The sequence below is a fragment of the Crocodylus siamensis genome, chromosome 11 (assembly GCF_052110815.1).
Source record: "Crocodylus siamensis isolate JL-2025a chromosome 11, ASM5211081v1, whole genome shotgun sequence".
NCBI classification, from domain to species: Eukaryota; Metazoa; Chordata; order Crocodylia; family Crocodylidae; genus Crocodylus; species Crocodylus siamensis.
The window spans coordinates 20,580,689-20,652,212 of NC_143405.1; the positions used below are offsets into that span (position 1 = coordinate 20,580,689).

The window sequence follows — 71,524 nt, forward strand, 5'->3', positions numbered from 1 at the left end:
GTTAATTAATTGCACTCGCAGTCATGTTTTGGAGATGTCCATCTAGGCTTTTTATTTGAGCTCCCATTCACTCCACAGCTTGGCATATGTGCACTGCCTTTTTCCAGCATCCAATTAATCTCTTATTAACCACTCCCTTGTTTACCCTCACATCCCAGGACAGTCTGGTCTTTAGCGAGAGTCTCAGTGCTCCCTGTTCACAGGGGCATGTAAGTGGGTCTGGGACAAGACTCCTCTGCTTCTCCTTCCCCTTCCTACCACATTGTCATCCTGAACAGGCTTATAACAACCCTTACAGCAGCATGACATTGGCTACCATTGTCCCCCTGCTTTACCTGTGGCAGGTTGGGGCACACTGCTTTGTGGTTGTGTGCCCCAGTTGCCTGTGTAGTTTTAGTAATAGATTAGACAAGAATTTGTGGGGGATGGTTTGGATAGGGATGATCCTGGGGGTTGGACTAGATGACCTCTGGAGGGTCCTACTTCTCTATGATTCTTAGTGTGATGTTGATGCTTTCAGTTTAAATGATTTTATTGTAACTTAATTTCTCCTTAATGACTTCTCAGTTGCTTTGTAGATTACATGGTAAATTTCTGCACATGGAGCACAAGTGACATCCTGTGGCCCGTTTGGTTTAGCACAAGAGTATTTTTTCCCCATGCAGCAGTGCTGACACCTAGTGGCCAGATAAAATAAAGACGATTGCAGCTGTCTTGATTCTCCACCTAAACCAGGGGCTGTAGATTAGGGTGCTACAACATCCTTTGAAGGGTGCCATGAAACACAAGGAGATACGTGGAGATGAGAACAGGCACAGCTTTGTTTCTGCCTGGCCAGTCCCCTACTGCCACTGCCCAGCTCCTCTGCAAGGAGGTAAGCACTGTAATCTATAAACTAGTTCTTGACATTGGGTGCTGGTTAATTCACAAGAGTTATGAGAGGTTCTTTGAGTCCAATGAAGGGGCCCCTTGAGTCCAGTGAGGGCTGTCTCAAGTCAAAAGAGGTTGAGAACCACTGGACTAAACCTTTGAAAATGAGGAAACTTCCAGACCTGTTAGTCTCCCCAGTGCATTGACAATTAAAATCCCTTGTTTTCCGGTTTCTGACAACCCCTGGGGGGTTTTTGAGTGTTCAGCAGCTTCATTCCTTCTCACTTTGGAGTGAACTCATTCTTTGCCCCCTCATGCTCATCCCATGGGTTAAAAAGAACGATAAGCCGGGGAGTGTCCAAATCAGAACATCCACTCCCATAACAGGGGGTGGTGGTGACATGGGTCTGAAGAAGAACGTATGAGGGTTCTGGGCCTTGTTGTGCCTGGTACCATGTGGATGGATCACAGTTTTCTATTCATCCCATTAATATGGTATTATGGGGGCATCTGTGAGGAGACGGTGACACAGTTGTCCCTGGCTCTATCTTCTTTCCTAAGTACAGCCCATCCCACACACCCCTGTAGCCCTTTAAACACAGCTGTATTTGGTAGCAGCATTTTGTCCCATCACAGCCACAATGCCTTGTTCTCATCCTCCACCAGTGTAGGAATAAATCCTCCCTGGCCTCTACAAACACAGGATTTCCAGGTGCCTCCAAAATAGAGAAAGGTTACCTGTCAACCCGCAACATGAGAACTGTCAACATCTGAATCCATGTACACATTCATAAGGGGAGAGCAACATGAAGCAGGTGACAATCTTTCCACCACGGCACCCCCTGGAATGACAAGGAACAATGGCCATAAATTACTAGAGAGTAGGTTTAAGGTGGACATTAGAAAAAAGTTCTTCACAGTCAGGGTTGCCAGGATCTGGAATGGGCTTCCAAGGAAGTTGGTGCTCGCCCCATTGTTGAGGGTCTTCAAGAAGAGACTGGACAGGCACCTGGTTGGGATCACATGATCCCAGGTTTAGTGACACTTTTTGTGCCTGCCAGGGGCAGGCCGTGGGACTAGATGGCCCACTGAGGTCCCTTCCAACCCTAGAATCTACGAATCCACTTATCACATGTGCTGATTATTGACCCTATCATACTGCTCTTTCCATCTTGATTCCAAGTGACTCAGGTTCTTTAATCCCACTTCTTGGTTTGGAATACTGTTCCAATATTTCACCCCCCCAATAGACTGGAAATTAGGAAGTTTCTAAATTTGTCCATAACCTATTTGTAGCCATCAGCTCTTCTGTTTTTGTGCTTTAACTTGAATAGCTCTTCTCCTTTGGTAATCTTGCTGTGAATGTGATTCACATGAAACTAAAATACTCATAGCACAAATATGCATAAGAACTTTCACACGCCTTTCTCTGTACCTCCATCCACATCATTCTTATCTGAAATCTTTCCTGAGTGAGAAACACAGCTATATCAAAAGTTTTCTTTTGTGGTGGACAGCAAATCCTGAGATCACAACCCTGATTTCTATTTGTGATACAGTATCATGTCTATAGGGAAAACCACTTAATCTTATAATGGTGTCGAGGCCCACACAGTCAAATGGGTCGCCAGCTGGCTAGAAGGCCACACCCAGAGGGTGGTAGTGGATGGGTCCTTCTCAACCTGGAAGGACGTGGGCAGTGGGGTCCCGCAGGGCTCGGTCCTCGGGCCTGCACTGTTCAACATCTTCATCAGCGACTTGGACAAGGGGGTGAAAAGCACCTTGTTCAAATTTGCTGATGACACTAAAATGTGGGGGGACGTGGGCACACTAGAAGGAAGCAACAGGCTACAATCGGACCTGGACAGGTTACAAGGGTGGACGGATGAGAATAGGATGGGATTCAACACAGACAAGTGCAAAGTGATGCACCTGGGGAGGAATAATCGGCACCATACCTACAGGTTGGGGAACTCCCCTTTTGTCATCACAGAGGTGGAAATGGATCTTGGAGTCATCATTGATTCCAAGATGAACACGGGCCAGCAGTGTGGGGAGGCAGTCAGCAAGGCCAACCGTATCTTGTCATGCATCCACAGATGCATCTCAGGCAGGTCCAGAGAGGTGATCCTCCCGCTCTCCGTGGCACTGGTCAGGCCTCAGTTGGAGTACTGTGTCCAGTTCTGGGCGCTGCACTTCAAGGGGGATGTGGACAGCATGGAGAGGGTCCAGAGGAGGGCCACTCGCATGATCGGGGGCAGCAGGGCAGGCCCTACGAGGAGAGGCTACGGGACCTGAACCTGTTCAGCCTCCAAAAGAGAAGGCTGAGGGGGGATCTAGTGGCCTGTTATAAACTAGTCAGGGGGGGTCAGCAGGCACTGGGGGAGTCCCTGTTCCCCTGAGCACTGCCAGGAGTGACCAGGAATAATGGTCACAAGCTGGCAGAGGGTAGATTCAGGCTAGACATCAAGAGGCGCTACTTCACGGTCAGGGCGGCTAGGATCTGGAACCAACTTCCAAGAGAAGTGGTGCAGGCTCCTACCCTGGGGGTTTTTAAGAGGAGGTTAGATGAACACCTTGCTGGGGTCGTTTGACCCCAGTACTCTTTCCTGCCATGGCAGGGAGTCGGACTAGATGATCTACTCAGGTCCCTTCGGACCCTAGAAACTATGAAACTATGAAACATACTTTTTGTCACATTTGGTAAACCTTTGCCCATATCGTAAAATCACTAGATAATGTTGTAAAATCATAAATGCTTGCTGAAGAGCTGTCCCATGGGTGACTCTGGGCTGAAGCGCACTGCGATATATTTTCTATTTTCGGGAATTACAATATTTCTGTCACTTTGGACATGAAACTATAAAAAAGGAGAATAATTTATTCAAAAGCTATACTTTGAAAGGGGAAAGAGCCCAAGTCAAGCTTGTCAGTCTTAGCAATTTGCTGTTCTCTTTTAGAAATTCCTAAACATGCATAACAGGGTGAACAAGGTATATAGCCGATCACTGAAATAGTAACTAAAGGGTGTTCCATGATAAACTATTTTGTATGATACCCACCATTATCTCCTGCTTCCTCCCCCTGTACCCTCACATGGTCACTAAGCCAACTGGCAACCAACCCTCACAGACTCAACCCAGCTAATCTCAGACGCAAAGAAAGGCGGGTTGTTTAGAAGGGGCACACGGCTTGTTTCTGCTGCAGTCTGAATGGGCATGTCAAGCATGGCCGGCGCGGTGTGGTCCCTACTATAACCTTGCTGCTGGAGCTGTCTTGGATTGTCATCACTGGGACACAGACTCGAGTCCCAAGTACCAGGGTAGGTCTAGCCTCAGTAGAAATATCCAAGTTGTCGTATTGGGCCCCATATGGTTGGCTAGGCTCACCCCAGCAGCCAGCACCAGCTGGGGACGTGGGTGAAGAGGATGAAGCGGGCCACATCAATCCTGGTACAGACCAGGGGAGACTGGGAATGGTCCTCCTCCAAGGGACGCTGCACGGCATGAAGGCTGGGCCTGGCGGTGTGCCGGCCTTGTCTCTTAGGTGGCAAAAACACAGGTGGGAGGATGATGGCTTGACTCCCTGGGCCGCCACAGCGAGGTGCCCCAGATGCTCCGAAGTGGCACCAAGGAGGGGAGATGGAGGGACGAGGCAGGCTCAGCCCAGGGTGCCTCAGGACCCGCAGGGCTGGGGAAGGGAGCAGACCCTCCTTCTCCGCCAGCTTGTCCCGGGCCGGCGTCCGCCCAGAGAGGATGCGCACCCCCACCCTCGGCACCAGGGGGCAGCGGCAGTGGCGGACTCCGCAGGGCTCCACAGACTACAGAGTAACTCTTCCGGGAAGCACAGAGGGTCCCGGAAGTGCGGTGGGTGAGGCACTGCGGGCGGAGGTAACGGGGGCGCGGGCCAGCTCGGCTCGGCGCTGGCGCTGGTTTTTCGGGCGCGGGAAGGTGCCGGGCCGGGGCTGGTGCCAGCGTGGCCGAGGCCTCCGGAGCGCCTGAGCCCTGGGCCAGGCACAGCGGTCGTTTTGGGCCTGGAGCTCTTCGCGCCTCAGCCGGTGTGTCCCCCGGGCCTGTAGCCGGCCCCCTTGGGCGAGCAGGGGGAGGGCACGGCAGGCCCCCAGCCCGGAGCGCCCTGCCCCGCCCGGGCTCTGGCTGCCCTGTCCCGCTCACCTTGTTATTTACAGCCCCGGCTGTGACCGCACCAAGGGCCGGGACGCGGTCAGCCTTCTGGCTGGGCGAGCCGGCGGGGCCGCTGTCCTTGCCCTGCTGCGTTCCCGCGTCGGAGCAGAGGGTCGGGGGGCAGCGCCTGCAGCTCCTCGCACTCAGGTGAGGGCCAGCGGGCGCTGTCCAGTGCGCTCTGCTCAGTGCCCCCCTTTGGCACTCCGGTTTTCAACCTTTGATCTTCACTCCTATCTCTGTTTATTATTATTTGGCCCTAGTAGTCAATTGACACCTTTTCTGTAGTGTCCCCATGTGATGGAGGCTAAAAGGTTACATGGTGGGTGTAGGCCCACATCCCTGAAGGAAGACAGATGGGTCTGGAGCTCTTCACTTCTGGATTGCCCTCACATCAGCCAGCCCTCCTTATGCAGCTCAGAGTTGTTCTGCTTCACGGCATGATGGTCTCTGACTGAAGTGCCCGGCTCCTGCTCTGCTGGTGTGGCCGCACCCCACAGGTGTGCCACCCATACTGAAGGTATGGCTGCAGGCTAGCCCTAAACTGATCAACACTTGTGTGGCTTGTGGTGTAATGTGACAAGGCCCTGACTGCGCTGACCTGGTGTGGCAACGTGCGGCACCCTTGGAAAAGGCTCAAGGCACCCCAGGTTGCCATAGTCCCTTGTTGAGAATTGCTGGCATCGTGTCTCCGTGGAGCAGGGAGGGGGAAGCTTTGCAGAAATCACACAGTAAACAGAGGAGAATCACAACCTTGTAAGGCCTGTTCAGGATGAGACTGGTAGGAAGGAGGAGAAGTGGAGGAGTCTTGTCCCAGACCCGTGTACATGCCCCTGTGAAAAGGGAGCACTGAGACTCTCGCTAAAGACCAGACTGTTCTGGGATGTGATGGTAAACAAGGGAATAGTTTGTAAAAGATGAACTGGATGCTGGAAAAAGCAGTGCACATATACCAAGCTGCAGAGTGAACAGGAGCTCAAATAAAAAGCCTATATGGACATCCCCAAAACATGACTGTGAGTGTACTTAATTAACCAGGGAAGGAAAAGTCAGTCCAAGGTAAATGCCAACAGTGTGACAACTGGCATGAATATGGAAAGTGTCCTGGATTGGGGCAGATATAGGCATTAAAATAAGCCCAGCTATTATGCTTAGGGTCCTACATAAGTCATGGTGAAACAACAGGTTTTTCCCAGCCTACTTATGGTGCCCAAAGCTGGTTTCACAGGCATTTCGCAGTGGCCTCATGCCTTGTTGCTGATTGATTATGGGGCCCTGGTGGTCTCATCCCTAGTTATTAATTGGCAGAGGGCATCTTCATTCAATCTATGCCACTGCTTTTTTTGCTGGATTGATTTTGCAGGAAATCACAGTCAATGCCATATTTTCCGGCAATCACAGACAATGCTGTTCTTGTGAAATCTGCAAAACCACAATTTAGGTAGGTTCCTAATTGTGCTAAAAGAGTAGTTTTCAACCTTTCTAGATTCACCTCTTATTAGACCCAAAGCACCCCTCACTGGATTCAAGGCACTCAGAAAATGCCAGTTCCTAGTTTCCCTTCATTTTTTTGATTAAGGCAAAATAATAGAGTAGCTAAAGAACTTGGAAAGCCCACAACAGTGCTAACATTACATGGGGCCCTGCAGCCCCCTTGAAAAGATGGTGCCCCAGGTGCTGCAGCACCTTGGTTGAGTGTCATTGTACTAAGCTGTACAGAGGAAGCAGGAAAGGATATGCAGTCAGTGCAGAAACAGAGTGCTCCAGTGAATAGGAGGAGCCCAAAAGCTCAACAGATTGGTTGATTAGAATGCATACAGCTGGCACTTATGATGGGCACTGGGGCACAAGTAAATATAACAGCAGTTCATAGTATCTGATGTGGCAGAATAGAAACACAGGCTGCATCACCTAGCTGTGCTGTAGAGCAGTGCTCAGACATTCACCTTGTGTCCGTAAACAGTTCTTGATGCAAAGGTCTTGTTATCCTCAGTGCACAGCTCATCTTTAAAGATGTGACAGAGTTATGCAGCAAGGCAACTGAAGCTGTTGTGTACAGGCTAAATTATGTTCCCAGTTACTTGGTAGAAACCTGGAGAAACTCTGTTGGCTTCATTGGAGTTAATCTGAATTCACACCATCATAACTGAGATCAATATCTGACTCAGAGTATATACAATTAATCCAAAATTCATTGAATCATAGAAAGTTAGGCTTGGAAGGCACCTCAGGAGGTCATCTAGTTCAACCCCCTGCTCAGCTTTGTCTAGCTGAATTTTCAAAAACCTCCAAGGATGGAGCTTCCACCGCCTCTCAGGGTAACCTGTTCCAGTGCTTTACTACCCTCCTAGTGAGAACATTTTTTCAGATATCTAACCTAAACTTCCCTTGCTACAACTTCAAACTGTTGCTCATTGTTCTGTCACCTGCCACTGCTGAGAACAGTCCAGCTCCATCCTCTTTTGAACCCCTGTTCAGGTAACTGAAGGCTGCTATTAAGTCCCCTCTTAGTCTCTTCTGTAGACTAAATAAGCCGGGTTCCCTCAGTCTTTACTCATAAGTCATGTCCCGCAACACCCTCACCGTTTTTGTTGCCTTCCGCTGGACCCTCTCCAATTTATCCACATTCGTTCTGCAGTGAGGGACTCAAAACCAGGGCTGTCCCTAGGGGGGAGCAAATCAGGGTGACCGCCCGGGGCCCTCAGACTGGGCAGAGTGACTGCAGTGACTGTGTCTGCCATGGGCTTCATATCTAGCCACTTGCTACCCGCAACGCTGCTGATGGCAGTGGCAGCTTTGGCTCTGGGGTGCGTGGGATTGGAGTGGGGGCAGGGCCCTGTATGGGCTGATTTGTCCCAGGTCTGCACCCTGCTTGGGTCAGCCCTGCCCAAGACTGAACACAGTACTCTAGATGTGGCCTCACCAGTGCTGACTAGAGGGGAATAATCACTTCCCTTGACCTGTTGGTAGCACACCTATGAATGCTGTTAGCCTTTGGCAACAAGGGCAACACTGCTGGTTCATATTCAGTGTCTTGTCCACTGTGACCCCTAAGTCCTTTTCTGCAGAGCTGCTGCCCAGCCAGTCAGCCCCCAGCCTATACCAGTGCATAGTCACTCTGAATCCTAGCTGTACCCTCCAGCATATCTACTACTCCCTCCAGTTTGGTGTCTGCAAACTTGCTGAGGGTGCACTCTATGCAATCTTCCAAGTCATTGATGAAGACATTGAACAAAATTGTCCCTAGGACCGACCCCTGGGGCAGTACACTTGATACCAGCTGCCAACTAGACATCAAGCCATTGATTACTACCCTCTGAACCCTGTGTTCCAGTCAGTTTTCTATCCACCTTACATCCATTCATTCAGCCTATACTTCCTTAGCTTGCCTGGGAGAATGTATCAAAAGCCTTGCTAAAATCAAGGTATATCACAATCACTATTTTCTCCACATCCACAGAACCAGTCATTTCATCACAGAAGGCTATTGAAAGACTCCTTGTGGCTGGAATTGCCTCTAGATCAGGCCTTTATTGTTTACACAGAGTTGCAGTTCAGAGTATAGAAGACATTGCATTGCTGTTATAGTAGTTAATTACCACATGGGGCAAGCGTTAGCAAGTGTTCAGGTACATTAAAATGGAATTTGTCATTTAAATTTGAGCATGTGGGGATAGCTTTTAAAAGCACTGGAGCCTGGTATATTATGCTCAGAGGTGGAAATGAACAGCTCTGGTCAGGGGGAGTACTGCTCAGTGCAGGATTCACAGCAGCAAGGCTGATTGTACTACATTCCCTCATCACCTTGCTCAGCTATGCACAGGGAGTTTGTTGGGCTTGGAAAGATAGATTGACCGCTGGCTTCACCCAGCAGGGATGAGCTGTTTATGTGCTCTTTCTACACTAGGGTTGAAGATTAGGCTCTTCTTCATAAACACTTTTACCATCTTGTTAATGGAAAGGGGCTGTCACTGCAGCTAACACTCCTGCTTCTGAACAAGTCCTAGCATCAAGTGTAGCTGAGCACAGGGTCCAACAAAAGGACAGGAAGAAGAGAATGAGCTCCTTCTTAGTCTGCCTGCTTGATGAATCAGGCAGGGTAGCTCCTGTGAGCCCCTATCCCATGGCAGGTGCCCTGTTTCATTGTGAAATACAGGTATTCCAGGCAGGGGTAAATTCTGTTGCAAGTATGTGACCCAGCCCAAGGCTTGATCTGCCTGTCTTTTGCCAGTGGGCATTTTACCTTTGGTATTATTGGGGGTTTTTGATTTGTTTGAGCTCTGCCATGGAATGGAGAGGTGGGGCAGTGATTTGGGCTTAGCGGAGCAATGGGAAGACCTGGCATTTAATTATTAACATCTTGTGGGAGTGTTTGAGTACAGGGACCTCTGGACTTGTAAGCTCTTCCAGAAGAGCAGCAGCCCTTGACATCACACACACACACAAGTGCATTTACGGGAGGAACAGAAAACTGAAAGGTAATTGGTTATTTGTGGGGGACACAGTGTATGAGTGGCTTGGAGCCCCTGGGGGTGGGGGGCAAGCACATCAGCCTTCCCAAATTATAGACCCCCTCCAAAAGTAAGAAATGTTCTCAGGAGAGGCAGAGACAGGACATTTGGTGACTGGAGTCCAGGGCAGGGTACACTTGAGACTGAAGTGTTTGTTTATGCCCTTGAGGGTTTCCCACTGCAGATATAAGATGTGGTGATAGTTTACTGCTTTATATCATGGGACCTGCTGTGAATTTTCTCTCCAGCCCCCCAGATGTTCCCCTCTGACAAAGCTGGATGAAAATGTCCTCTTTTTTTTCTAACAGAGAAACTATTTCCTGGAATGAGAGGTGTGGGGCAGTTCCTGTATGAGAATCTGCCCTCAAATGTATTTGGGTGATGCACTTTTGGAAGGGCAGTCCTATTCTGTACAGTCTTTTGCAGATATCTGTTATTTCTTAGGAGAGAGAGCAAATGGTGTGGAGAATGCACTGGACTCTCACTCAGCACTTCCCTGCTCTGCTGCAGGCTCCATGAATTACTTATTGCAAGTCATTAGGGTTAGATCCAGCTCTACCTACTAGGTGCCAAAGTTGGTGTAGGCACCGAAGAGCCATCCTGCTTCACCACGCTCAGGTCCCTGAAAAGCAGTCAGTGCACTCATCTTCTTTTGTAGCACACTGTCCTCTTAGCCTTGAAACCAGGTCACAAAAAGCAGCAAGGAGGAGTTGCTTTTTGCGTTAACAGTTTTTCAGGGTCTTGAGAAGGATGGCATAGGGTGACACTTAGGTGCCTAAATCAACTTGGGGACCTGACAGGTGGAATAGAATCTGGCCTATATTGTCTCTGTGTCCATCTTGCAAAACAGGATAATGTCACTGCATGGCCTATTGAGGGTGGTGTGGCATTGATCATAATGACTGTGGGAAAGTGCGAACACTAATATGGTGTTGGGAGTCATGTAACAGCTAACGCATCAAACAGGGTCCTTTAGCTTCCTCACTCTGTGGCATCAGGCAGGGCCCCTCTTGTGCTTTCCATACAGAGAGAGCCGCATCATTTTAAGCTGAATCAAATGGAAGTAACAGGGCAAGATGCAGTAGAGCACGTGTAGCTTACGCTGCAGTAATTCTGCCTTGCAAACATTGCAGCTGCCCCCACAAACAGAAAACGGCTGGCAATTTAAAGGTGTAGATCAGAGAAAAGAACAGCTTAATTAGCTGCATGCACTGTGATCCTGCTATAAATGTCTTAGTTTTAAAACAAAACACCTGATTGGGGAGATAGATTGAGATCGCTAGAGTCCATGGCACAATGAAACCCGACAGCAAGTTAATGGGGAAAATGCAGAATGCAGCAGGTGTCTGGAGGGGAGGGAACAGACATCTGTGGACTGGCACTGGGCTCCCACTCAGGATATGAGCTACTGAAACAGATTCTTCCTTCCACACTTACTGCTGCTTTTGTCTTTGAGAGTAAGCCAAATTCTACACTCCTCACCCTGAGGTGACTAGGAGTTTGCCTGAAAAAGGAGAGCATTTTTGGCTTTTTAAGCCTACAGGCTTGTCAGGGTTTTGAATTTCTATTTAAAGAACAGTAAACAAGGGAATAAAACAGAAATAAGGACTTTTTTTTTGCCCTCGTTTTATTTGCTTCCTATCTTGCAGAGCTCATCTCTGGCAGCATCTGCCGTAACCATCAGCAGGGGTTCAAACAGCCACAGAGGTACACAAGGCTGTTCTGTTAGTGGCTATATCAGAGAGACAGCAGAGGCATGCAGCAATTAACAGCGAATAATATGAACTCAGCTTTTGGATACTACAATGAGGAGCTTTTTTTTCTCTGGTCAAGTGCCACAAATGGTGGGAGCCCTTTTCAGAATAAGTCTGACTCCTTAGGGATGCCAATGAGCCCCCTCATTTTGGAAAGTTATCCTGAAGAAATGGTTAGCGAGAGTCAAAGTGAGGAGCAGCCAATAACACATCTATGGTGGAGACAAAATGGAACAGTGGAGGATTGGTCCTCACAGGGGCTTTGTGAAGTTGTAGGGAACAGAAATAGGGAGATGGAAGCTGTAAGAGGCAACTGCATGTGAACTCTCCAAATATATCATTGGTATGATGCTAAGGAGGCTGAGGCTAAGGAGAAGAGAAGGGGAACTGTTGCAAAGCTAAATCCACAGCTCTATGATTGCCTCAGTCCTTACTCAGGCCTTCATGGGCATTTTGCCTGAATGAGAATGTCAGACTGACCCCTACATTGGGTTCCTAACCCCCTGGGTCCCCAGTTTCAAAGCCAGAACCCCCATGTCTTTTCCTGGCTGTGTCATAACTCTTCCTTCCCTTCATTCCAGGTGGGAAACTGCTGGCCAGCTATCTCGTAAGACATGCCCTCGGCTCTCACAGCCCTGCATAGCATCAGTAGAGCCTGTCTGACCCCAGCCTACTGGGCCTCAGCATCTCGCCCAACCAGTGAGGTACTGCCACGCAGTATGTCCCTCATGGAGCATGGGCAATACCTCTTCCGCAGTGCTGTGGATGTCGTCCTGCCAGCCCAGATGCTCAGGAGGGCCTTGGAGCTCAGAACTGATGGAGGCCCCCAACTCGTCGTGAGGGGCCAGGCTTTCCCAGCGCAGAGGAATCTGTATCTTGTGGGCTTCGGCAAAGCTGTGCTGGGGATGGCTGCTGCAGCAGAAGAGATCTTGGGAGATCACCTACTCCGAGGGATTGTCAGTGTCCCTCTGGGCATCCGGGCGTCTCTGCAGCAGGCAGGAATGCAGTAAGAGGACCAGTACCTGTCTGTTTGGTGGGATGGGGGCAAAGTGATGGAGAACAGACAAGCATGAAAATCCATGCCCTGCAGGAGCATTTGCCTTGTCATGTTTCACCCTGGAGTCATTGCTGAATCCCTCTTGGTTCTTCACCAACCTGTCCCAGTTTTAACCCCCAGCCTTGATCTTGCATCATGGCCACCAGGCTTGTAGTCCAGCCCTGGCAGGTCTGCATCCCCTTCAGGGGCCATCACCAATGATCCTTCCATAGAGCAGTGTGTCTCCTGTATACATAGCCTCAGTCATAAATGCATCCCTTCCTGTTCCCCAGGCCCCTCTTGCCCTCTGCTGGGAGTGGCAGTGCCCAGCTGTTTGGAGAAATTGTAAACGTCAGTGGCCTGACAACCTCTCTGTCTCTTGCAGGGAAATGCTGTTAAAGCCGCACAGCAGGATCCAGGTCATAGAAGGAGCTAAGCACAACCTCCCTGACAGAGAGGCTTTGAGGGCAGCTGGGGCCATTTGTGAGCTGGCAGAAGGTCTGACAGCTGATGACCTCCTCCTTGTGCTGATCTCAGGTAACATCCCAGGAGCAGGGACTAGGTTTTTTGCCTGGGTCCCTGTAGTTGCTGCCTCATTCTACCCCATCTCTCCTTCCTCTGCCTCCTCTTAGACCTCTCTCCTTATATGTGCAGGAAAAAAAATCCAGACTCACAACTGGCAAACTAGGTCAAGCTGCCTGTTGCAGAGGAAACAGAGGAGAGGTGGAAAGTGGGTCAGAGCCATTCCCAGTATGACTCCCACATTGGTGGCAGCTCACAGTTCACACTTCAGTACCTGGCATGCTGGCAGCAGAGAGACAGCAGTAACTTAGGCTCTGAGGCTGACTCATCTATCTGCTTACCAGGCCTCTTAGAGGAGCCTGCTAATGACTCCTGGGTCTCCAGTCTCCCACCTCACCTGTCACTCCCATCCCCAGGGTGGCTGCATCCCCTTGGCACTGAGTGTCTAGAGATTGGGCTGCTTTTTGAGAGGCAAGGTGCTATTGTATTCACCAGTGTCAGGAGTCCCAAAATTTGGGCTGGGCAACTGTGTTACTGTTTATCACGCTGTTCCCACAGGCTTTGCTCTGTCGTTCCTCCAGCAATTTCAAGCAGAAGAACATAGTTTCACCAGGCAGTCAAAAACCACTGTTTTAAAACAAGCTAACCCAATCCCCAGCTCTGAGCAGAGTCTGCTCTGAGCTGCTGCAGTTTGACCCCATGAAATCAGTGTAATCAGTGATGCTTATTTCCTTGTTTCTGTTTGTAATGACAGACCCCTGGGCCTGTCCAGTGTCACAGTCATGGGAGATGTTTTGTTTCCTTGGAATGGTTGGTGCCCCATGCCTAAAACTGGGGACACAGGTGGGAGAAGCAATGCTTCAGTCAGCCCTGACTGCAGGTATTGGTATCAAGGTGCTGATTTGACTTGGCATCCAAGTCTGCAAATTAAGAACGGGGGTCACTGAGGGACTGGCTGATCTGGCAGGGGGGTAAAATGCTCTTGGTTTGTCCCAAACCTTAGAACAACATTGCTCTTTTACAGTAATTTTCCAGTGAAGCTTCTGAACAGGATCACCCTCTCTTATCTCTCCTATATCTCTCCCTCTGTGCTGTTTCTTTCTTTCTTTGCTTTTCAGATGTCTGATCACATCATTTGCGTTTATGCAACTCCCGTTGATCATACCCTAACATGCCAATCCTTGGGGTATCCAGCCTTTTTTTTAAATCTGCATTATTTTGCCCTCCCAGTGGACCCATCTCTCAAGAATCCTTTCAGAGTAGTACAGTTTCATGTTTATTCATAGACATTGCTGTATTTCTCTAAATGCTACTCATTACAAAGGAAATCATTAAAACCTAGAGCTTGTTGCTGAGTGAACCATGGAGTTGGCTGTCTCTGCTCGCCCATCCCAGTAATCCGTGAAGGTCAGATTTGAGGCGTGTTAGTAGTGATGTGTAGAGGAACCAGTAGCCCTTGGGCTGAATCTTCCCCTGCCTTGCGCCTTGCATGGTAATTATGCCTGGCAAGGTTAGTGTAAAATACTACTGCAATGTGAGTGGAGAATTGTGCCTGTGTATAAATTTTTAGGTGTGGAGATCCAGCTCTGGTCTGGGGATAGATAGAAGACCTCAGCCTACAAGGCAGTTTAGCTAAAGCTTCCCCAGCACTAAATTTCCTTAACCATTTGGTAAAGGAAGAGAAAGACGCAAACAGAAGCTATGGGATTCCCCCACTGAGGTCCTAGCCCCTGTGCTGTACGTGCACATTCACTAACTGTAGATTCTGTACTGTAGGAGGTGGATCAGCCTTGTTGCCTGCCCCCAAGCCTCCTGTGCTCCTTGAAGAGAAAGAGAAGGTCACCAAGCTGCTGGCTTCCAGAGGAGCTACCATCCAAGAACTCAACATCATCCGGAAGGCCTTGTCCTTGCTGAAAGGTGGAGGGCTGGCTCAGGCTGCCTATCCTGCACAGGTAAGTATGGGAGGTGTCCTCTTTGTCTAAAGCTTTGGCTCTGAGCTTCTTTTAAATGAGGTTGAGAGACAGGGCCACAAAGACTGCAGCAGAAGTGTCCTGATGTCTGGAAATGCTGGGCAATTTCAGCTCCCAATGGAGACAAAAAGAATTCCACCTCTTTGATCATCTTGCTACTTATGTTTACTTTCCAAAGATGTATCCAAGAGGTAAGGACTGAACCTTGTGGTCTGTAGTTACCAAAATAAAACAAACAACTCTAGCATTTAAAAAGAAATTCAGATCTGCAAGACAGATTTGAAAGGGTTTTCCCTATTATGGGCATTCTGAATCCTCTGCCTTTTGGGTTGGGGAATGAAAACAGCTGGTCAGTTTATTTCTAGCCAGCTTCACTGTCTGGGTCTCTAGCATAATGTGCCATGAATGGGTTAAAAGCACTGCCTGAAATGTTTTTTATTAAATGATTTCATTGTAAGTTTGTAGAAGAATAATTGTTCTTTTTATGTTAATGAGACTTCATTGCAGGCACTGTGTTGATTGGCAGTCTTCTCTGCTTCTAGGTGCTGAGCCTCATCCTCTCTGATGTCATTGGTGACCCAGTAGACATTATAGCAAGTGGTCCCACTGTTGCCAATTCCCACAGCACCAAAGACTGCTTTGAAATCCTGGCAAAATACAATCTGCTGAGCAGCTTGCCCAAATCTGTGGAGACAGTGCTGCACAGCCCAAGTTCAGATTCTGTTCGTTCTCAAGACTATTCCCATGTCTGTAATGTCATCATTGGTTCAAACAGTTTGGCTTTAGAAGAAGCCAAACACCAAGCAGAGGCTCTGGGCTACCTGACTCTGATTCTGAGTGCAGCTGTCTGTGGGGAAGTCAACAGAGTGGCCAAACTCTATGGTCTGCTGATTCAGTTTGTCTGCTTGAGTATGGCTGGACCTGGAGTAGATTCTTTAATTGACAAAGTGAGAAGTGATCTCCTACAACTGGCAGCAGAGCTAGACATCCCCAGTCTGAATCTTACGGAGTTTCTAAGGACTTTGCAGGCATTTGGACCTGAAAGGCCAGTTTGCCTCCTCGCTGGTGGAGAGACAACAGTCCAGGTGCAAGGAAGTGGGCAGGGTGGGAGGAACCAGGAGCTGGCTCTGCGGGTGGGGTTGGAGCTGCACAAAGCTAAGTCCACCAGGGCTGGTGGCATCCTTGATGGATGGGAGGTCATGTTCCTCAGTGGGGGAACTGATGGGCAGGATGGGCCAACAGAGGCTGCTGGTGCCTTCTCCAGCCTGGAGCTGGTAGACAGGGCTGGCCAGGAAGGTCTTGAGGTGGAGGCATTTCTAAGCAATAATGACTCATACACATTCTTCAGTAAATTCCAAAATGGATGTCACCTGCTGATGACAGGTTTAACAGGCACTAATGTCATGGACATACAGGCTGTTTTAATTAGGGCCAGAGACAGATAATGAGAGTAACACCACCAGATATTCAGATGCTTTTAATGAGAGGCAAGGGTAAACAGAGGGCACTAACATTACAGACAAATCCGGCTGCTTAAATTAGGGGTAGCTGTCAAGGCTGCAGATATCCTGGACATAAAGGTTACATTAATTAGGCACAGGAGTGGGTAACCATGGCATGAGCAGCAGGAACATTGGATCTGATTTAATTAGGATCAGAGAAAAGGAAGCACGGCACCAGCGTTATGGATATCTTGGCTGGGTTACCCTTTCTGCCCAAGTACCACTGAAGGGTACATTTTGACTCTGGTTACAAAGAATTCAGGAAAGTAGGGCTGCTGACTGGCAGGGACAGCACTTGACCAGCACTTTTTGCTCTTGTATCCATTCAGACTGGTCCCGAACTAACTTGAGGAGCGTTTACATTTAGTCTGTATGTGCTTCCCATGTATGAAATCACATGATTGTAAAACGACATCAAAATACAAGCAAGACAGATAAGACTGGGGTTTTCCAAAACATCTGTGGGAATTAGGTCTCCCACTTCCATGAACGACATCTGACTCTTAGTTCTGATCTTTAGCTTGCCATTTTAAAGCTCAGGCTCACTATGTGAACAAGATGCTTTAGATCAGTACAAAGGGCCCTGAATCCAAGGAATTGCAAATGCAGCAAAGATGGCCAAAAGCACATCAGTTCAGTTTAACCTTTGATCTTGGATATGTGACGTAAATGCCACAGCCAAATGTGTTTTCACTCCACTGTGCGAAGAATCATGTGAACTGTGATTCAGATGCATTGATGCAAAAACAACCTGAACATGCACCTTTCCCTCCTTCCAGTGACCTTCTCTGCTACCTTGGGTGGTGACATTTTTTTCCCTTGGCTGATATTTCATGGGGCAGCACTCTGTGCTGTCAGTGTGTAGGCTATGAGGATTCCAAGTATTATTTCCAAACTGGTCAAAAAACAATCCAGCCTCCAGCTTGAGGTATTGACCTTTTCACTGCGTAAAGTCAGATGTTGCTGTCACTCTGATTAACTCTGCTAGTTCCATGGAACAAAAGGCAAGAAAATCTGCAAATTCAACGCTTCTGACCCATATTGCTGAACCGATTAAAGGGCAAAACTTCTGGGGCTACAGCTTTCTCAGAGACTGGATTCCCTGTGCCTCTGGGGCCAGTACAGAGGAGTGGTGACTTCAGCTTTGTCACAAAGTTAAACTTGGGTCCTGTTTGGCCACATATGTTAGCACAATATGTGGACAGACTAACTAGAGGCTGGGTTTTCAAGGAGTCAGAGCCCACGTCTGGGGCTGGATTTTGAAAAAAGCTGCAGAGTTCAGCAACCATCCTGACCCAGTATGTTCAATCCTCTCAAAAATCTAGATGTTTATTACAGTGCTAAATTGGGAGCTGAGTTCTTTTGAATATTCAGCCCTGATTTAATAGGCCACTTAAGCATCAAACTGTTTTCAGACAGATGGAGCTCTGCCGTGTGCGTGATCTAACCTTGCAGACAACTATACCTCCTTATCCATACTGTAAGCAGTGATGTCATTGGCCATTTGTCCTTACTGAGATTCATGGAGGGGTTGGACATTCATCAGGATATGCAGGTTTTCCAGTGAAGGTTAATGCCAGCAACATAGTTAGAAGGCACAGAACACCTCCAGCTTCAGGTCTTACATCAGCCTCTGTATGGATAGAGTCCCTCTATCTGGTACAGAGTGGAACAGGACTGTCATGGCAAGCCTACACACCCTGTGCTGCCTGGCAGGAACATGCCAGAAGAGAAGCATAGGCCTGAGCCAGAGTTGGAAGTCCCCATGTCCCTTAATTAAGGCTTGTATAGTTACTGGCTAATCTATCCTGTTCCAACGCTGCTATGTATAAAGTTACTTATTTGCTGAGCCTCAATTTGTTGTGCAACATGGGGATGCTAATCAGTACCTACCTTACAGCGTTGAATTACCAAATATTTGGTAACTGCATTGAGGTCTGCTGATAGATGGTAGTAGAGACCTACAGAGTATTATAAAGCTGAGTGAATGAATAGTGTCAGGGGTAAGACTGAGTAAAGAGGAGCCTGGGTACCTTTTTGTGCATGCTCTCCCAGTTTTCCAATGAATTACAGAGGGTGCCATTTTAATTACTTTCACCATGTTTCGGTGTGGCCGTGCCGTGTCTTCTGGTTAAGCCTCTGTGCATGATTGTTCTACAAATAATAAATGTGAAAAGAACAAGAATGTGTTCAAAGTGCTTGGTTATGGGTCAGGACCATTGGCTGGAGAGCCATGCTAACTGCTTCACACCAGACTGCTCTCTGTTGAATGGGTGCAAATCCAGCTAAGGAGTCAGTCTGAATTTGAATTGGATTAAAAAGATCAGACCAGATTTTAGCTCTTACCTTATTACTGCCAGCCCTCTGCTGTACCATTCTCACTTCTTATCACTGGGAGACTGGCAGTAGAGCAGGTAGTCTCCCCAGCAGACATGCACAACCCAGGGGGACCTAGGCCGCCCTGCAGTAAACCAGATTTATTTAACCTGGAGGTACTTGGAGCACTGCTTGCTCTGTTTAACATGCCCTCAACAGTGCAGCAGGTGCACCAGAGTGAAGATCTCAAATTTACAGCGTTACTCAAATGGTTCATGGCACAGAAAAAAAGGGTTCATAAAAATGGGCTGAGCTAGACTGCTGTGTGAATCCATATAGTTCCCCTGACTCAACAGAATATGTTTATAGCAGTTAAGGATCTCACCCTTGTGCTCTCCTATGCATATATAACCTTTTCCACCTGCCAAACATTGCATTAATCCTTGGGATTGCTGCTGGAGCTGGCATTCATGCATGCACTTCTTCAGAGAAATCCCTGTGCTGCTAATCATACATGTGTCGCTGACATCATCCTGGCTTTTTAAATAGGCACAATTCAGTATTAATTAAAATGAGTTCATGTTGTGAAGGAGGAAACTGATAAAAGGTCTGATGAAAGGACATGGCTGTTTGAAGTACATTTTGCATCTGCATTCATTTGGCTTCTGTGGACTTTTTTTTTCTTGCCCCATCTCCTTTGAGGAGAAGGCAGGGCCAAACAAAGATGGTCAAGGACACTGAGGCTAGAGTAATTCTTCAAATGTTTCCTAACCATGGGGCTCTAGGCCTCACTCCTGAGCTAATGGGTCATGTAGGTTCTCAGTTTAGGAAAACATGGCTGCAGCAGCCTGATGCCCTGACACTGCATGCTGTAACCAGTGGAGAGTGTATGTGCACGTTACAGACTTACTTATGATTTCTTCCTCTTGAAGGCACTCAACATTACAAATAGATCTGATGCCACTCAGAAAAAAGGCTGGGGATTGAAGATGAGAGAGCTCCCCTTGCAGTCTCTAACAGTAGAACGCTCTTTCTTATGGGTCCCTTTCCATGCTCTTACAGTGACACCACTGTCTGAAACACTGCTTGGGCAGTGTGTGCATACATCTGCATGGAGGCTGAGCAGGATAAAGGATCTGAGCAGCTCTGAGCATCTGCCCTGCTGTACTGAAGCTAGGGGATTTATTACATTTACACCCATACAGTCAAAGGTATCAAGTCCACACTCCCCCTACTTACTGCTATAATACTTCTCTTTCTTCTGCGAGCCAAGCCTTTGCCCATAGTGAGTGAAAGAAAGGTCTGGAGAGATTCGTAAAAGGGAGTCAGACTCTTGAGTTCTAACTGTGACTGCAGCAGTCCTGTGCTGTCAGGCTTTGGACACGTCTTTTATCCTGCCTCTGCCTTGATTTCCCCATTTGCACAGTGGTGTGAGCACAGGGGACCTGCAGGGGTTTTGTGAGGATTCATTAGTGAACATTGGAATCGCATCTGGGACCATGTAAAGAGTGAAGTATTATTGCTGCTGCCCCCAGGACAGCCAGGAGATGTCAGAGGGATCTCAGAAGTGTGATGCATTTACCTCCAGAGCCTGGAGGATGTCACCGCTCTCCTGGGAAGACTGTGAATTCATCGCTAGGGAATTCCAGCGCATTTGTGTGTGGGATTTGCCCGTGTCAGCCTGGGAATAATCTGAATCTGCTTGGAAAACTGCAAAGGGAGGAACCAGTGCTCATTAGTTTTATTACAGTAATAATATACCTGGAGACTCCAATCTAATCAGAGCCCTAAGGCAGTACAGACATATAGGAAGATACAATCCCAGCTCCAAGGACCTTAACACCTAAGACAGTAACATGGAAAGGATGGAGAGATACTGTATACAGTATACTGATGATCCTGTCAGATTCATGCAACCTTGAATATATACAGTCTGCACTTCCTATGATTGAAAGAAAATGGAAACCAAGCCCTGAAGTAGTACACCAGACAGCTAATCCACCTGTCCTATGCAGAGATCCAGGCAGAAGGAAGGCGGGGGGAAGGATCTGAAGTCCAAGCAGGTAAGACCAGTGCTTGACTGATCAGTCCAAAGATATGGTTCCAAAAGAAGGCAAGCATTTCCAGCTGGCAGGCACCAGGCAAGCTCCATACACACAGGGAATGCCATAACCAGCACAGAGAAAATGGAATGAGAGTGAGGGGAAAGGGAAACAGAGCAGCAGCTTGAAGGGGACGACCTGCTGGGAAGATTGCAGTGGGATGCTCAGCCCACTCCTGCCCCCAAGGAGGCCAAGAGGGAGAGGATCAGCAAACCCAGCAGCTGCCACTGTGTGATCTCAGGCCCAGTTCGTTGTGTGTGTGGAACGCTTGTGGCCAAACAGTGATAATGTTCAGGATAAGTAACTCCATTATTAACAGTGGAAGCTTTTGGCAGTAAATTAAAAATCCTGGCTCCTGGCCTTGGCAGTGCTTTTGCCTCTTAGGAGACATTAATATCCCAGCTCCCCGGCATTCCCATTATCACTTCATTAAGGATCCAATAATGATACATGTGGATGGTTTTCCTCTGTGCAGAGGCTGATTAATGGCTAATATTTCACAAGGTGTTAATGGGGCCTTCCTTTATGAAGTGAGCGGAAGGGGTCCTCCTTTAATCTCTTTCCCAAGCTGTGTCATTTTGCCTATTTTTGCTAATGTGACAGATTTAATATGAACCTTTTAAGGAGCTGCCGACTCGCGAGAAACTTTGAGAAACATTGTTTAGAGGCAGCCCTGCCAATACATCATATGCTGCATCCCTTTCCCTTTGTTCCTTAGCCCAGGCAGCATTTGCATAAAAGCTAGACTTCTGTTTTTCCAAGGCCTGTCTACAGTCCAGGTACAGCCATTTTCTTGATCATCACTTTCATTAATATTTTATTTGTGGGATAGTGGTGCCTAGGCATCCTCCCTGCAATCTGGCCTCCACTGTGTTAGCTGTGGCACAAATGCTTCATGCAGATATAGCTTCACTACAGCCTTACCTTCAGCCCTTGAATGTTGCTTTTAACCTGCCTCCTCTGCATATGCTAAATCATCTCACCTCAGCTTAACGATGCTTTGAAGCCCTGTTCCCTGATCCAGCTGAGCTAGAATCCAGGTGACCCCTTCACTGGGGCTGGTAATCCACTCACTTTGCAGTGTGGCTGCAGGAAAAGTTGGTTGGGTATTGGTTGTTCTCTAATGCCTTCTCACAGTTTCTCCAGATACCCAGTTGATGCAACCTGGAGTGGTCCTTTGGAGTTCACCCCTCCACAGAGGAAGCTTTGTACTTCCTCTGCCATGTCCTGATTGCTGTTGACAGGAACTGCCCCTTAGCTCAGTAAGGAGGAACATCAGGTGCCCCTAAGGCCGCTGGCACGGCTGATAATCCTTCCTGACACATACCAATCCTGTTTAGGTCCCCAAACCAGCCCAGCCATGTGGGCAGACCCACTGTTGATACTAGCTGGGTGTAGTCCATGAGGAGGTCAGAGCTGACATCCCCTCCCTTGCTGCCCTGATCTCTCTCCCTTTAGCCCTTTCATTTTCTCTTGGGCAGTCTCAAGGCAGCCCAGCCTCTCTGTCTTTGCTTCCATTGAGGGATGGTTGCTTGTCTAGGACAGGAAGTATAGCAAACATCGAGTTACAGGACCAGCATCTCCCAGTTTAGTAGAAAGAGGCCACCACTTGCCTAGGCCTGCTTCCCTGCCCCTCTTAAAGCCCTAGGCTAGAGCTGGTACAGCTGCCAAGATGTCCCAACTTCAACCCAACCTCTCTACCTTCTCGCATGGTTTATGTACCCCTCATTTCTGCTCCCCCAGGGGCTGCTGGGCAGGGATCTCAGCTCCTGGCCCCAGACATTTGAGAGCAGCTTCACTTACCCTAGCACAAGAAACCATCTGTTAAGATCTGTGTCTGTTTAAGAAAAAAGCCGTTGCACAATTCCAGGCTGCTCAGACTTGTGTTTTGCTTCCCATGTCCCCCGTAGACCTGGGGAGCAGAAAACAACCAGAGCAGAGTACACTCTGGCCATGGCCCTGGCACACCTTACACTGGGGGCTGGAGCAGTTTCTGTTTAAAGCCCAAAGGCCAGCTCCTCACTAGCTGGGTAGCCCTAAGGCACAGCAGCATCCACAGAGCCGGTTCTACCCACTGCTAGGCCCTTCACCTCCCAGTTAGCATCAACCTTAACCTTAAAGCAGTACTGCCACTTCACAGCTCAGGAACACAGTGAAAGCAGCATGGGAGGGACAGACCACCATTGCTTGTCTGGTTTCTTTTCCTGTTTCACCTCTTCTCAAAAGCAACCCGTCTCTCCTCACCCATTCTCCAGGAGGGGCTCCTCTCACAAGCGCAGATGAAAAACCACTCCAGAAAGCAGCCTGCAAGCAGCAGCTAGCACACTGCTTCAGACAGACTCTCTGCAGCTAAAGACAAGTCCTTCCAGGTGCCCTGGTGTTGTATCCTTTGCCCAAATAACCATCCTCCCTACCTATCCAGAAAGACATGGGGCCTCACAGCATTTACACTGCTGCCTTCTGATAGCTTATGAACCACAGAACATGTCAAGCATCCTTGGAGGGCTCACAGACTTATTAAGGGATACTACTCTGTTCCTGTTTCATCTGACTTTCACTGATGGTGAGGGAATATTACCTGGCTCACTCAATCAAGGAAAGCAATGGGTTGAATGCCCCTTTTCAATATGAACTATGGCTACAGGCAAAGCACAAAGTCCATGATGGAGCTACTATCTCTGGCCATCATCCTGGGGCAACAAGTCTAGTTAACTCTGCCCAGCGTGGCTGGCCTTGCTGTAGAACTGGTCATGAGAAGAATTTGTGAAGGTGTTTGGAGCCCACAAGCTCCCACCTTCAGAGTGGCCAAGCTTAGGCCAACCCAGGTCTTTCCTGTTGGGGCTGCGTCAGCCCCCCCGATGGCTTGTAGCACTGAACCAATGCTCTTGAGGGATGTCCAGGTGATGCTTCTGAGATATGGTCCCCAGGAGCAGCATGTTCTTGCCTGGGGATGTTCTCTGCTGCCCGTCCCCAGCGTATTGCACGGCTTCAATCCCTATATGAAAGGAGTGATATAATCACATAGGAATAAAAAGCCATATAACACAGTGGGACCCAAAGTGTTTCTTCTCTGCTGGACAGCAGATAGGGGTGGAATCTCTTCCATCGCATGAGATCTTCCTCCCTTCCTTCTCCAGCCTCTCTTCCCATACCCTCCTCCTGGGAGAGGCTGCCATTCAACAACTTTCTTCTGGGGACCTGCAGTGAATCTGGAGTACAACTAGTCCTAGGGCAGGCTCTGAGGGGCACAATGCACAAAGATGCCTTGATGCTTGTCTGAGGGTCTGTGTCCAGGTGCAGGATGCAGATGAATCCTGGGTGAAAGAAAAAAAACATTTCAGACAGGAAAGAGAATGACTTCTTTCAAAGATAACCCCACAGAAGGGACTTGCAAGGAAGATAGGCTTGCAGGATGTCTCAACCTTTTTATAATTGAGGCACACTCAGAAAAAGTCAGTTCTTGGTTTTCACTATTTCTTTTTTTTACTACAGAAAAATAATAAAGCAGTTTGTTTGTTACAAAAATCTCAGAACGACCATAGCTATGGATTTCTATTAGGGTTTTTCTTGTGAATCATGTTTCCAAACCTTACAGTGCTAACATCGTGGGGCTTCCTGCAGCACCCTTGAAAGGACTGCAAAACACACCAGGTTTCTTTGGCCCTGGTTGACAATCAGTGGATTAATGTATCATTGTGGGGACGCCCCCTCCATGCTCCTGACCCAGATATTGGAACAATCAGAGAAAAGCCTATTCCCAGAGTCCAGCCGTTTTTACATGACCTCAGTGAATGCTGAGACTGGGCTGTGGGAGCCTTCATCCTTCTCTGGGGGTTCTTAGGACCAGGACTTTAGGAGCTCCAGGATCCTGGGGCATACTGGCTGGTGAAGCCCCTAGGGCTGGATACTGATGCTGCTGTGGGAAAGGGGCTGGAGTCGTGGCAGAGCTACCTGCTCGGTGAGATTTCTGGCACTGTGTGGTTGAGGGTCACTTGCAGTTGTTGCTCTCACGTTCCTCATGGCGCTGCAGTCTCCACTCCAGCCCTGTCTGATTCTAAGCACAGAGAAATGGAGAGGAAGGGACCTCAGTGGGAATGGCAGGATCCCAGGACTCAGCTCAGGGCAAGAGTCTCTTTCCACCCTGAGCCCTCCCTGCTCGTTTGTCCCACGTCCCCTCTGCATCCCACACTACCATGCTCTGCCTGCTCCTGGACCTTTCCTCTACTCCGCTCATTCACCTCAGTGCCAGCCCAGCCATGCTACAGGCAGCTTACTGCCTCGTCTGCTTACCTGGAGTACAGTAAGGCTGTGCCTGCACAGTATTTCCCCTGAGCTGTCCAGTAGGGGCTGCTCAGCAGTATGAAACCCAGTTGTAGGTCTGGCCTTGTTGGACCAGCCCCTCCGTTTTCACCAACTTGGTGAAATACCAGTCCCAGAGAAACCATTGAGAATTTTACTATAGATGTCAACAGAGCCAGGATGGCACCCCTGGCACATCTATGTTTTGGCTCTTCAGGCAGCTGTGATGGAATATGTATTTGGGACCTGGCTTCAGCAATACCCACGTGATTGCATGCCTAGTCTGTGTGCTTGATTTCTTGCGCAGATGCTGGGTATTTTCATGCACAAAGTGCTCTGAACACACACCTGACTGTAGGAACAACCTCAGTGTGTGCACTAAAAGGATGTAGCTGCGCATGCCAATTGTCCTCAGTCTGAAAGTGTGGTTAATGTTCATAGGTTTTCTCTTGCTTTTCCTCACTGCTTCCTCCACTCCCCCCATTTCTGGCTACTGTCCACGTGCCCCTGTTCTCATGAACTCTAAAGACCCGACATGCTCTTGGTGGTGTGAACAGGGCCATCATCCTTATATAACCGATTCTACTTCAGTGCTCTCACATGCACCTGCAACCTTCCACTCACCTGCCTCTGTGCTCAGCCTCACCTGTACGCACAGCTGTATGCTGCTGCACCTACACTGCATTTCACCTGAGCCCAAGCAGCTTCAGTCCTGTTGTGGGCTCCCATAAGCATGCACAACTACTTTGCTGCACCTGAAGATCTACTCTTCTTGGGATATTTTAGTCCCTTAGATGGAGGTAAGTAGCTGAAAGAGACTAGATCTCATGTCATGTGGGCCCCAAGGTGAAGGGCTCCTTGAAGCCACAAGGGCAGGCCCTGGAAAACAGCAGATTCACACTCTGTAGTCCTTGGACAGGAAATAATGTTCCTGTCTGTACAAGCAGCATTACAGCAATGTAAAAAAAGTGACAGACAGAGGATACAAATTCCTAACCAGGGTCACTTTATGGAATACAGTGCAGAATTACCTGGGAAAGAACCAGAGGTAAAAACTTACCCAATGTAAGTTACAACAGTTCAGGTGTCGTTTTTCCATGTCCATCCAAGTGTTCGCTGAAGGCAAAGAGACTGTTACCTTCTCCCCCTTGCCTAGTGGTGATGCAATTGCAGCTGCCCACCATGTGAGCTACCCAGGAACAGCTGCACATCTGTCTGCTCCTGATCTCAGTGTAATGTATTTCAATGGTGTAAATTACACAGACCAAGCACACCCCCAAGATGGGTAACAGAGGGTTAATGAAATATCATCCTTCAATGGTGCAGTCCCATCCCAACAGCTTGGCCTGGGATACTGCGTACCCTCCACTGGGAAGGCCTGCCCACCCCAGCACTGTCACCCTGCCCTGCCCCACCCAGCAGTGGAAATCTACAGAAAGACAGCATCACTGTTCTTCGCTCCGCCGCTGCGCTGCTGTGACAGGGTGAAAATGAGAGACCAATTTCCAATCCCGCGGGTAGCGCGAGTCGTTCCAGCGAGCTGTCAGCACCCGGTACACACTCCTGTCAGAGAACAAATCCCCTGGCAGCCCATTAGAAGCAGCTCCAGGCTGGCTGCAGGATATCTTGACAGGAGGCCAGACAACAGAGTGAACAAACACAGATATTCTGTTAAGAAGATGTACGTGGGTGGAATGGAATTTGGGATCTATTGCTCTGTTAGAGGCTGTTAGAGGCTATTTGATGAGTACTTACAGAGCTGCTGACTTGGAGGAGAAGAGCAGGGAATGTGCTTTCTCTCCTTGGTGCCTTGTAAACATGTCTGCCCTGAAAACCAAATGCACAATTCTCATTCTCCTTACGTTAAGTGTGGGCTGGCACAAGTGAGGATAGCTGGGTGTACTTTTTTAGGCTCTTCTTCTGGGCAGGTGGAAGAACCACACTGACAATGAGTGGGGTGCACTGCCATTAGAATAGAAGCCATCATAGCTGCCACCCCCATTTCCCCACATCCTAGGCTAACAGCCCATGACTCTCCTGAGCAACATGGTGCTTTCACTGCCGCCAGTTCCCTTTCGGGAGTTATGGGGCACTTTAGTGCCAACTTCCTGCCTCTGCATGGCATAGTCTAATAGAGGGTGCTTACATGAGTATGACTTCCCTGTGCGCACTACATCCCTGAACCTTCTCTGCATATGACTTCCCCATTGATGTGACTGTCAGCAGCCCTACCATGGCCAGGGCTTGGGTACTGCCACTCCCATGCTGTCCTACCCGTGATCTGGCCCCTGTCCATGCTGCTGTCAGAGGAGCTGCAGCAATGGGCACTAGGGGGTATGGAAGGGACCGTTTTGGCACAATAAACTGAGCCCTACAAAGCAACGCAAGCATTTCTGCGAAGGCCCCAGAGCTGTTAGGATCAAAGTGTTTAATTTTAATCTGAAATTTCAACCCCCCCAAGAATTCAGGACTATTTGGATACTGGATTTTGATTCAGACTAGTCTTTTGATATGGTGTCCTGTGATTTAAATGGATTGCATTCTTTGGTTATAATATCCCAGCAGTAAAGTACAGCCTATTGATCACATTGCAGGCAGGCAATACAACCTTCTTTCTGATTGGATTTTTTTCCTCTGATATCTATTTAGGTAATCCATCCATCTATCCATTTGTCCATCCACCCACCTCATATGGCAGTGACTGACATCAATATAATAACCTACAGTACGAAGTGATAACCTGCATTTACCACACTATCCTATCACCCATCTCTTCTGCATTCCAAAACTCTAAGCATATTGAGAGGAACTAACAAAAAAGATCACAAAAAGCTTTCTTCCTCGCTTCCTTCCAAAATGTCGGACTTAAAGGGCAAAACTGGTGACCTACACTGCAGAGCCAATGATATGTTTAATCTTTTATGAACCACCTAGGCTTAAAATATATGATGAAACCTGTATTGGAGAGGTGGGGAATCCTGGCATTTGCTTCAAGTCAATAAGCCTCTGTATGAGTGATCTGACACAACATGAAACTTTGGACAGCACAAATGTTCCAAGGGAAGAAATGTGGCATAACAGGTATTAATGACCCTCTCTGGCATTTTGTACATTTTAAGAAACTGTTCTCTTGTGTATCCAAATGGTGAGGAGCACATCACAAACACTCAGATGCTGAGGTAGAAGCAGTGTGATTTCACTGAGGTTTGGATAAATGGGAGTTTGGTTCAAAGGGTCAGATAAAGAGGGTTGTACAGTGCAAGGAAGGGTATGGATCAATTAGAAAGTCTATGCTAAGAAGGAATGATGCTGCACAGCACTGTTCTCATGTCACAGTGGGTCCTCTCCACCACGGACAGTCAGGAGTTGTTCATTTGAGAGTCCATTATTAAGTTAAGGCTTGTCCACACTTGAATATAAATTTTGCTTATAGTAACTCATGGACTGAAAACACAGTAGCTATCACTGTCCCTCTACGGTCGTGATTATTCCAAAATATCTTGCTTAGTTTAATCCAGGAGTTTGCAACATTTTCTGGTGGTGGGCTGGAATGACCCAGCTCAGGTCAAAGGTAGGCAGTGCTAGGACCCAAGTGCCGCACTGTCACTTCTCTCCCACCCCCACCAACTTCTCTCGGCTGCCCAGCTATGGCATGGCATGGGCTAAGTGCCTGGCTGCCCAGCTGCAGTGTAGCAGACACAGCAAGGTGCGCAAAGCCCCCTGCTGCTGAAGCCCCTGTTCCAAGGGCCAGATCCAATGGCTTTGTAGGCTGGATTGGGTCCATGGGTTCATAGGTTGCCAACACTTGATTTAATCCACTTTCAAAGCACAGATAAATTAGCACAAGACATTCTTACTCTTGAATAAGCCTGTCCACACAGGGTGGCATTCAGGACTCTCTGTTCCTAGATGACTAGTTCTGTGGACACATAAGCCCCAAGACAGAGATGGTTGTTGAACCCTTGTTATCTCCACAGAGTTCCCAGCCCCTGGCAGTTTGGGCATGCTGGGCTATGGAGTTCTGCCTCTGGGTACTGAGGTGCTGCACTACATTAGTTTGCCTTGCCCCTCCCAATCCTCCTCAGCACAGATCTGCTCCAGGACTATTTAAGTGGCATTATGGGGCTCTAGGCTTATCTTCTGTCAATGACTCCTGAGAAAATATGTGCCTTTTCCAGCTAAAAACATTTCCTCTCCTTGCTAGTGTCCCAGGCTCACACTGGAGCAAACTAAAATCTTTCTTTCTCTGCCTCAGCCTTGGAGCTGGTTGAAAATGTTCTAGCAAAAAATATTTTTCTATCAGAAAATGCCCTTTTGATTAAATAGGTGGTTTTCTAAAGCTAATTGTCAAAAAGATATGGCTTTTCATTAAAAAAAAACACAGGGTAACTGGAAAAACAACAAAAAAGGATGTTTGTTTGCCATTGCTGGAAATCAAAAGGGGTTTTTTTGTTTTATTTTTGGTTGCCAGAAAATTAATGTTTTTCAGTGGCCAGAAATGGAAATGGGACTCAGTTTGACTATTTTCCATGAAAACTAAAAAGATTTAAATAAAAAGTGTACAAAAAAAAAGGCAGGAGGAAAATTTCCTAGGCAGCTCTGGCCATCAGTATCAATGAGGGTGCTTCAGGCCAATCACTTCCCTTGGCAGTCCAAATGGGGGCCAAATTCAGCACGCAGTGGGCATGCCTACATGTGCAATTAATGCAACTAAATATACTCTGGCTCTATTTGAGCCAGAGTAAACTAATCCTGACATCACTGTCTACACATGCATTTAAATGCAGTAATTTACTGCGCTGCCAGATACCACTTGTATCTAACAGGATTATCTGGCAGAGCAGTATATTAGACTACTTTGCCCTAATTCCTGCACACATGTAGACAGTTACACTTTACTGCACAGCAAATTAGTCTGCTGCGCAGTAAAATATCTTGTGTAGAAGTGGCCGGTGACAGCTATGCACCCTTACTACCATCGGTGGGTTTACATGGCTGTGCTTAGTAACCAGTTCTGTCCATGACTCACAAGCAGGAACTCCCTCTGCCACATGCATTGACTCTTTATGGTAACAGGAGTAAAGGGCAGCCAACACAATCCAAGCTAGAAAAAAGGATGCTCTCTCTGGGCAATGTGCTTGATTTAATGCTGCTGTTGAAACCTTAATATTTGCAGCCATCAACTATTTCTGATTTGAACTGCAAGCTTAAAGTCGCAGCAAAGCAGATGTTTGAATGTAATTGCCATAGCCCACAATATCTCCCATATGATGGACAAAGAAGTTCAAGAACCTGAGGATTCCACAGGATCCACCCCAAATCCTGTCCAGACAAGCTGTATTCCCTGCCCCACCATCTCTCCTCCCAGTGCCACTGTCCACCCAACACTGCTTAGCACAACAGCTTCTTTCTTCTGCACAAGACGGTCCAGGGAACACACACACTCCCCCAGGGCAATCCCAGTGGACTCCTGTACTTTTTTATTCAACTACTTTATTAAATGAAATGGATCTGAAAAGCAAAGCAGGGACTTAGGGTCCTCACTGCACAACAATTCATTACTGTGCAGGTGTGATCCTTGTGTTCTCACTGTACACATGGGGTTTTAATTGTGGACCCCTATTCTACTGCCACCAGAATCTGCTATTCAGCTATTAGAGTTGAAAGCCAGCTCTGATATTTCAGCAGTTGTTTCCATCCTCGATTAGATGGGCAAGTCAAAATATTGAAAAGGATCTATGTTTTTTTTTAATGAAACTGATCTTCCTAAAAGGAAATGCTACAGTTTGGCTGGGCTCAACACTGAGCTATGTCTGCCTGAGCCACTGTGCTACCACACAAAACTTGCAGTTCAGATGCCTTATTGTTTCTGTTTGTGTTAGGGCTTCCTTCGCCAGCCAAAGAAAGTAGAACATTGGAGGACTGACCACACTGTATCTGGGGAAATGTAATTTAGTTGCGGGGCCTGGAAAATAGGGGCAGACGGCATCTGGACAACAGTTCCCAGGCGGTATGGCACCAGCTTTGAAGAATACAGATTAATGTGGAATTGGCCTCAAAGGAAACATTTAGATTCAAACAGGAATGGTTCAATTCAGGATGTCCTGACCCAAAAGATTCATTTTGATTTTCTAAGGGGGGAGGGAGAGGGGGGAAAACTGAACTCAGAAAAATCTGAATTTTCCCAAGGATTATTATTTTACATGAACCTTTCTGGATAGGGCAAGATATCCAGAAAAGCTCACATAAAAAATACATTTCCACAGAAAGAACACTGAAGATAAACCCACAACTGTCTCTACTGTCTTTGTATTGATACTCATCATGACACCAGCTGAATGTGATCCCCGCTGCATACATTACGGTTGTTGTAGTACCTCCCAGCCACAGTCAAGGGTCAGGGCCACACTGCACAAATAAGAGAGACCATCCCCAAGACCATCCCCATCCCTGTCCCCAGGCACTTGCCGTCTGACTCAATGTGCAGCGAGCAGATAAACTTGACAAATGGGGTGAGGGAGAAAACAAGGCGGCAGCAGACACAGGTGCTCTGTGATCCCTGTCATAAGCATGGTGGTCTCAGGCTACGCAGGAGCTAAGCATATGCAAGCTTGCTTTAATCTAGTTAGCTGGGTACCCATCACAATACAAACACAACAGCATGGGCTCGCTGCTCGTGCCAGTGCCCAGCGTCTCAGATATGTCTGTACAACCTGACCTGAAGTCTGTTCCCCAACATCCTTGCTGTTTGTTACATGAGCTAGCTACATTAAAGCTAGCTTGTATGTATGCCTCCCAACTGCAGGGTAGACCTGGTCTTCACAGTTCCAAGGGATCACTGTTGTAGCACGGGCTAGTTGTAAGGGAGGGATTCAGAAAGGCTGAATCTGGCAGAGAAGCACGGTCTGGATGTAACAAGGTGATAAGTGAGGCAGCAAAGAGCCTTGACTGCTGCACCGAATCTGGGAGGGGGAAGAGCAGGAGCAAACATGCTTGTGGCCACTGCTAAGCAGCCCTGATGGTTACACAGGATGGCAGGGCTGTGGTCTAGGCATGCACTGCTAGGAGCACACCACTTTTTACACAGCAGCTTCTCTAACTTCAGCTGTGTTTGTTTTAATTAACATGAACTGCCTCTAACGAAGTGGCTGCCTCGGGAACCTGTGGACACAGCTTGCTGCAGCACAGTGCTTACCTTTCAAGGCAACCTGCTGCGTCTTTGATGTCTCTGGAAATGATGTTCCCCCTCAGACTCAGCCTGCTCTTGAAAGACAGAAGCTGATGTTTAGAGAAGAAAATGCTTCTCTTCTCCTTGGTGGAGCCAGCTAGGGGAATGGAGCAGGGGAAACAGATGTTTGACAGAGAAACCAGCCCCACAACTTGTCTTTTAAGAGGTGCCTCAGTCCCAGCCATGTCTGTTTCCACAGACTTCAAAGGCTCAGCAGCTCAGGTGCAGGGAGTAGGTGCTATGTACCACCAGATTATCTCAAGCCTCAGGTCTCTGGGGGCCTCAAACCTTGGTGCTTTTCACACATGGAATAGGGCTTGACATTGTTTTCACACAACTCTGTGTGCAGACACTTAAGCTGCAGCAGGTTTGAAAAGCTTTTCCAGCTCCAGTCGGTGTGTGTATGTACTGATAAACTATAGAGGCACCTCCTAGCAGGTGAGCAGAAGGTGAAGAAGGCTCTGCAAGTAGGAAGGAGGGGAAGTTGATGTTAGAATTGGGAGGCCTGACAGGTTTACAACTTGGGGAGATCAAGCTACCCCATTTCTGAGAGCAGGGCTAGGATAGAAGTCAACCTAGTCCCCACTCTGGTAATGGATGCAAAGGAGGAGGGGATTCACTCACCGGTCTCGCATCTCCTACAGCGGGTGGGGGGGCAGCTTACAACTGGATCCCCATCCCTCTGCCTCACAGCAGCTTGAGGCTGGCATGCCCTGCTGTGGGCAGGACTTACCTGGGGCAGAACATCTGTGTCCTGCTTTGAAGCTGAAATCCCATGGCTCCTCCCATGTATTGGAGTCTGAATACTCAGGATCTGGGAGACTTGCCCAGGTTCCTCCACCCACCCCAGTATCACCAAGATCAGGAGATCTGTCAGGGGTCACACCTCTGGGGATTTATGTGAGTTATACAAACTGAGTGCCCCAGTCTGCTCCACACCCACACTGCTGCCTGTCCCTTTGGTTGGAAAGGGGGTGCATCCATCCCCAATCATTAAGGATTTAGGTCTCACAACACCCACCTGCTGCCCCAGCTATTTGGAGCCTCTCTGAAGCCAACCCAATTGTGCTGGGAGGCAGTGGGGGGAGCAGATCCAAAGCAAAGCTGCCACCTGTGGATGCTCCCCTGCTGCGGCGAGGACCTGTGGCAATGGTGGCAGAAGCACCTCTCAGCACAGCTCCTGCCTAAAGCTTCCTTGAGTGGTGGGAGATGGAGGCTGAGTGGTGACACTGCAGGAGTCAGTAATGCATATTGCGTACCACTACAGTGAGTCACCTAAACACAGCCTCTGAACTCCCCAGGTTACGCAACAGCTCGCTGTCTTTTTATAGCAAGACCTCTTTGTTCTCAGCAGCCTGAAGTGGAGTATGAGAATCAGAGGCTGGAGCCAGGGGCCAAATAAGAGCTCAGTGAAAAGGTTACATCTGAGGTCAAATAAGAGCTTAGTGAAAGCAGTTCAGATCCCAGCTCCAGCCTTGCACAGCCCATGAGAGGCAGCAATATTCCAGGATCCCAGGAAATTGCAGCACTCCACACTCAGAGCTTCACCCCCTGCCCTCATCCAGAAGAACCCAATGGGCCATGCCCAGAATGTAGTAGGTAGCTGCCAGGTCTAGCACTGAAGACACCCAGAGCAAAGCCATCCTCCCTCCACCAGAGGTTGTGTCCAAAGAGAAGCAATTATGGGATTCATTAGAGTGATGGTATCCAGGTGATCCTGTTGTGTCTTTTGACCTTTAGAAAACCAACAAACTATAGTGCAGTGGGAGGCCAAATAACCATGTTTACTGAATTCACATTATTGCCTGACCTAACTATATGCACATACACTGCTGCTGTGGTTGAGTTTTAAAGCACAGAACACAGTAAGCACCACTAGAGTTAACAAGCCATTTAAAAGGATACTACTTTAGTCCTACATACTATGAGGTTGATCTCAGTGGGGAGCAGAGAGAGCATGTACAGGGAAAGGAGACTCTTCTTCCAATATCCTGGCTGTTTTTATTGGTGACACTGACCAATTGCCTATAGATGAGCAGCATCCCCAAGACTAGCTCCTTCACATGTGCCATATGCTCAGAAAGGCCCACACACAAAGCACAGTGGGGTTACTGCCTTCCTGAGTTTCATAGCATCCTCAAGTCTCTTCAGATGCCTCACTGCACACATCACTGACAAACAGATGAACAACAGCTGTAGTGCTTACTGGGTCTCAGTGATCCTGCCTCAAACTAACTCCATTGAGAAAATGCTCTTTTGGGTGGCCAAAGTGGAAAGAGATTTTCCTACCAGACAGTTGTGGGGGAGAGGAGGGCCTGGATACAGCCTCCCTCCCATCACTATGGTCAATGGAGTTTGCAAATCAGAAGACAGCACTACACATCTTCCTTGCCCCAGTGCACCGAATAAAAGTCAGAGGTCTATCAACTCCTTTGATCAACAAACCAAGCCACTGAGGCATCTGACCCACAAACCAGGGGCAGAAAAATCCACCTGGGCTGCTTCTAGCAACAGTATGAAATATTCTGTAAGTGAGATTTCTGTATGTGAGGTGTCAGAGCTCCAGCAGGAGTGGGACAGAGGACTCCAGATTCTACAATATTGGTGACAGGAAATGAATCCAAAAGTAGCCCAGTCTGACCCTTTAGTCCCAGGGTGAGTTTGCAATTTGCAGACAAGCCATTTTCTGAATTCTAAACCAATTACATCTGACCTAGAGTCAGTAAGAGGCTAGCAAAATGAAACCTGCCACCTTCTGCGTAGCTGCTGTAAACTGGTACAGCTCTGCTGAGGTTAGTGCTAGTCCTCTACCAGCTGAGGACCTGGACTGTGCTTAATGTGCTTAATCTCTCTAGGATTTGATTTTTACAATACGGAGAATATCATCAGCAACAAGTCTAGCTAGAGCTGGGTAGAGTTATATCATGGTATCTATCCCCAAACATCAGGCTGTAAGTGGATCACCAGGTGGGGTCAATAAACAAGCCCCTGCCATGGGATGTTACTGCTGATGGTATGTTAAGGATGAAGCACCTTACTGAAGCATTCTGCTTTGCTCTATAGCATCCGGTTTTGGCAGGGCACCAGGCAAGGTGGATCATTAGTCTGTTCCGGTCAGGTACATTTCATGGGCTTAAATATACTGCAGTGTCATTCCGCTTCCTTTTAAAGAGCAATCATGAGCCACAGAGGGTCAAATCCTATCCCTTCCTCTGTAGCTGCAGAGGGTCCCTGGCAGTGGAGGAAGGGGGAAGCCGTGCAGGGGAATAGCTCTACACAGCCTACGGGTTGGCTCTGTAGTGGATCCTCCACGGCGGGGGACAGGTGAAAGCAGCAGGCAGGGTGGCTTCAGGGAAGATGGATCTGCTGCTATGCAGATTTTCTGGCCTTGCCTACTGAGGGGTAATGTAGGCTACACCACTTCTTGGGTGACAGCAGCCTCCATGGAACTGGTTTGCAGCTGCTGCCCAGTTTGTACTGGGCTACTACATCAATTCCAGTCTCCCCTGCATGTGCTCTGACCTCACGCCATCATTTAGGCTCGCTGGAGATGACAAGATTTATCTCAGTGCCTTTTCCCCTGTTCCCAGAGGGAGACCTGGCCTGGCCAAAGTGTAACAGCATGCAGCCAGTTGATGCCTGACATCATTCCACCCTCATACCGACATTAGTATCAGCTTAACAAGCTGGGCACGCGGAGCATCTGGCAACATGGGGGTTTCAAGTACATTCAGTGCTGATGAAAGTCTGGGATGACAGTCCCAGAGATGCAGGTTTCTTAGGGTCAAGCAGGGTGTCTGGGATCCTTGATGGTATTCAAGAGCCCTGTCTTCTTCTATCTCTCAGCTATACAATGAGGTTAATAACTGTTACCCTGTTTTGTAAAGCAATTTGGGACCTTTGGGTGAAGAGCACTAGGGAAGAGATAGCTGTTGTTTATTTATTATGTGATAGCATCTCTACAGTTAAAAGTTGCAATCAGCTTCACTAAAAGACCTTTTTTTAGCCGTGTTTTTTTTAATGCCCTGTTATAACACTGGCTTGGAAACCTGGTTTGATCTGAAAGTCTCTCGGTTTGCCCTTGTAGTCTTGGGGGTGGGAAAAATCTGTCAAACTGCAACTGAGTTACTGGTCAGCGCAACTCTTATTTGGAATCTGGGCTTTTAACCCAAGCTTCTTTGTTTCCTACTTGCAGGGATTAAAAGAAGAAGGTAGACAGCTGCCCCTGTCCACATAGTTACACTTCCTTGAATTGCTGCCTGCTGGCTATATTAGAATAGATTGCAATTAAACAAATTTATCAACAATTTTCATCCTGGTAGACATCTATCCCTTCTCTTTGACTTCAATAACAGATCCTACATTCACTCTGAACAGGTGCAAATGGCTATATAAAATGCACTGCAGCAGAGACAGCTCCCCTTCCTGTGTGACCATTTGCTGCTTGTGGCTCAGCAAGAATGCACGGGCCCTTCTAATGGTGGAAGTGAGCAGATCTTAGGGCTGATCAAAAATCTATATTTTTCTTTGGCCTGCCTACATCTCCCAGGATACACCATGGCTGTGATTTCCCATAATGCATTGCCTCATTTTTGGAGAGGGAGAACTGGTTCATCTAGCTGGTCAAGAAGCCTAGCCTATAGAGGAGAATGAGCTCTTGAGACACCCAATCTGCAACAGCTGTGACACCCTGCAGCAGAGCTGCCAAAGCAAAGTATTTCCTTTTTTTTATTAAAACAAAAATCTGTATTATTTGGTAAAAATGTTGTCAACCATAACTTGTTCCCAAAGAACATTTAGATCTGAAGGACGGTGCATTTGCTAATGGAAAAACTTCTATCTAAAAATTCCCACTCGATTCTGGTAAAAGGCTTCTAAAATGTGGTAGGCACCTTACAAGTGTGCAACAAGCTGGATCTCTTTTCCAAAGAATTTCCACCAGGTGAAATCTTGGCTTCACTGGAGTCAATATTAATTAGCCATGAAACTCACAATTTTACTCGCTGTCTACAGCCAGCCCTGCAAAGTTTTATGCATGTGCTTAATTCTGTGCACTTGAATATTTCCACTGACTCATGAGAGTAAAAGAAAGCTTGTTTATAAATCCTATAGGATATGGATCTAATGGCTTGGCCCAGCTCCTGCTGAAATCAAAGCAAAAACCCTTGATGGAAGATGGGCTGTAAATGATAATGTAGACAACACACAGGGAAAAGAGGGAAATTACAAAAGGCAAGGGAAGAGCTGGGGAAGAAGGAATACATAACACTGGACAGGAGATTGCAAGTGTGATGTAGTACACATTATGGTAATTCCTTGATTATTTTTTTAAATTGCTTTTAAAAATCCATAAGATTGTTGTCTGAGAGACTGTGATAAAAGATGCATTTCTGAATCACAACGTCCAAGTTTATTAAGAATGCAATTAGGGGTATATTTTGAAATAATCATTCCATAAGCCAACTGAATTATTAGCTCAAATTGCCCTAATAAATAAAAGGAATATACCTTGAGGCTAACCCCATAGAAAAGAGCAGATCAAACTGTTATGCTAAGGGAAATTCTGGAAAGAAAAACAAAAACATAAATCAAAAGGGAAAATATAATAGAGAGGCAAAGAGAACATAAGAACCTGAACATATTAGCTCATATTGCTGTCATATTAATCCACATGAGGTGGCCACATTTGAGTGGTGGGTTAAGTGTTTCCTTTATAGTTTTGAACAATCATCCAGTGACAGCTTGGAAAGCCTGGAAAGGACCATATAATTGTACAGTCTTTCTTGGTCAAGAGGTTAGTGCCTGAATGCTAGTTATGTGGGTGTAGGTAAGAACAGTATTGCATGTATATTCTATAGTGTTTTGCAGGTCTGTGAGTCCATGCCTAGGACAATTCCTATAATTTACTATAAGAACTGAACCTGAAGAGCTGTGATGAGGTTGACAGTTCCAGAGATGTCACCATCCTGGAGTGCACTGTGAAAGAATTGGACTCTGTCACTGGTGTAAGGGAAGAGAACCCTTTTCAGAGACAGTTGCTTTGCATCAGAAGGGGACCCTCTAGGTCAAGTGTTCCCAAAGTTTTTATGCTGCGGCCCGGCAAACCATGGCCCAGCAGTCACAGCCGAATTTCCAGCCAGCAGACAGGTAAGAATACCCCCACCCCGAGGTGGGGTGGGTGTCAAACCTTGCACTGCTGCAGGCCCTGCAAAAGAAGCCACAGCCTCTCTGCCCAACTCTGGGGGGCTGTGGTTTGCCAGTGCGCGGGCACTTCCGGTCTGGCAGCCGACTGGCCGAGACTTTTCTCTCAGTCTCTCAGACAACAATCTTATGAATTTTTAAAAGCAATTAAAAAAAAATCAAGAAATCACCATAATGTGTACTACATCACACTTGCAATCTCCTGTCCAGAGTTACATATTCCTTCTTCCCCAGCTCTTCCCTTGCCTTTTGTAATTTCCCTCTTTTCTCTGTGTGTTGTCTGCATTATCATTTACAGCCCATCTTCCACCAAGGGTTTTTCCTTTGATTTCAGCAGGAACTGGGCCAAGCCATTAAATCCATATCCTATAGGATTTATAAATAAGCTTTCTTTTACTCACATGAGTCAGTGGAAATATTCAAGTGCACAGAATTAGGCACATGCCCCGGGATTGGGAACCCCTGTTCTAGGTGTTATGCCTTGGTATGGGCTCCAAGGAGGAGAGGGAGGAATGAAGGGATGGATGGGGGTCTAAATTCTTCATGAAAAAAGATTTCCTGCCACAAAACACAGTTTTGTTGAAACGCATTTTCTTTTTGCAACAAAATGTCAGTTCTGACAAAAATACATTTCAGGTTCCCCCAGGGGAAATTTTGAAGCAAAAAAAAAATCATTTCAACTCAACATTTTAAAGGGAAGCAGAAATTTTTGTCTCTGCTTAGAATAGTTTTGTTACTTTTTTTAAACCAAAAGCCTGTAACTCAACAGAGTGAAACTTTTAAGTCAAAATGTTAGTTTGAAACATTTGAACCGGAAATGAAAACTTATGATTTGGCCTGAAAGGGTTTTGTTCAAATGGGTTAAAACTTCTTGTAAGCAAAAAGATAGTTTTAACCACAAAAAATTCAAATGACTGATTCATTTCTTGTGGGTTTAGCAAAGAAAGTGTGTTGGTTCTCTCATCAAAAGTAACACGCTCCTACCTAGAGTTGGAGAAGGCAGGGGAAAGAACAGGATGAGGGACTCCTGTTTCCTCCTGGCTTGGGAAAAATGAAACTAGTGGTTCATCTATCCCTATCATCAATCAAAGGAGCTGTTTTGCGAATGCACTATGCAGGCAAAGAAGCGGCTCCCTTTCAGCCGTCTTCAAGGGTCTCACAATTAAAAGCTCCTATTCACAACCCACACAAGCCCAGGGAAATGCTTTGTACTACTTCCAAACAACTCCTAGTTGGGCCAGATGCATGGATTGAACCCAGAATCACAGCAGGATAAAAAGAATGAGCCTCACATAAGAGTGGAAGCTTAGAGGTTGTGGCTGACACATTAACCTGTGTGATGGAGCCACTAAAGAAGGCCAAAGAGGAACATGCCTAACATACTGGCCGGGTTTATATATTGACATTTTGATGGATTGTTGCTCCATCATCTCTAGATATGTCCTGGATGTTAGTGCTCAAGACTTGAATCTGATCTCATATCACTCTTGAACTATCTTCAGTGGAGTTGCTCCTGCCATTACACCTTCTGTAATCTCAGAATCAGGCCCAGTCTATCCCCAGGGCTATAAAAATACATGGAATACAGTTTTTTTGTGTAACAACACTAAAGTAATGGCATTGTTATTGCCTGTTAGTTATATGCACATTCAAAATAAGGGAATGTGGCTACGCTGTGCAAATCTGTCACCTTTCCCCTCATTAAAACCACATATTTCTTATTTCTTTAGCTTGCACTGTCACCAAGGTTTCAAAATCAGAGTGAGAGAGAATATCTGACAACATTTGTGCATAGCTATTCCACTAACAAGAGAACTTCACCCAGGAGAAATGGATTTGAAAAAATAAAGGCATAATCTGCTGTGAATGAGTCTAAATCACAAGTCGATAGATCTTTATAATACCTGCTGAACACAGGTTCTCCTGAGCCTGCCCTCCCCAGGAGGATGCTACCAAACTTCTTAGGAGTTTTTCTTAAAGACACTTCTGAAGTTCTCCTCCCTTTGATAACTATGAACCAATGATATTCAAGGAAGTATAGGGGACAAAATGTTCAGAGTCTGTATTCAAGAAGAGTTTATACATTAAAGGCTGAATTTCCAAGTGCTCAGTGTTGAGAAATACAGGGCATGTTTTAACCTCTTCAGTGCAGGCTGGAGCTGCTGTCTGTCCCTACCATGCCCTTCACTGTAGCGTGCGAACTCTCCTGTGGCATCTCTTGCTCAGTGCTAGCTCTCATTTTAGTGATGCTTTCTAGCAGGTGTGTCACTAAAATGGAAGACACTGGAAATCTCAGAGTTTCATTTATTGTCTGTCCTTGAAAAACAAAGTATTTGTCATTCAGCGCTTGGCTTAACAACTCTGAAATTAACCCAAGAGACAATAAAAGGCTGACATGCCTTCAGAAACTGGAGACCTTCCCTTTCAGCCACACTAAGGCTCTGATGCCCAGTGCTTTCCCACAGCAAAGCCTGTCCTTTCATAGTGACAAGGTGATGACATCCTGCCTGAATGTTAATTACTCTTTTTTATATTTTATATAAATTCTGTGTGTGTGTATTGTGTGTATGTATATTTAGCAGCCTGCTCTTTTCTGGTGTTTGGAAACATTGACTGGAATATCTTTTCATGCACTGGGGATGACTTTAAATGCTTGTTTTCAATGATGGGGGAAAAGCAGCACCCTTCCAGTCTTCCATTTTGCTTGAGTATGGCATTCTGTCTGGCTCAAAAGCCATGGCTGACTCGACCCCAGAATAAAACTGCAGAAGTTACCTCTCTTAGGCTTTGGTGCTAGACTTTCCATATAGGTGCCCAGTAATTACCGCTAAGTCATCGCAGCAGGGGGTTCTTATTACAAGAGGGGCTGCCTTGTCCAAGTAAAACAGGCAAAGCCAGAGCTAGGTTGGAGATGGTTTTAAGGGGAGACCTTTTTGGAACAATTAAGTGTGGGGACATGGTCCAGTTTGTTTCTGCTGCGGAGAGGTTTGTGATACAGTCAAGCCCTATGCGAGAGGTGAGCTGGAAACATAAATGCTTCTTTGTTCAGAATAAGGTGGGGACTCTACTGTTGTCGAGCTACTGACTTTGTGACTGTGAATAAGATGGACAAAGTAAAATGGAGCAGCCTGTAAAGATGAAGACTTCTCCAGACCCCTCTGTGCACCCAGTGCCTACCCTTTCTCTGATGAAGGTCGGCAACACCTGCCTTTACCTTCCTCCTCCCCCAAAAGTAGTCAAGTAGAACAGCTGGTAGCTGGTGAAACAGGCTGCATCTTCAGTGCAACTCTCCACAGACCTTGCTTCTGAGGAGAATACATTTGTCTTGTCTTAAGCTTTAAGAGTTTAAATGGCACAAAGCCCATCTGCAACTATGCTAATCTGCACCAGCTGAGGACTTGCCGCTTAACCTTGAAAATGGCTGTGAAAGACTGGGATCCTTACCTTACCAGTGTGTGTGTGTTGCTGCAACCTGAGCAGCTGTAAGCTCAAAGGTGGCTGGTGACTGAAGAGCTGCAGGCTGAGGGGACTTGTGGAGCAACTGGGAGCAGGGTCTGCATGGAAGAGAACAAGGTGGGTCAGGACTGACAAGCGGTGCAAGACTCCACTTGACTTCTAGTGTCCCAGAAATACAGAGCTTCCCCCTTGCTTCTCTTGGAGTGAAATACTAGCCTCTGGGTATAGGAGGATGTTCACTTCAGCACCACAAGGGCACAAGTATAGAGATGAATTGTTAGTGTTGCTATCTAGGGAGATCCCTTCCTTGGTAAATTTGGCTTGTAACCTTAGGTGGCTAGCCAGAATCAACTTAGGTTTGTATGGGATGGATCAGTTTGTCTCAACAGTGTTGTTTTGTCACTAGACTGTACCGTTATATAACGACAGACACTATACTGCTAGTGGAATTTGTATGCTATTCTAGGAAGGGGGCAGCAAGACTTGTTCTGGGGCGCACTGCCTGTTCCCGCTGGGTGGAATGCATTATCTGGGTCAGGGAAAAGAGATGCCCTACTGTAATGAGTCTTTGCTATGGGCGGCTACTAAATATACAGTGGAAGTTAACCATGCCTAGAGCCCTGGTCATTCAGCTCTAAGCCTGCAAGCCCCTTTTCAATTGAGTTAGGAAAGAATTCCCTTTGAGGCAGCTACTAGTACATACACTACCAGAACTGGTCCAAAAAAAAGAGCTAAAGTTTTTTTGTTTTTACTTTTTTTGCAGGAAATCTGTCTGGTAAAAAATTATGGAAGTTTTCAGTTAGTTTCAGACTCCCTTGTGCATCAGCAAAAACTGATGAAACTTTCATTTAAAATGTTTTAACTCCTTTCTCAAGAATATCCCACTTTTATACTAAAAAAAAATCCACTCAATTCCAAATGAAAACCACTTCAAGTTCCTGCCCTCTGCAAAAAAACCTTGGAGGAGTCTGCTTGAGGTCTCCCTGATCCTTGGCAGCTCACACCATTTTCATGATGCATACAAATATTCAGCTTACTTGCATAAATCTACAAATACCTGGTGGAGAAGAAAGAGGAGGAACAGGGCCCTAGGTACACAGCTTAATGCTTTTTCCCACTTAGCTTCAGCAGAATGACTGTCCCCTTGTCAACATGTGCCCAGGACAGCTGCACCCATGCTGAAAGGAGAAAGAAGGTAAGATTAAACAATGGATGTTCAGAGACTAAAAGGCTTGGCACATTTGAGTTGCTGCAAGCAGATCCACTTTCCAGTGATCTTGGAAAGGATGGAGCTGGTCTATGCTAGCAGTGAATGAGACTCGGCTATGTTGGTCATTGACTGGGAAAGCGCCAATGCTCTGTTTCTTCCCCCACCTACCCCAGGCAAAATGGAGGTGGGTCCATAGCTCGGCTACTTCTTGCATGCCCAAGCTTGTGGTCTATAGCAGCTAAGGGTGGGCTGCAATTCCCCTCCCTTGCAGAGGCATGCAGTCCAAGTTCTTATTTAGCCCCAAGGGCAACAATTCATCTTTGCCCCACTGACAGGCCCTGTTCTTGCCTTCTGTAAATAGTGAGCAATGCAAAACCTCCCCACTGCCTGTCAGATGTGGAGCTGAACTTGCCTGGCCACTAGGCATGCTGCCAGGTGGAGAGAAGCAGTGTCATCCCTCCTACCAGCAAGCCTCCCTGAGCAGACCTTGCCCTCTACGAGTGAGACCCCCAAAGACACCCAAGGGATCAGGATACCTGATTGCATGCTGGTTTCAATGAAAACTGGGCATCTAAAACTGTCAGGTGGCTCTTTACAATCTCTGCCTGAGTACTCTGTAAGGTGCTGTCCACTCATGCTGCTTACATAAGCAAGGATGGAGGCAAAGAGATCTGTATGTTTAATGCTGACTACAATCCTATGAAATGCACTGCATCAATCTACACCTTTTTAAGAGAGGTTTTTAGATGTGTTGGAGTCTGGGATCAGCTCCCAGCCCTTCCGGAGCGCAACAGAACACCACTGCTTTCCACGGTGTGCTCGGCTCTCGCCAGAGTTGGGTGGCTATTTCCACAGTCGGTGGATAGATACAGCTGGTCTGTGGTGGTCACTTTTTCTTTTCAAGAAGAGGCACAGAAGCCTACTGAACTCGGGCCCTGTGTTTTAAGAGGGCAGTTGCATCATTAGGCCATCTGGATGAGCCTATCCCACTGTAAAGTCTGCATGACATTGGGCACCAGCAGTATATAGCTACATCAATGTAGCTACCACAACAAACAGCACCACCCCAGACACTCCTGTGCGCTCTTTCTCCGTCCCTGTTCATCATGGTTACTTCCCACTCCTGCTGTGAAGCTTTTGTAACCCAGCTGTTGCCACCCTGAGATTCCTGCCTGTGTCTTGTTGCTCTGAAAGCATCTCCTTTCTGTGGCTACCAAGCTGCCCTCTAAGGTAAAATAACAAATAGCATCATGCCACCATGCAGGGACTCCAGAAAATTCCTATTTTTGAGTAGTATTTTTATACCAAATATCTGTTCACTTTGTGATTTTTATTCAGTAGCATGTGGTAGCAAAGGAGGTTCCTTGTATGCCTTGGCACTGACTCTGTAAGCTGATCTGTGTGGGTAAATGCCTGCACTTGCAAAGGACCCACTGATTTGGGTAGCACTTGAGAGTCCGGGCATGACGACAGAGGTTAGATAATAGCACTAGAGGATTTAAAAAGCAGTACACAATGAAGTGGGTATGTCTATGGGCAGGCAACTTCATCTTCAGCTTGATCAGGCTTGTTGGATGCTAAATGTAGCTGAGTAAGTGTCCCTGGCTTCCTACAAATCCCTGAATATTGAAACGTCTCGGATCAAAGCAGAAAAGATAGCTGCAACCAAGGCACACCCCACCCAGCAGTGGCAAAGTATATCCCAAAGGGCAGCTCTTTGCCCTGGGAAAACAGCCTAAGGCAACACAGATCAAAGCAAATAAAATCCAGGTAATGCAGCTAATGTATATCAAGACTATGCAACGTATTGTAGAATCCCCTCCTTCCTGCACAGCTGTGCTCCTGCATCAGCTGCTGTTCTAAAATAAAACTGTTTTGTGTTCCCCATGCCTGCACAGAGACTGACCCAAACTGCTTACAATCATGATAAATGGGGACAGGAATGAAGCCGCTTGCTCAAGGTCACAAATGGTATCTGAGCTAGGAATACAAGCCATCGTTCTGGAGGCCCCAGGCCAGTCCTGGCTACTGGGGAGGAAGCAGTGTGTGTGTGGTGAGGAGCTCTCCTAGTTTCTAACATAACTATAAAAATATGCCTTAGACCTTGTCCCTGTTGAAGGTGCTGGTAAAACAACCACAATAACCAAACAGGAAAGCAGGTTCAGTTCCCTGTCTGTGTATATACACTCATAATGCACGTAAAGATCCAAATATTAGGAAAAGCTGCTCAATCTGTCCATAAATCCATAGATTACCACTGGTTTTCCACACCTTGCACCAACAATAAATCAGCAGCAAGATGACTTCTTATTTTTGCCTGAAAACAGCATAAAAGGCAAGGGTGAGTCTCAGCAGCATTTGTTTTAGAGTCACTAGCTTGGTAAACAAGTGATTAATCTCTCCATGGCAAGAGCAAAGGGAATTTGGGAAGGAAAAATATGCGGCTGTCTTCGAGCAATTCATATTCCTGCTGGAACATCAAGGAAAATGCAGATTTTTGCCTATTACAGACATTCATTTAGTTTTAATAGGCTTATGAGAGTTTTTGGGAGCTGATCGTGCAGCATGACATGGAAATGTGCACAGGTGGGAGCAAAGGGCACGACAGGCAGTTGTGTGCTAACTACTAGCTGGTCCTGACAGAAGCAAGGCTGGCCTGCACATAGGGCTGACAGCTCCTCTTGCTGCACAAGAATCACCTCCTCTAAATTACTCTTGTGCGAGTTTCATGGCAGACTGAACTGCTCTCCATTGCCAGTGCGTCACTGGTTGTGTGCGAGTCACCGCTTGCGTTTTGCTTTCCCTTGGAGATCTGTTTCTAGTCAGAAATAGTTTTCCCAATTTGTTTTGCTAATATTTATATTCAATTCAGTGGGGAGGGAAACTTACTTTGACATCACTTAGTGGGGACCTATTCCACACCACCTTTTGCCAAGCCTCTGCTTGGCACAGCTGGCTGTTCTGGATTCCTACGCTCCCTAACGGCTGAACCCAGGGTTCTGGATTCTAGTACAGGGCTTAAAAGCTGGCATTGTGTCCTTGGTTTTGCACCATCTCACACATTTCAATTATGCTCTTCAATGGTAGTGTATCAGAACTGGGGTTTGGCCTACAGAAGGAGGAATCGGGACCCTGTATTCTGTGCAGCTCAGCAAGTGGCCTCTCAAGCAACACAACATGCTACTCCTTAAGCATAAGTCTGCACCGTTTCTAAGGAACAGCAGGATCTACTATGGGAATGCATTTCTATTAAGGACAGGGAATCAGTGGGCAGGAGATATGATGGGTTTCCATGGAGTCACTCCACAATCCCTTTAGAGTAACAGGATTTATCCTGCATTCCCTGGGCATCTCTGCAGGCTCTTTGGGGAGTAATAGGATTTATTCTCTAACCCATGGGAATCTCTGGGGTGTCTTTAGGGAGTAATAGGATTTAGACTGTTCCTAGCCTGCATAGTCTCTATGGGTAGAATCAGGACAGCCATTGTATCCCCTTGAGAAGCAGTCCCATCTCTGAAACAGAAGGATAACCACATTATCTTGTGGGAACTGGATAACATTCATTATACAACTATAAGAAATGTGCTGAGAATTTCTTAGTGGCAGAGCTGCTACATGAAATGACCACTGCATATCATCCCAGAGACTTTCATCAGCAACTTGCCTTAGGACCCATCTCCTCATTAAATTCAGTAGGCTTTAGATTCCCTTAAAGCAGAGTTGGCCAATTTCCAGCATCCTGCTGCCACCCCCTCCTCTTTTCCCCCTCCAGCTAGGGGTGTCTGCATGGCCTGATAGCCTGTGGCTTGCCTGGTGTGGCCCACGCAGCATGTGGCCCCTTACAGACTTGGAAGTTGGACTGTTCTGGGTTAAAGCATGGATTTTTGCTAATGGTAACTGCTCACTTTGGGGGTCTGGGGCTGTATAGCAGTCAGTACTGCATGACCAGTATTAGCTGTGTAATGTTAATAAGCAATTCTCATGCTTATTTTTGATCTAGGGACTGTTTACGGGTTGGCTGTTTTGTAGACACTGGCTTGCAATATGGTCTAATTACAGCATCTCTGTTTGCTATAGATACCGGAGATTGGGGAAATATCACTAGGATTAGACAGTTTTAAAAGCTGATTAAATTAATAGCATTTAGAAATGCCACCAATCAGGGGAAATGCTTTAAACAAGACTCTGGAACTGATTATCCCTTCCAGGAGGTTGGTGTTACAGCAGATGACTCTGTTGTAGCGTTGCTCCTACCATGATGCCACACTGGGGTTGGCAATGCTAAGGTGGTAGCTTCAGGTCAGGGCAGAAGAAAGCACCATCCAATCAGATGTTTTACAGATCCAATGACTTGCCAGTACTCCTGGCTCTTGTTCAACTCGGCTCCAACATCCTGGCAAAAGCCCTCCATAACAACTACCAAGAATTAGGAGCAAGTGACAGACACATCCATCTTGGACTCTATAGCAAGTCCAGCAGACGCTGGATTAGAACTGAAGTCTAGACTGTGCTGTGTAAATGGTAGTCAGAAAAGACCTTTGCTGTGCAAACATCCCTGCTGCACAAATGTGATCAACAAAGCTGATGGCTCTGGACTTCAGAATTAAGACTTCAAGAAAACCCCTATGACCCCACAATGCTACCTGGGACCTTAGCGCGAAATATCTGCACTAGATGCTATGCTCTTTGTTGGGCCAGAGCACATCCTGGCCCTCTGCGGCAATCTTTGCCTTGGGTAGAAGCTGAACAAGTTGGATCTCTTCACTCCCGAGTTATTGCTGCTTGGATTTTGTTTTTAATAACCTGTAATATGAGAAGCCTGCCCTGGGGAGTGAGAGGATTATTGTCAAATATCATTTCCTATTTGCTAGGCTTTTAGGGGCTTTATTCACGTGAAAAGCTGGAGGATTAGCTGGGGAATTGAAGGAGGGGTGTGAATCGCTGGCTTGGGACTTCGAAAGGCGGCTGCTGCTGTTCTTTTTCTTTCTTTCTTTCTTTCTCTCTCTCTCTCTCTTTTTCTTTAAAAAAAAAAAAGGGGGGGGGGACTTTGTGAACTCTTGGAGGCACCAAATATCAGATCACTTAAAATGAGCCAGACCTGGGGGAAGGTCTTCTGAATCCTAAGCAGTTCTTTAGAACTAATGAGTTTTTTGGGTTTTTTTCATTAAAACAACGGTTGCTGCTGTCTGTTCACACACCATACAGTTCTCATGCTGGCATATAGCTGCCCCAGGACACACCTTTCCCAACACCACATCTTTAAAATCACTCTAGTCTTCCCTTTTCTCCCCAACCTCAACCCTCATTTAGTTTGTGCTCATCCTCCCTCCTCCCCCATTACTTCAATTCAGGAGTGTGGTACATATGGCCCACAGCCAGGCCATCTCCACCTCTAGCCTTGATTGGGGGTGGAGGGGGAGATGCACCTGCCCTCTACTGTAGCCAAGTACCCAGGTGAAAGCTGGGGTACAAAAACCCCATCAGCACTGGGGTCCATGGGGCTAGTTCTGTACCATTCACCTGGTCCATGGGACTAGAGGAGTTTGACACCCCCTAAAAGATGAGGGGTACAAAGACTAGGATTGACCCTAGCTCCGGACACCTTTTATACCCTCTCTTCTTCCTTCTCCTCTTTCATGTTTTTAATATCCCTATTGCACTCACTGGGACACTGAGGTGCAGAGTGATCAAGTGAGCTGCCCAAAGCCACGCTGCAAGTGATGGATTCCAAGCCAGAGTTGTCTACAAAAGCATCAGTGCTGCAGCTTGGCAGATGTGTTGCCCAACAGAATAGCCAGAATAGTCTTTTTGATCTGAGACTGAGAAGAGGTTGGGGAGGAGGGAATAAGATTAGGATTCTTTTCTTTTTAAGATATAAGTAGAAGAGAAAGCAGTTAGAGTAAAAACAGCATGCTGCATTTCTCAGGTGGGCTAGGAATATGAGCCCATGGTTCTTTGTTTCTTCATTACTGTTCACTTACTTTCTTCTGTCTACATTCCTGTAAGCATGTGCTTAGCATTACCCACATGAGCCATTCCACTGATGCCAATGGGGTAACTCAGGCAGAACTGAGGCCTAATGTATGTCATCCCTGCTGGGCTGCTTATCTGAGAATTGATGGAAACAGCCTATTGGATTATATTGCTCACTTCTACTCAGGACTGTTCCCAGTGATGGCAGCATCTACCTGCTGCTTGAAGTTGTTCAGCAGTGCAATATGCTTAACTAGTGGGGAAATTTTGTTCTCAGTGTTCCTTGTTGGCTGTCGTGGGCACTCACATGGCCCCTGTTCCTAGAGTCCTGGAGCACTTTACACTTGGTAATGTACTTAGCTTCACAATACCCGTCCACTGCAGAGGAAGGAAATTGCTTTGATCCTCACTTTCCAGAGAGGGGAAGTGGCAGTGGCAGCAGCTGGGTCCCAGGGCTGGCCCACCTTGGACCTGAGCTGTGTCACTCCAGCCTTTGACCAGGAAAACACTGCTAACAGCTGAGCTTGTGCTTTAACCACACAACTATCCTTCACCTCCATTTCCCTTTGTCAGTAACCTCCTGAATTATACCTGTCACTTTCTTCTACCCCAGAGCTTCCTAGAGCAAGCAGGATGCTTTGTGCTGATGCACAGATTAGACACTAATTCTGAAATAAAGCAAACAACAAGAATGACAGCTTGGAGAATGAGTTGAGCTTGTCCTGGTTACATCTGACCAGTGGCTGGGCTCTGCTGCATTGATAATACTCCTTAAAGGAAGGTCTTAAGAAGGTGGCATTTCTCTGGAACATAAGCTTATTCAGAAGTCCCCACACCCTCCTCCCCTCAGTCTCCCTGGAGTGCCCTTTCCCCACCACCCTGCCATCTCCACAAGGCAGTACAACAGCTTTCATGCAGTTGCAGTTCCCTTCAACTGCACTTCCATCAAGCTTCCCATGAGATCTTCACTCAAGTCTCCATGGAGGATCGTGTCCACCGAAGCCTGGAACACTAGCTAATCTCATCTTGCATGCTCTCATACAGAATGAGGAAAATTCTGATGGTTCATCTCTTTCTATATGATCAATGGAGCTCATATGCATTCATCACCTGAAGTGGAGATCTTGCTATTTTAACCCTACCCTAGATTAGCCTTGTCTTTCTAACAGTGGAGGGTAGATGGGACTGCATGGGTCAGATCCCCTGCCAGGATAGATCACCAAGACTAAAATTTGGCTCCAATTTAGCAAGCTGCAAGAAGTTGCCAGCACACACTGGGCACACCAAAAAAGACTTGGTGATGGCTAACCTGTGCAGCTCTGTTCCTTCTGGGGAGTCACTTACAGTGGTGCTGAGTTACCAATCCAATAAGCAAGACAGCCTGGGAACAGCACTGGGAAAGCCTGCTGTTTGTACGGAGCTAGCAGAGAAGTGCTGATTTGTTCAGATTCACAGTTTAAGGCTGGAAGGGACTTCATGAGATAACTGGGTCCAGCCCCCCCTGCTCTGGGCAGGAAAGACTGGTGGGGTCAAATAACCCCAGCAAGGTTTTGTTGAAGTAATCTACCTGGGTTACTTCAACAAATCAGCCCTGTTCAGAGGTCTGGCACTTTGAAGTTGTGATGGATACTCACTCTGAATCTCCTTACGCAGGCACTATGGAGGCAGACTGAAAAAAAGCCACTTATCTAGATGTCCAGTGCCACCGCAAATGCCTTTTAAATGTCACAGATTTGGGCTGAACCAAGTTCCAGGACACAGGCTCAATGCAAGCAATCCTGCTTGAGCCCACACGATGGAGGGCTGGCTATGGCTGGAGGGGTAGCTACGTTCCACAGACCGAGAAGCCAGCCCCAGCAGTTGGTTTGCTCAGCAGGAGGTGCTGGAGCAGCTGGAACGAGGGGCCTTGGCACAGCTCTGTGTGGGAAGTTTCCATAACACCTGCCTACACGAAGTCTGTCTTTAGACAATCCTGCTCTAGGCTGGTTTTTTTTTTTTTCTCCTTTTCTTTTTTTCTCCCTGCCCCCCCCCATACAAACCACAATTAAATTAACCAAAATTGAAGATGAACATGGCATGCTGCTCCTCTCTGCATGTGTGTGTGTGGGGGGGGGGGGCGGGTGGTTAAGGTACAGTCTGTAGCAGGGACGGGCAATTATTCGGGTTGGAGAGCCACTTCAGGAATTCGGGTGAGCTATTGCAGGCCGAAGGGGATGGGTGCTGACCTGGCCTGGAGTGGGAATGGGTGAAGAATGGTGCAACTGGTCAGGTCTGCCCTGCACCCACTGCCAGGGGCACCACACGGAGCAGGTGTGTGGGGAACCTTGTGGGCAGGGTGTGCTCCGCTGGGAAGACAGGATGGGGAGCGATGTCTGGGAGCAGGATGGGTGGGCTGGGGCTGGGATGGCAGGGCTGACGGTACACACCCCTGCCCGTAGAACTGGCACCATCGCAGGGATGTGCAGGGAGCGGATTGTGATTCTGCCATAGCCCCGCGATCCCGGCCCCACCCGTCCAGCTCCCAGACCCTGCTCCCCTCCTGCCTGTGGCCCCACTTCATTCACCTGGACGAGCGCACCCTGCTCCATGGAGATCCTGCCTGCCAGCTCCATCCAGCACCCCCAGGGTATGCGGCAGATGGGCAGTGGGGCCAGGCCAGCAGCAGCTGGAAGGAGCTGCTGTCGCCAGGACTGCTAGGAAGTGGAGTCCAGCAGCCACACTGCTCCAGCCCTAGCCCCACTGGGAGTAGCAGAACTGGCCGCACACCTCATGACCCAGGCTGCCCACCGCGCCTGGGCCGGGGTAGCTGAGGGTCCCACCATGGGCTGGATAAAAACCCTTGAGGGACTGAATCCAGCCCACGGGCCATATTTTGCTCCTGGTCTATAGTAATGTTTTCAAATCCCTGGAGACTTTTCCTAAAGTACTCCTTGTGAGAGCTGATAAACCAGTCACTAGTGTGGCTGGAACATGCTGGGACAGTTGCCTTGGCATAATTTGAGATGGGTTGGAAGCCTTCGGCCTGTCTTCCTCTTACTCCCCGTCTCCCTTTAGCATGCATTGATTCTAGCTGTCAGTCACTTAGCTCATGGCACAAATGTGCTCTGAACTAGTGAACACACAAGGACTGTTGCAAGGTACATAGAAGTTCAGGTTTTCATATTCCCCCCACCAAGAGCTGCAGACTTGGTGTATAGATGTAGCATTTACCCATATTGTAGCCCAAAACCTAAACTATCACAAAGTGGTGGCTTTTTCAGGAAAATGAACATCCCCTAAATTTTACAAGTTTTGATATAGAACTTCTAAATTTTAAGACTTCTTCCTCAAAAATTCAGGTTCTAAGCTTGAGTTGAGCCCCTTTTGAAATACGCCACGTTGGGTCTCTCATAAAATTGGGAGTTAGTGCAAAATCTTCATATCCCCCAGGTCTCTCTGTCACGGTTTTCTATGATTCTCCATTCTCATAACAAATACTCCTATCTACAGTACTCATTTACCCTGCAGTTTGAGAGTAATTCATGGTCTTTAGTGTAATTGATCCTTACACACACTTTGAGGTTGGAAAAAGTTGGTTACCTCCGTTTGCCAGCTGGACTACTGTTGCTATAGTTTGCTAAGTGACTTGCCCAAGGTTCCACACACAATCTGTAGCAAAGCAGAGTCCAGTTGCCCACACCCATGAGCTAAAGAGTGGCCCTATTCTTGATGGACAGAAATGGGTAGGCAACATGAAAACAACGTGGCATCAGCAGCTCCTATTGACTTCAGTAGGATTTACCAGAGACTGATGCTTCTGAGAAGTACATGCTGAAATATACTACATGGGGCATCTGTGTGCCCCTACCTGTCTGTTGGTTCAGAGCCTGGCTGTACGGCAGAGTATTCGAATTCCTGAAGCCAAGTCATTCTCCCCGTCTGTATTCCAGGACCATCTCAGTGCCCCACACAGGGCTCCACTGAGCTAGGCACTGAATATTCATATTGCAGCCCCAGGTCTCGGGGACAGGGAGAGGGGTAACCAGGCTGTGACTTCCACATCATACTAGCACAAGGAAGATCACGATAAATTAAGGAGCCAGATCATGAGCTGGTGTGAATCGACACAGCTGCAAGAGCAGCCCACGCTAAAGTAAATGAAGTCACTTGTGTAAGCTGCAGATCTGACCTACATGGTAAAAACCTGAGGTTCCAGCGGTGATGCTAATACTGGCACATTGTGCATGCACATACCTCTATCTAATCTGAATGCATCTTGCTCGGTCCATTACCAAGCATGCTGCACATCTGGGATGGTTCAGCACTGCAGTTAGAGCTTCTACTTTATCTCCTGATTTAATGCAACTTTAACAAGCACCCATTAAATTCTCTGAACACAAGACTCTTTTTCGCTCTTGCTTTCTCTGCAGCATGCAGAAAATAGTGCAATGCAGTTGGTGACTTTCCTAGCAAAGTGAATTGGCCAGCCAGGGTCAAAAAAAGAACATCTGGTGAAATAGTCCAAGAGACAGTCTCAGCAGGTTTAGATCGGTGGGAGGGAAGTGATCTAGACCCTCAGCTCCTCCTACAATCTTCCCCTCTGCCCAAGGCATTATAGTCAAAGCACTGACACACCATAGGTGGATGAGAGATGCTGATGCCTCTCTCTTATGAAAGACTATCTATCTTTCTAATGTGTCCTTATTGTCAGTGTGCTTGTGTACTGGCTATGGAGACCTGCCTAATGAAATCTGGGTTGGCTGAAGAGCATTGTGCCTTTAGGACAACTGCATCAAATGCTCTTCCTGAAAGCATCTAGCATGCCAGCAACATTCCCACTCAGGGTGGGCCCCACCACGCCCACTCCCTCCAGGCAGGCTTGTTTCACTGCTCAGAACTATCCAAATGCAGCTAGCACTAGTGAGCTCTATACATGCTCTGGAAAGAGTCCTCCCCACCTTTGCTCTGCAGGGATATTTCACAGATGCACCCTTCCCCACAGCAGTACAAGCTTGCCTTGAAGCTTTGGTTCAAATGCTTCCCTCACCTTGCTACCTGCAAAAGCAGCTGCATTTGATTTCCTATCCCTCCCTCACCTTTGCCTGTGCTTACCCCTCCAAACAGACCCACCACGGCCAATGGGTGCGTCTGAGAGCAATAAGGGCAAAGCTGGGCCTACAGACAGGTGAAAAGGTATGTATGCAGGGGAAGGGTGCACTTTTACTTAAGGCACTGAGTAAGACTTGGAAAGTCTGTGATGGCTGTTCTACCGGTGCCCTAGTTTCCCATTGATAATGGGGGTAGAATGAGCATGGTTCCCTAGCCCCAGCCCCAAAGAGGGGACAATTTCCTGCCATCAGTGGCATACAGCCAGGCACAACAGGATCTCTCTGTGCAACCACACCACCAATTCACAGTGCTAGCATCTAGCAGTTTATCCTACTGCTGCACCATGTGAGGATTCATGGCATCTGTCCCGGAGATGGGTGTGCTGCACCCAGCCCAATGCTGCAGGAATGCTACCTTCCCCGGGAGCTGCTGTCTCTGTTCTGTCCTACCCTCTTCCCTCTTTTTCCAGGCAGATGGAAATTGGCAGGCCTCTCCTACTGGCTTTTGGTATTAAAAAAAAATGTTAATTAAAAAAATTCATTACGAAAAGTTAATCATCTTCTGCTGTCCTGGGCCTGACAAAGCTTCCAAGCATGAACGGGGGAGCAGGAGTTGCTGCAGTCCCCAATTAAAGAGTCCTGATGTGTGTTGTTTGTTTGACAGAGCGTGGGCTGCCTCCAGCATTTGGGCTCCAGGACCTGGCCCCCTCCCTCCCCATCCACACACTGCTCACAGCTCGTGGTGGTTCTACCCTGATAGCACGTGAAAGGCTCCAGTGTGGGCAGGGGACAACGATCCTACAGATCTGAGCCTGATCCAAAGCCTTTTTGGAGTTAATGGCAAGTTGTCCATTTACTGTGCGCCCAGGCTCTGTTTAGAGCCCTGGCCCAAGAGCATAGTGTGGCTGGTGGTGCTGAAGACTGGGCCCATGCACACTTAGCCGAGGGGTAGGGAGTGGGCGAGTACATTTGCTGTAGTAAGGGATCTTGGACTGTTGGCTGGGCATACAGACAGCCATGTAGTCTTTGAGGCAGCAAGTATTGGTGGGATGAGGAAGAAAGAGATCCTTCTCTTCCTACCCAGCTCCTTCGCACTCCTGCAATCACTGCCCCCTCCCATACTCCCCTTTTTTCATCACTGCAGATTCTTTTCGGCGTTAGTCTTCTTCTCTATTTTTCTCCTTTGGACCCTTCTGCTGACCTGAGCCCTTCCCTTCCCACACTGTTCTCTTATACATGCTGTTCTCAAACTACTTGGTGGACACCAGGCTGGATAAGCCAGATGGAGGGATGATTTTACTGACTTGGGGCTGCAGCATTAGAATCACTCTTGCCTAGGTCACCGGCGTGCCTAGAGAGCAAAGGTGAGCTGGGAATTGGACCAGGTACAGCATCTTTCTTGGCTGCTCTCCTGCATACATGCTGCAAGCCCCCTCAGGCTCTGTAATGAAGAAACATCAGGAGTCCATAGTGCCGCATACTACAGACATATCTGAGGGCACAGTGTCAAACCAGTCAGAGAGATGCCCCTTCCCCACTCCTGTTTTCATTCTCTGTTGTACCTTGTCATTAATGTGGCCAGATCTCTAATACTGCCTAGCCCAAAGGCACTCAACCTACAGCCTGTGGGCTGGATTCAGCTCCTGAAGTGACTGGATCTGGCCTGTAGCGTGGGAGATCGGCAGCAAGCTGCTAAGCCTGGTGCATTCCCTTCCTTCCCTTGCACTGCTGCTGATCCTCTCACAGCCCTCCCTGCTCTGCTGTCTTCCTTGCTCTCCCTGCCCTCCTGCTGACATTGGCACCCCCTTCTCCCCCACTGGTGGACAGCTGTGGCCCATACTACGAGACCTGCCACTCCAAAAAGTTGAGCTCCTGGCCTCTGTCTCACCCATGTCCTTGGGGAATGGAGTAAGGAAGAGTGTCCTGCCAAGCTCTGCCCATAAAACAAGCTCCGCTCCAGTACACTGGTAATACAAGGAAATGCCTAGAGCAGTTCAGGCTTCTCCCGTGGGATCTGACTGCCCAGGAGCTCTGTTGGGTTTTGTGGCCCTTGATCCTTCTTGGCAGAATCTCCCACAGAGGGCACAAAGGGCAGCTCTGTGACTCCGTCCCTGTACTGGGGAAGGGAGGGAGAAATGACACTGTCAACTAGTTAATGATACTGACTTCCTGGCTTGAGTCTCCTGTCCCAAGTTGTCTGCGGACTCAGGTAGATGTCTGAGCTTCCACAACAGCTGGGTCAGATGTTCAGAACTGCTAGAGGCCTTTTTATCTTTTCCCAAATGAAACAGAACAAGGTCTGAGCTGCAGAAGTGGCAGCATGGCTAAAGGGCAAGGGAGGAGAAGTGGGGAAACGATACCAGCTATTTCTAAATCAGGCCTTTCTCTACGTTAAGCAGCATCTCCCTTCACACAGCTACTGCGTGTGCACTGCTTCTGCCCCCTATGCGGTACGATCAGCTGGTCAGCCCCACAGCTGAGCAATTCTAACAGTGCTGCTGTCACTCAAGTGGCAAGGCTGGCCACAGGGTATGTCCCTGCAGAGCCTCTGTCCAGCAGAGGGAAGCAGTGAACATGAACACTAACCACTCTATGGCAAGAGGCACAACAACAATCCCACAGGAGAGAGCGGGCTACAAATGCAAGAACCAAAAGATTGCTTCCCCAGCGCCAGCCCCAGCAACAGAGCTGAGGACGAGACCGGATGAGAGCCAAGTGCCATCAATTAGGCTGGCACTCAAGAAAGGGCTGGCACAAAAACTGTGGTTCTGTGATAGAAATGGCAGCTGGGAGAGAGCGAGAGAAAGGGCAAGGAGTGGAAGGGAACTGGCAACTTTCCTTTATCTGCCCCCTCCAGGACCTCCTATCTCTGCAAGTCAGACTCTGGCACTGTCCTTGTCCGCACCAGCCTTGCTGTCCTTGTCTATGCCCCAGCCTAGCAACTGTCTGTCACACACTGCATAGCAGTGCATTAGGGAGGTCTGAGTGTGCATGCTGAAATATTAATTAATAACATTAGTTAATGCAGCCACGGGCAAGGGCGGGGGGCGGAGGAGAAATCCCCTGTTTAATCGAACACCAGCAGGTGGAGACAGGGCCCCAGAGGAAGGGAAAGATTGACAGGTCTTTTCTTCTGGGGCAGAAGAACCACAGGGCTTGCAGGAGAGGGAGGGGGCTGTGTCTGCCTCCTCCCCAGACTCAAAGCACAAAAGTAAGAGATGGAGCTTGAGCCCCCCCAAGAGGTTGGTGCTGGCTCAGTCTATACAGCTGGGGGACTGCCCTGCTCCACTCCTCGCATTTGGAGAGCAGCCAGCTGTAAAGCTCTGGGTAAGCTCCCAGATTCAAGGCAGGTTTGGGCTCCTCCCCAAAGGGAATATTTAGAGCCAGGGTTTTCTTTGGAGCACCTGTGTTAGAAGGTTTCTTCTCCCTGCTCCACCCAGCCCCTGCTCAGGTAACACATTACAGAATTAACTGCTGTCTGCACTGGAAGCTTTTGCAGCCAGAGTTTGTGACGTTGCTTTGGGCTGAAAGCAGAAGACTGGCCTCTTGCGGAGATGCCAGTTCTCTATACAGGGCTGCACATAACCTCAGCATTTTACCCACTGAACAGCTCTGAACAGTAACATCTTCCAGCTGCAAGGAGTCTGAACTTGCTCTGAACCACCTGCTCTCTCCTTTCCCTACTGTTTCCTCCTCCTCCCCAACTCATGGGAGCAGGAGGTAGAGAGCTCAGCAGATAGGGACAGACAGGGTGCTGTGCTGTGCTGTGGAGGGGCCCAATGCTGAGCAGTGATCCTACAATGCAGCTCAGCTGGATTGCTGCAATGGCACTGGGATGGAGCTCACCAATTCCAGTGTGATGACAGCAGAGCTGCAAGTTTGTGACTGACAAGTTTAGCTGGCGCTGTGCATGCCCATGCACCAGAGCTGGTGCTGCTGTGAGGTAAAGTAGGGGAGTTTATAAACAAAGAATCATAGAAAAATAGGGTTGGAAGGAACCTCAGGAGGTCATCTAATCCAACCCCCTGCTCAAAGCAGGACCATCCCCATGGCTGGATCAGCCCAACAGGCAGCAATGACAAAGCCTGACAGGTGGACAGAGGCTAGGCAGGGAGCCAGCCTGACAGATGAATCCATCCTTCTGACAACCCACCTCCATTGTTTGCCTCCTAATGTGAGAGAATTTAAATGACAATGGGCTGAAAAGCTGGTGAGTCATAGTCAGAACCTCACCAGGATGATCAATACACCAGAGCAGCGACACATGGGCTCCTCAGGGAGCAGCTTTGGGGGCCATGCTCACAGAAAACATGCTCCAAAGCCAAACATATTCAAAAAATAATGGCCATTTCTCAGACCCAAGGGCCAGAAGCTCAGGCTGGAGGATAATGGCCTCTTTTGGGCACTGGCCTGTAGTCAAAAACCCTCCCCTCTTGTTGTATGCTTGGCAAGAATGCAGGCAGCAACCTTGCTCAGCGCACAGAGAATAGCGAGGCTGAGCCAGCCCTGGAGCGCAGAAGGCTGCCTGCCCACAGGGATGCTGTGAGAGCACAATAGCAATGGCATCCTAGATGTAACGATCCCGTTAGCCTGTGGCGGGCCACAAGCCTGTGGCACCAGCCAGGTTGGGACTCAGCTGAGCTCTCCAGTGCTTTCTTTGTAGGTGACTTACGTACTTTTCTCCAAAGGACTCATGCCTCTTCCCTTGGGCAACTGGTCCATGGCTTACTGAAATACACTTACGGTAACACTCCAGGAAAGTTCTCTGCCAACTTCACTACATCTACTGGGGCTCCACTGACATCCACCAGGGAAAGATCTTGCCTGCAATTAAAATAACCTTTTTGCTCTTTAATCTTGGGGTGGTTGTTCATTCTTTGAAGACTAGTAAGACCTTGGGCTCATTCTGGACCTTCCAAGTCAGAATCTTGAAGGGCTTTACCCATAGGCAACATAGTCTGAATGCTGCCTACTTTGTGGGGATGTTGTTTTTACATGGGGAAACCAAAGCACCAAGCAGTAACATGACTTGTTCCAAGGGCACTGGAACCCAATCTACAAGTCCTGAAGCCAGCAGGAGTCTTGGCATCAACCTTGAAAGATGGAGGAGAAGAGCCCTGAATATGCTGAGAATATGCTTTATCGGTAGCAAAGCACAGGGGACCAGGATGGACAAAAAGGGTGAATGCCATGGTGATCTAACAGGTGCTGCCTGTCATAGAATCATAGAAAATTAGGGTTGGAAGGGATCTCAGAAGATCATGTAGTCCAATGCCCTGCTCAAAGCAGGACCATCACCAACTAAACCATTCCAGCCAAAGCTTTGTCTAACTGGGTCTTAAAAACCTCCATGGATGGAAATTCCACAACCTCTCTGGTAACCTGTTCCAATGCTTTACTACCCTCCCAGTGAGAACATTTTTCCTAATATTTAACTTAAGCCTCCCTTGCTGCAACTTGAAGCCATTCTTCCTTGTTCTGTCACCTGCCACCATTGAGAACAGTCTAGCTCCATCCTCTGTGAAACAATCCTTCACGTAGTTGAAGACTGCTATCAAATCCCCTCTCAGTCTTCTCCTCTCTACACTAAATGAGCCTAGTTCCCTTAGCCTGTCCTCATAAGTCATGTGCCCTAGCCCCTGAACCATTGTTGCTGCCCTTCGCTGGACTCCCTCCAATTTGTCCACATCCTTTCAGTAGTGAGGGGCCCAAAACTGGACACAGGACTCCAGATGTGGCCTCACCAGTCCTGAATAAAGGAGAAGAATCCCTTCCCTAGATCTTCTGGAAACACTCCTACTAATGTAGCCCCATATGCTGTTAGCTTCACTGTTGGATCATATTCAGCTTATTGCGCACTGTAACCCCCAGGTCCTTTTATGCAGAGCTGCTGCTTAGGCAGCTGGTCCCCAGCCTGTAGCAGTGTATGGGACCGCTCCGTCCGAAGTGCAGGACTTTGCGCTTGTCCTTGTTGAACCTCATGAGATTCCTTTTGGCACAATCCTCCAATTTGTCTAGATCTCTCTGAATCCTAACACTACCCTACAATATCTGCCCTTCTCTAATCATCTAGAATCTCTCCCAATCACCATGAGTTTTCAAAGACAATGACCAGCGACTCTACAATTGCATTGGCCAACTCCCTCAGCACCTTCGAGTGTATTGCTTCCAGTCCCATGGATTGTATGTGTCCAGCTTGTCTAAATAGCCGCTACCCTGTTCTTTCACCATGGTTGGCTGCTCACCCCCTCCCCAAACTGTGCTACCAGGTACAGTAGTCTGGGAGCTGACCTTGCCTGTGAAGACCAAGGTGAAAAAGGCATTAAATACTTTAGCCTTTACTGCATTCTCTGTCACTAGGTTGCCTCCCACATTCAGTAAAGAACCCACACTTTCCCTGATCCTCTTCTTGTTGCTGACATACTTGTAGAAACCCTTGTTACTCTTCACATCCCTTGCTAGCTACTATTCCAGTTCTGCTTTGCCCTTCCTGATTTCATCCCTGCATGCCCAAGCAATACTCTTTTAAACTCCTCCATAGTTGTTTGTTCAAGTTTCCACTTCCTGTCTTCCACTTCCTTTTTTGTGTTTTAGCTCACTGAAGAATTCTCTGCTCAGCCAAGCTGGTCTTCTGCCACTCTTCCTAATCTTCCTGTGCATTGGGATGTTTGTTCCTGCACCCTAAGTAAGGCTTCTTTAAAGTACAGCCAGCTCTCCTGGACTCTTCTCTCCCAGACGGGCTTCCCAGGGAATCCTGCCCATCAGTTCCCCAAGGGAGTCAATGTCTGCTTTTCTGAAGTCCAGGGTCCTTCCTCTGAAGTCCCCCATGAGAACCAGGGCCTGTGATCTGGAAATCTCCCGCTAGCTGTTTGAAGTAGGCCTCATCCTCCACCTCTTCCTGGTCTGGTGGTCTATAGCAGACCCCCGCCACAAAATTACCCTTGATGCTCTCCCCTCTGACCCTAACCCAGAGACTTTCAACAGGCCTGTCTCCAGTTTCATACTGGAGATCTGATCAATCATATGGCTCTTTTACATAAAGCACAACTCCTCCCCCTCTTCTCCCCTGCCTGTCCTTCCTGAACCGTTTGTACCCATCCATGACAGTGCTCCAGCCATGTAAGCTCCCACCAAGTCTCTGTTACTCCAATCACATCATAGTGCCATGACTGTGCAAGGACTTCCAATTCTTCCTGCTCGTTTCCCAGGCTCCGTGCATTCACGTACAGACACGAGGTAACTAGCCAATTGCCCTACTTCCTCAGGAAGAATGAGAAGGCCTCTGCTCTTGCCCCGTCCTACTTCTGCTTTCTCCAGGTCATTCACTTCCTCGCTTACCTCTGGGCTTTGGTCTTCATTCCCCAGCAAACCTAATTAGCTCTAGCTCTCCTCACTAGGTTACCAAACTTGTCTGAGAAGACGCTCTTCCCTCTCTTCAGCAGTGGAACCCATCTCTTCCTAACAATCCTTCGTCTTGGAACAACATCCCATTCATACATAAGGCCCTTTCAAGCTGGCTACTTGAGTTGCTTTGCATGGCTAGAACGTGGCCAGGAGAGAACCAGAACTTGCATAGTTCATGTGTGACACCATTTAATGGTATTGACTGTTATAAAGCACTAGATCAAACCCTCATTATCTTGAGTAATAAGCAGCAGTCCTCACTCTGGTGATGGGTGTGATACGAGTTGGTGGCTTCAGTCCCATTCCTAGTGGAGGGCTCTTGACTAGACACCTTCACCCCTTGATTTTAAGGTTGTTTCAGGTGTGTGGAATTGTCTCAAGTTGGAGCTATAAAAGCCAATAGGCCCATGCAGAATGCACTTCCCTGTGGGGGACTTTAATTTCAATCTTGGATCACCACACACTTTGCTGCAGAGCATAAATTTGTTACAGTCAGGGCTACAGAACAATGTTGCTGCTTGTGAATACAAATCTCATTACCCTCACCTGCAGGAAGAAGCTCCATTAACATTCCCAGTGAGGCGCCCTGCTAATCCTACTCACCCATGGGCCTTGCAAAAGGGCTCTCCATATCTTTGACTGGAAAAACTAATTTAAGTTGACTTGGAACTGAGCATTGTCCTGTGGACTGAGAACTGGCTAAAACTGTGAACTTCAGTGATAAATACATTTTATATTGAGCAGAGGGGAACTCCAGTAAGGGAACTGCAAGGATCAGCATGAAGACTGGTCTTATTTAATGTTTTCATTAATGATCTGCAGAAGAAAGTAAGCAGCAAATTAATGAAGTTCCCTGATGATGCCAACATGGATGGAGCTGAATGGAGTGGTGAAAAGAATACGTGGAGGCCTGGAGAGATCAGAAACGCAACAAGAAAATAACAGATGAAACTTAGGGAAAAATATCACTAATGTTCCCCCATGTTGTTAGTGAGGTCAAGAGCTTAGCAGGATACAGGGAAAAAAAAGAAACCATTCTAGAGATAATGAGCGTCTCCACAGTTGTATTAGGTTTTATGTTTTTTTCCCTCCTCAAAAAAGGGACAGGAAAAAATTTCCTATATGGGCAAGTCATTCTGAAACTTTCTACTAGGTGGGTTCTTTGCTTGAATCAGCTGATCCTGGTCACTGGAATTAAGAACTGGACTAGATGAGCCATGAGTCTGATTTCCACCCCCACCCCTCAGCTTATCACATACTCCTAGGAAAAATAATCAGATACATGAATATGTAAACTTGAGTAGCAGCCATAGGGGAGAAGCAGTGACCAAGGAGTGAGTGGTGAATCAGGTGGGCATGTTGTGGCTACAAAATGATGTCTTTGCCCGAAGTGGCTATGGCTTTAACATCACTGGGGAGAGAGCTAATGGCCCCCTCTGTGGATTTCCATTTCCTTTGCACAAGCAGCATGAACATGCCTGGCAGCGGTGCCCTCTAGCACGCTGCGCTGCTCTCCTGTGTTCTGCAAGGTCAACTCCTATCCTGGAAGCAGCATACTGCTGCATACATGGTGCTTCCAACAGGTTAACTATCACTGGTGAGTGATGGGGACAAGAGGACCATGCTTCTCTGGCTACACTGGTTCCAGTTTACAAGGCAGCTGCCTGGAATGGTGTAGTATGCTCAACTGTGTCCCTGTTTGGGACAGAAAGTCTGCTGCGGTGATATAGTTAAAGGTCAGGATTGACTGTCTTAGCAGGGAGGAGTTCAACATGCAAGTTTGGCTCAGCAATGACTGATGTGACAGAGAGAACATGAATGTTGAAAAAGGGCAAACAGAGGAGAGCAACAAGTTCATCTGGGAGGCAAAGAAAGATGCAAGTTGGCCTAACAGCATGAACAGAAGATCACAAGCAAATACCTCCCTGTAAAGAAAGCCAAAATATCTTCCCAAGGTGGTCCTGCACACCTAGCTTCCGCCTGTGGTGGCCCGTGGTAGATGGGCTGGATGCAACCTGCTGGTCCTAGCTGCTCCTGCCCTCTAGCAACACTGCCACTTTGGTCCTACACTCTTGATTATGACCCGCTCACTGTGGCTGCTGCCCACCTACCTGGCTTGATTCTGCTCTGTGCTTCACACTGTGCAGCTGCAGATGGTGGAGACAGGATGTCAGCCTCTGAGAGGAACTGCTGAATCAGTTATGCTATGCACCTCCAGGTGAGGGAAGCTGGAAAGCTTCCAGCCATCCTGAGAGCGCAAGCTAACTGATAGCAAGGACATCTGGGAGTAAGCATGGAGGGGCCAGCACACCCGGTCTGCTTGGGGAAGATGGCAGCTTTTAAATGCGTCAAGAAAAGCAGACAGGCCCTGTCCAGACCAAGTGAGTTCATGCCAGGGCAGCAAGGCTGGGGCAAGCCCCAGTGTAGACAGCTGCACCCAGGCATGCTGGAGCCTGCAGTGGGGTAGCCAGAGCGGATCACCACCACAGCAAACTGAATGGGAGAAGCCCTGGCTCTGACTGGAGAAGTGCAGGGACAGGCCAGTCCCTGGTAAGGCCCTCTTCCCTATGGAGCATGGGGGTTGAAGATCACATACCTTATCTCCTCTTCTGCTAATCCTATGACTTCCCATTTAAGGAAACGTCTAATTTGGTTCCCATCATTTCCTAATCCACCTGCCAGTCTCCTCTCCCCATCACTCCCTCTACCCTGGTATTTCTCGGGGGGGGGATACTGTTTGGTATTAAAACCTGTGTATAAATGCCCCCATGTGTCCTGCCTATCTTCCACCACCCTATTGGGTATGCATATTCATCCATGTCTCACACTGAGGGGATGGATATTATTGATGGTCGTGTCCTTAAGAGATTAGATTACTGTTAGAGCTACACGTATAAGAGCAATAGAACCTCGATGCTGGTGACAGGTTTAAGTGAGAATCTGGCGAGAGAGAGACTTATCTTTTGTTTATAGCTGAGATAAGGCATAAAGAATGTCAGCCTGTGAGCAGGAAACTGCTGGTTTCTAGCCCAGCTGCCTGGCGTGCCACATCTCAGAAATTTGAGATGGGAAAGGCCTATTAGGCCACTGAGTCCATCTGCCCATCAAGGTGGGGTTGGTCCCACTTGCACCACAGAAACAGCAGCATTACCCTAACAGCCAATTCCTCTGCTCTGCTGCTCTATATGTGCTGATCTCCTCATGCTCGTGCTGCCTCCTGCCTCTGCAACACCCAGAACCTCTGCTCATAACTCCTGTACCTTTTTCCCACTTGTTCTACCCATTCTTCCAACTTCTTGACTTCCGTTCTGCCCCATCCTTGCATCCCTTGGGTAAAGCCGCCTGCTCTATGCAGCCTATGTGCTGCCCTACACTGGCAGGTCCTTGGGACACAGCGCTTTGGTTTTGTGCACTCCCAGGCTCTAAACAGATAAAATCCCCTAATAACACCACCAAGAAAATTTGTATCTTAAACTAAAAGAAGCTGGAAATAGCCCCCCTGACCCACCATCCCCCAGAACATTGGGGCTGTATTGCATTCCAGACCCAGCCTTTGTGGCTCAGGTCCTTCTCTAAGACCTGGGTCAGAACAAGGATGCCGGATCCAAACCCTTGTAGCAACATGAACTTCATGCCTGGGGCCTGTTTCTGATCTCATGCGCTCCTGTGTTATTACTGATGGAGTGTTTTGTTTCTTCGCTATTCCTCATTTACTTTAACCTCTTAATAAACCTTACTGTAATGGCTGAAATCACGGTGTTCTGTGCACGGCCACCAGAACTTGATTAAGCTCTAATTAATTGTATTAAGGTCAGCCAATGCACTTTGCTAGGGAAGAAAGCCAATAATTACACGATACACGAGGTGTGCTGCTGCCATTAGCTACATCAACCACTGTAATAAGACTCAGACATAGCAGGGTCACAGCCAGCACTAGCTAACCATAAAATGGTGGCAGAAATCAGGAAGTAATTAAGCGTTATAAATAAAACCATCATCACTTCATTGACAAAAAACCCCCTCTGCTGTCATAATAAGCATGCTCAGCAGAGGCAAAGGGCTGATGGGCCATAGACCATGATGGCCAGGCTCTCAAAAGAGCTGTGATCCCAGGAAGGCACCTCTGTGAACTGGCTAGACACCCGGTGCTTGGTGGTAACCTTAGGGCCTGGGTGTTCTGCACTATTCTCAATGGCAGCTGTGGAGTTAACCAGTGATCTGGCTCCTTTTTAACGCCATGCCCTTGGCAAGGCTGGATTACGTTGAAGAAACTGGCACAAACATGGCTGGTTGTAGTGGTTTGTTAAAGACAAGGTCCCCCACCACACACTGGTCTTGCATGCAAATGTAGGGGGGAAGGAAATCAGTCCTGTGTGCTTGCCAAATGTTCCCCTGCTCCCTCACACCTGAACACTAGCCACATTCAGCCTCACCCTGGGAATCTGGTCAGCTTTCTCCATGCAAATAGCTGGCTTTGAATCTTAATCATTAGCTTCTGCATTAAGAACATCTTGAGTCTTCCTATAAAGGACAGGGAAGATGAAGCTATTCCCTTATCACACACTTTTAGGACTCAGATGTTCTGTGCTCTAATTTGATTTCACAGGTATTCCAGGAGCTGGCCTGCTGTGAGATTGCCTTTTTAATAACTTTTTGGCTTAGCGCTTCTTTCAGCAGCAAGACCTTAACCTCCAGGCCCTTGACTTTATCTTCAGCTCTGTCTGAGCAGCCCTCTCAGGAGTTCAATTGGTTTGATGTGCCTACTGTTTTAACCTCAAGAGGGAGGGAGAGGGAAGAAGGGAGCGCCTTCAAGTGCATCAATTTTGGCAGTGTTCAGACAGTGACAATTCCCAGCTGGGAGATGATATTTCCATGGAGTTAGCCACATCCTGGCCCCAAGAGGTTCAATCCAATCCTGCTCTTTATTATTGCTGCAGACTATTTTAGTCCCCAGTAATAGCTTGAGCTATTATTTGAAGAGCTTCAAAACACAGGGAAGTGACAATCAGACTGGAGAAGCCATAGGCCAAGACTGTGAGCACCAAAGAAATACTTTGGTGATTTGGATGCCTCAGATGCTTTCTCAACTAGCTTCTCCCTTTTAGAAGCTGCAAACCATAAAGGCAGTGGGTTGGAGTGAGGTTTAATGGTTAGCTCCTCAGACTGCCTATCAAGCCAGAATTCTGTTTCCAGCTCTGTCACTGGCTTGCATGAATCACGAAACCTGGCTGAGCCTCAGTTTCCTTATTTGTAAAAGGGGGACAATACTGCCCTTCCCTTGCAGAAGAGCAACAAGGCTCCACTGATTCAACTGGTAAAGGACTTTGAGGTAGATCTCATATTGGAAATGTAGAGAACTTTGAAAGCTTGCTGGCCTAGATGAAATGGGTGACAAAATATGTGGGATATTGCCTCAGAGGAGAATTTTCACCATATTTTTTATATGTTGGGGACTGTGCTTCTTGGCTTGTTACAACCAAGAACAGAAAATTGTAGGTCAAAGTGCTCCTATGTTGCTCCTGTTCATACTACAGTAAACAGTTAATTAATTCCAAGTTCTGGTAAATAAAGTACTTACAGAAGGTTCTTCAGAAAGTACAACCCACTTGGCCCTAAAGTATCTGTTTGCCCTGTAAATGCTAAGTCCTGTCATTTCTATCCTGGTGTCCATATACAGAAAGTGGAAAACCTCCTGCAGCCCATGCAATTGCCATGGGTCTACTTAATGCCAGCCAGCACTCTCTCTCAGCCAGAGTGGAAGAGTTGGGAAAGAGCTAAGGGATATACTACCTGTTATGCAGGTCAGCAGAGCTTTAAAGGAAGAAGGCCAAGGTGGGGGAGATGGGTAGAGAAAAGCCTCTGGCCCTTTGCAGCCTGTTTTGGTCACACAACAGCCAGATAACCTTATTTTGTGTAACTCTGCAATTTATTTTTTGTCTTTAAGTTGATAAAATGTCCTGAGAGGCCAAATCCCTCCATAAGGCAAGACAAGTGTACCTAGCTCAGCCCCCATGGATGTCTGTTCAAGTGCTTGTTTCCCACACACCCATTTTATAAAGCAGATTTCTCTAGAGGACCAATATTCTTAAACCCAGGCTCTCACCATCCTGGCATAGTTGGGGCAGTTTTGCTCCCAAACTGTCCTGTTGCCATTTGATTGGTTGTAACCATGCTTCACTGTTGCTGAACACCTTGTGGAAATGTAGCCCAGACTCAGTGGAGCCCTTTGCCTGCATCAGCAAATGGATGCAGATATTACTGACCCCTCTATGCAGAGGGACAGAGGAAGAAGCTAGTCTGTTCCCACTTCTCAATACACACTTAAATATAAATCAGTGGCCACAAATTAACCTGAAGCCAAAGCCTGGATTTTAACAGCCTCTATTACAGTTGGGGAAGAAGCCCAAAATTGTGCACGTGACCCCATGTGTGTCACAGAATGAACTGACCCTCAGTCTTGGTGTCCTCATGTGCTGGGAACCTCGATCTGAATGTGACCCTCAAAATCTGCCTGCTTAGTGTCGTATGACCCAGGAAGACAGATGACCCAGGAGGAAGTAAAGATGACTATCCAAACTGCTGAACAACTCCCTGCAAACAGTTTGGCCAACACGGAGAAGCTTGAACTGCCTTCCAACAGGGGTCGGTAAGACTAAAGTTAACATGCAACTGTGGGGATATTTTAACAATGCAAACACCACGTGCAAATTGGGAGGAAACTTTCAGACCGTACAACAATCACTAGACTGACACCATCTGGGCCAAGGAAGTCTGTAGACTGCTCCCTATAGGACTTGCTGAGATATAAGGTGCTCCAGCTCCCTTGCAGGCCAAGTGCCATGTCAACCATAGGCAACTAGTAGGGGGTACACGTGCCCCCCCTGCCCCCTGATGGGGCTAGTGCCTGCCCTGACAACCAACTGTCATGCTGTCAGTAGGGCTGGTGCCCCTCCCCTCCCTGATAGGGCCGTCAGCATCTTCTGCAGGTGCCCCCCCAGATTCAGGAGGCACCACCAGTCACTCATGGTGTCAACCATTGACTGCTCAGGCCCTGAGTGAACACTACTTCTAATCTGGGTGTGAAGAGTCAGCTGCTTCTCCCACCTCATGCTCTCACAATCCTTATTACATACATATGTCCACATACACATGCACATATGATCCCCCCCACACCCTTGGAACATGCTGCCATCACATGATCTACATTTTCCTATGCCTGGCAAAACAGAAGAATATGCAAAGCACAGACATGCTTCAAGTATGTAATTCTGCAACTCGTGTAGTAAGGGGTTTGGTAAGTCTTTCGGGCTAGTACTAGCAGAGGTGATAGGATGCTTGGTCATGAGGTGAAAAAATGAAGACCCAATTGTCTGCACTGAAACAACCAGATAATGATCTGAAGATTCCTGCCTTACTTGAAGTTTAGTAATAGACAGCACCAGGGATACAGAGAGCCCTAGGGAGCATGCCTTCAGATCCTTGCATGCAGAATTCTGCTCCTTTGTCCATACACACTGAAATGAAGCCCTAACCGAAAACAGAGCTGAAGAATCCCTCCTGGTGCTTATCAGCAAGACTCCTTGACCTGCCCAATTCCCTATGACTAATGCTACAAACCAGGCACGCAAAATACGGGCAGGGGCGGGACAAAAATGAATATCCTTACATATAGTTAATTAATTACTAATTAGATTCCTGAACAGCACTTTGAAAATGTAGAAGTGCTAGGTTCTGATTGTTTAATTAATTAATTGCCTAGCAGCTAAATACCAAACAGCTAAAGAGACTGCAGCTCCAGAGCTGTGATGTCTCTTGCTCCCCATCATTCAGTGGTGCCACTACTCTAAGAGCAATCAACCTTGCAATAAAGGAAGCTGACACAGCCACTTTTGCCTGAATAACAGCTACAAAAGGAACACCCCAAGAAAGTCCCAAGGTCTGTTCCTAGTCCAGGCACCTCAGCAAGGTAGGGACAAGTCCAGTGGAGAATGGCCACTTGCTGATACTTTGCAGTGCCCATCTACTATGAATAATGTGACTATGGGACAAGGGGACATCTCACCAAATGGTCTGGTTACAAACAGAGAAACCCAGAGGGGTAACAGTAGTAAGATTGCTTGGGACTTTGACAAAGCTGTGGAGAGATCCCTCAATGAGTTTTAACGATTCAAAAAATCGCATTCAGTCCCCTAACAGAAATGCTGGGTAGAGGCTTCCTGGAAGTACCGTCATCCAAGGGATACAAATGGGAATGGATCAAGAGGGTTCCCACAAGAAGAGATTGGCCACAGAAAGGATCATCTGCCTCTCCCATCTTTCCAGAGAGCTGGGAGCAACACCGTGCAGCTGTGCGATGGGATTCTGTAGCCCACAACCTACAGAAAAGAGATGAACTTCTGTAAAATGCTCCCAAATTGCATGTATCACCCATTTCTTCATTACCACATCCCAACTCTGGGCAGGAAAATTTGCATGACTGGAGGCCAAGCACAGAGATGACAGTGCAGTAACATTGGGGTTGGTGTCTGCTTTAATAGTACTGTTCTCCTGATGAGACGTTAAACTTGGTCCCTTCAGGCAGATGATGTATGTGGGTGCAAAAAGGAGATGGATGCCACCACTGGCTTTTGAACAACATTCTGTCTCTTGGAGCTAAACAGGTGCCAAGGTTCAGGGCTGTGCACAAGTTTCTACTGCATGCGCAACTGACAGCCACCTGGCATCTAGAGGAAGACAGCCCATTCTTCATGGCCAGATCAGGTGTGAAGACACTGGTCAGAAGGGCTGGACCCTGTAAGGAGGCATCAACTAAGGGGCTGGACACAGAGGCAAGGTGTCATTCAAGATAAGTAGACAGAGACAAGGTGAGACGAAGTCACCCCAGGAGAATCAACCTTGGAGAGCTGGGAGAAATATTATTAATGAGCATGTACGCTTCTGTGTAACACTCCTTAGTAAAATATTTGTGCCCTACAAAATGAAAGATGCAGAAGTCACCCCAAGGAACTTGAACTCTTTCCCCTGTACCTTAGGTTCAGCTCCCACCATAATACTAGATGCATTATGATAGGCTTGCTTAGGGAAATGTTTGCATTACCAGGTACATCTTTCAGGAAACCTGCACTTGACCAGCTAATGCATCCTGGCATTGCTTGCAAGGTATGGGGTGGAGTGGAGAGAGACCATGTCACTATTAACCATGTAATATGGGGCTCTGAGATGGGATAAAGGAACCCGGGATGGTGTGGAACTCCAGTACAAGACAAGGGAGGCTGCACAGCTTGGGTACACAGAGCACGTGGACTGACTAATTAGTGAAGCATCCACTGACCTGCTTTCTAACAGCAGCTCTTGGGTGGCCCACCGGATTAGTGCTAAGTTGAAATGCAGTAGCCCAGTTTATCAGTGACTACATATACCACTGTTGCTGCATCCAGTAATGTGCCGGATATGGTATCCTTGTTATCCCAGATAGGGACACCTCCAACCCCTTCTCTTCACATTTACAAGACTATACTTCAATCTTAGAAGTGGGATGGAAATGCTCTTCCTTCTGGGATGTGATCAGTCTTCCAGCAGGGAGACCAAGCACTGAAATGGGGGAAATATGGTACCACCTAGTGGTTTGGACATACGTGGGGGAAAGGGACACCCCATATTTGGAGTAGACAGAGTGTAAACAGGAGGTGTCACCAGAACCCCAATCCAGCTCATTACCCTGCCTTTAAAGTTTGTCTCCAGCTATGACTGAGAGGAACCGGAGCATGGTATTTATTTCCTGTGCTCTTTTCAAAAGTCTGCCGGGCAGACACCCCTACCACCTGGTGACAAGGGCACCATTCCTATCAAAGCTGCCCTTTGAAATAAAGAGGGGTAGGTTCACCTTATAGAATCAGCTTTCAAAG

General features: G+C 47.6%; 1 protein-coding gene across 8 annotated transcripts; it reads left to right on the top strand.

Annotated features, from left to right (window-relative positions):
• Positions 1-4,700: 4,700 nt before the first annotated feature.
• GLYCTK (glycerate kinase) lies at positions 4,701-29,601 on the top strand. Of its 8 annotated transcripts, none has more exons than XM_090021994.1 (6): positions 4,701-4,736; positions 5,337-5,568; positions 11,895-12,319; positions 12,735-12,886; positions 14,648-14,823; positions 15,384-18,528. In XM_090021994.1, exons 3-6 carry the CDS (start codon positions 11,928-11,930, stop codon positions 16,284-16,286), a joined length of 1,623 nt encoding a protein of 540 aa, XP_089878120.1. In that variant the 5' UTR covers positions 4,701-4,736; positions 5,337-5,568; positions 11,895-11,927; the 3' UTR covers positions 16,287-18,528. The 8 variants fall into 8 exon arrangements, with proteins under 8 accessions (XP_089878120.1, XP_089878122.1, XP_089878123.1 ...); XM_090021997.1 differs by adding an exon at positions 27,710-29,601 and having other exon boundaries at positions 4,724-5,568; positions 15,384-15,926; XM_090021990.1 differs by having other exon boundaries at positions 4,724-5,198.
• Positions 29,602-71,524: the final 41,923 nt, after the last annotated feature.

What these genes read in the sequence shown, in the direction of transcription:
- GLYCTK (XM_090021994.1), top strand. Translation starts at nt 11,928, where the DNA reads ATGCCCTCGGCTCTCACAGCCCTGCATAGCATCAGTAGAGCCTGTCTG. An exon ending in CTGCAGCAGGCAGGAATGCA is followed by an intron (nt 12,320 to 12,734) that starts GTAAGAGGACCA and finishes TGTCTCTTGCAG; the next exon opens with GGAAATGCTGTTAAAGCCGC. An exon ending in CCTCCTTGTGCTGATCTCAG is followed by an intron (nt 12,887 to 14,647) that starts GTAACATCCCAG and finishes TCTGTACTGTAG; the next exon opens with GAGGTGGATCAGCCTTGTTG.